This window comes from Anomaloglossus baeobatrachus, chromosome 12 (genome assembly GCF_048569485.1).
Source record: "Anomaloglossus baeobatrachus isolate aAnoBae1 chromosome 12, aAnoBae1.hap1, whole genome shotgun sequence".
Taxonomy (NCBI): domain Eukaryota; kingdom Metazoa; phylum Chordata; class Amphibia; order Anura; family Aromobatidae; genus Anomaloglossus; species Anomaloglossus baeobatrachus.
This window is the reverse complement of record NC_134364.1, coordinates 5,960,602-6,032,690: the sequence shown is the minus strand read 5'-3', so window position 1 is coordinate 6,032,690 and position 72,089 is coordinate 5,960,602.

The window sequence follows — 72,089 nt, the reverse complement described above, 5'->3', positions numbered from 1 at the left end:
CGCTGCCTGTGGACAATGCTCATGTCCCCTGATCCCGCTGCCTGTGGACAATGGTCGTGTCTCCTGATCCCGCTGCCTGTGGACAATGGTCGTGTCTCCTGATCCCGCTGCCTGTGGACAATGGTCGTGTCTCCTGATCCCGCTGCCTGTGGACAATGGTCGTGTCTCCTGATGCCGCTGCCTGTGGACAATGGTCGTGTCTCCTGATTCCGCTGCCTGTGGACAATGGTCGAGTCTCCTGATCCCGCTGCCTGTGGACAATGGTCGTGTCACCTGATCCCGCTGCCTGTGGACAATGGTCGAGTCTCCTGATCCCACTGCCTGTGGACAATGGTCGTGTTCCCTGATTCCGCTGCCTGTGGACAATGGTCGTGTCTCCTGATCCCGCTGCCTGTGGACAATGGTTGTGTCACCCGATCCCGCTGCCTGTGGACAATGGTCGTGTTCACTGATCCCGCTGCCTGTGGACAATGGTCGTGTCCCCTGATCCCGCTGCCTGTGGACAATGGTCGTGTCCCCTGATTCCGCTGCCTGTGGACAATGGTCGTGTCTCCTGATCCGCTGCCTGTGGACAATGGTCGTGTCTCCTGATCCCTCTGCCTGTGGACAATGGTCGTGTCACCTGATCCTGCTGCCTGTGGACAATGGTCGTGTCCCCTGATCCCGCTGCCTGTGGACAATGGTCGTGTCCCCTGATTCCGCTGCCTGTGGACAATGGTCGTGTCCCCTGATCCCGCTGCCTGTGGACAATGGTTGTGTCCCCTGATTCCGCTGCCTGTGGACAATGGTCGTGTCTCCTGATCCGCTGCCTGTGGACAATGGTCGTGTCTCCTGATCCCTCTGCCTGTGGACAATGGTCGTGTCACCTGATCCCGCTGCCTGTGGACAAAGGTCGTGTCACCTGATCCTGCTGCCTGTGGACAATGGTCGTGTCCCCTGATCCCGCTGCCTGTGGACAATGGTCGTGTCACCTGATTCCGCTGCCTGTGGAAAATGGTCGTGTCTCCTGATCCCGCTGCCTGTGGACAATGGTCGTGTCCCCTGATTCCGCTGCCTGTGGACAATGGTCGTGTCACCTGATCCCGCTGCCTGTGGACAATGGTCGTGTCCCCTGATTCCACTGCCTGTGGACAATGGTCGTGTCCCCTGATCCCGCTGCCTGTGGACAATGGTCGTGTCTCCTGATCCCGCTGCCTGTGGACAATGGTCGTGTCTCCTGATCCCGCTGCCTGTGGACAATGGTCGTGTCCCCTGATCCCGCTTCCTGTGGACAATGGTCGTGTCCCTTAAACCTAGTTAGGCTCTGTCCGGGAACACGCATAGCGCACAATTGCGGTGACCGCCGTTCGTGGCTCAGATATCGGTGCCTCCTCGCAGTGTACAGCGCGTGTGCTGGGGGGGATTCATGAGTCGCAGGCACACAGAGTGACACGTGGCGTGACTGCAGACATCCTTTCAGACTGGACACCCCCTTTAATAACACTTGGGCTATAAATTAAACATATCCGCCAGACTGTTGGCTTCTGTGCAGCAGATAAATCCTTCCCCCGGAGGGCGGCTCTTGCTCTGAGCGCACCGTGAATGATTCGCGCCACATTTCCTCCGATTTCCAAACACATTTGAATAAATCATGTTTACAAATGAGTCTTGTGCGCAGTGAGGACCCATCCGATAAGCGCGTTACGTGCGGCCACCTCCGCGGCCGAGAGATTTTCAGCTAAAAACACATTAAAAACATTTTAATAATGTGACAAGAAAGTTTCTGGAGGTGACAGCCGGCGTCTCATTCTCCCGCTACCGCCAGATTGTTACCTGTTATCAGCCGCCCGTAATCCGCTGTATCCTATGTGATTACAGGCATTAGGAGGACATTACACGTATCGGCCGCCGCCAGCTCTTACTGGTCCATCCACATATATTACACCCCGCGCTGGGACGCTATACCGCGACAATGACACTTACTGTAAATGCGTCTCACGGCTCCACCCCAGAATCAAAGCCCCCGCAACCCCAGATTTTCTGCTGGGTCAGTCTATAATCCTGCCTATACACAGCAGCAAACCTGCACACATAGCGCTGCAGTGTAAGGCTGTGTGCACACAATGCATTATGTGATGTGTTTCTACTTGCAGATTTGTCACAAATCTCTGTATACAGGGAGCTCCCCCTAGTGGTGACTGCAGACAGGATCTTATCATGTATCTCTGTATACGAGGAGCTCCCCCTAGTGGTGGCTGCAGACAGGGTCTTATCATGTATCTCTGTATACAGGAAGCTCCCCCTAGTGGTGGCTGCAGACAGGATCTTATCATGTATCTCTGTATACAGGGAGCTCCCCCTAGTGGTGACTGCAGACAGGATCTTATCATGTATCTCTATACAGGGAGCTCCCCCTAGTGGTGGCTGCAGACAGGATCTCATCATGTATCTCTGTATACAGGGAGCTCCCCGTAGTGGTGACTGCAGACAGGATCTTATCATGTATCTCTGTATACAGTGAGCTCCCCCTAGTGGTGACTGCAGACAGGATCTTATCATGTATCTCTGTATACGGGGATCTCCCCCTAGTGGTGACTGCAGACAGGATCTTATCATGTATCTCTGTATACGGGGAGCTCCCCCTAGTGGTGGCTACAGACAGGATCTTATCATGTATCTCTGTATACAGGGAGCTCCCCCTAGTGGTGACTGCAGACAGGATCTTATCATGTATCTCTGTATACAGGGAGCTCCCCCTAGTGGTGGCTGCAGACAGGATCTTATCATGTATCTCTGTATACAGGGAGCTCCCCCTAGTGGTGGCTGCAGACAGGATCTTATCATGTATTTCTGTATACAGGGAGCTCCCCCTAGTGGTGGCTGCAGACAGGATCTTATCATGTATTTCTGTATACAGGGAGCTCCCTCTAGTGGTGGCTAAAGACAGGATCTTATCATATATCTCTGTATACAGGGAGCTCCCCCTAGTGGTGACTGCAGACAGGAGCTTATCATGTATCTCTGTATACAGGGAGCTCCCCCTAGTGGTGACTGTAGACAGGATGTTATCATGTATCTCTGTATACAGGGAGCTCCTCCTAGTGGTGACTGCAGACAGGATCTTATCATGTATCTCTGTATACAGGGATCTCCCCCTAGTGATGGCTGCAGACAGGATGTTATCATGTATCTCTGTATACAGGGAGCTCCCTCTAGTGGTGGCTGCAGACAGGATCTTATCATGTATCTCTGTATACAGGGAGCTCCCCCTAGTGGTGTCTACAGACAGGATCTTATCATGTATCTCTGTATACAGGGAGCTCCCCCTAGTGGTGGCTGCAGACAGGATCTTACCATGTATCTCTGTATACAGGGAGCTCCCCCTAGTGGTGGCTGCAGACAGGATCTTATCATGTATCTCTGTATACAGGGGGCTCCCCCTAGTGGTGGCTGCAGACAGGATCTTATCATGTATCTCTGTATACAGGGAGCTCCCCTAGTGGTGACTGCAGACAGGGTCTTATCATGTATCTCTGTATACAGGGAGCTCCCCCTAGTGGTCACTGCAGACAGGATCTTATCATGTATTTCTGTATACAGGGAGCTCCCCCTAGTGGTGGCTGCAGACAGGATCTTATCATGTATTTCTGTATACAGGGAGCTCCCTCTAGTGGTGGCTGCAGACAGGATCTTATCATGTATCTCTGTATACAGGGAGCTCCCCCTAGTGGTGACTGCAGACAGGAGCTTAGCATGTATCTCTGTATACAGGGAGCTCCCCCTAGTGGTGACTGCAGACAGGATCTTATCATGTATCTCTGTATACAGGGAGCTCCCCCTAGTGGTGGCTGCAGACAGGATCTTATCATGTATCTCTGTATACAGGGAGCTCCCCCTAGTGGTGGCTGCAGACAGGATCTTATCATGTATCTCTGTATACAGGGAGCTCCCCCTAGTGGTGGCTGCAGACAGGATCTTATCATGTATCTCTGTATACAGGGAGCTCCCCCTAGTGGTGGCTGCAGACAGGGTCTTATCATGTATCTCTGTATACAGGGAGCTCCCCCTAGTGGTGACTGTAGACAGGATGTTATCATGTATCTCTGTATACAGGGAGCTCCTCCTAGTGGTGACTGCAGACAGGATCTTATCATGTATCTCTGTATACAGGGATCTCCCCCTAGTGGTGGCTGCAGACAGGATGTTATCATGTATCTCTGTATACAGGGAGCTCCCTCTAGTGGTGGCTGCAGACAGGATCTTATCATGTATCTCTGTATACAGGGAGCTCCCCCTAGTGGTGTCTGCAGACAGGATCTTATCATGTATCTCTGTATACAGGGAGCTCCCCCTAGTGATGGCTGCAGACAGGATCTTATCATGTATCTCTGTATACAGGGAGCTCCCCCTAGTGGTGGCTGCAGACAGGATCTTATCATTTATCTCTGTATACAGGGAGCTCCCTCTAGTGGTGGCTGCAGACAGGATCTTATCATGTATCTGTGTATACAGGGGGCTCCCCCTAGTGGTGGCTGCAGACAGGATATTATCATGTATCTCTGTATACAGGGAGCTTCCCCTAGTGGTGGCTGCAGATAGGATCTTATCGTGTATCTCTGTATACAGGGAGCTTCCCCTAGTGGTGTCTGCAGATAGGATCTTATCATGTATCTCTGTATACAGGGAGCTCCCCCTAGTGGTGACTGTAGACAGGATCTTATCATGTATCTCTGTATACAGGGAGCTCCCCCTAGTGGTGACTGCAGACAGGATCTTATCATGTATCTCTGTATACAGGGAGCTCCCCCTAGTGGTGGCTGCAAACAGGATCTTATCATGTATCTGTGTATACAGGGAGCTCCCCCTAGTGGTGGCTGCAGACAGGAGCTTATCATGTATGTCTGTATACAGGGAGCTCCCCCTAGTGGTGGCTGCAGACAGGATCTTATCATGTATCTCTGTATACAGGGAGCTCCCTCTAGTGGTGGCTGCAGACAGGATCTTATCATGTATCTGTGTATACAGGGAGCTTCCCCTAGTGGTGGCTGCAGACAGGATCTTATCATGTATCTCTGTATACAGGGAGCTCCCCCTAGTGGTGGCTGCAGACAGGATCTTATCATGTATCTCTGTATACAGGGAGCTTCCCCTAGTGGTGTCTGCAGATAGGATCTTATCATGTATCTCTGTATACAGGGAGCTTCCCCTAGTGGTGTCTGCAGATAGGATCTTATCATGTATCTCTGTATACAGGGAGCTTCCCCTAGTGGTGTCTGCAGATAGGATCTTATCATGTATCTCTGTATACAGGCAGCTCCCCTTAGTGGTGGCTGCAGACAGGATCTTATCATGTATCTCTGTATACAGGGAGCTCCCCCTAGTGGTGGCTGCAGACAGAATCTTATCATGTATCTCTGTATACAGGGAGCTTCCCCTAGTGGTGTCTGCAGACAGGATCTTATCATGTATCTCTGTATACAGGGAGCTCCCCCTAGTGGTGGCTGCAGACAGAATCTTATCATGTATCTCTGTATACAGGGAACTCCCTCTAGTGGTGGCTGCAGACAGAATCTTATCATGTATCTCTGTATACAGGGAGCTCCCCCTAGTGGTGGCTGCAGACAGAATCTTATCATGTATCTCTGTATACAGGGAGCTTCCCCTAGTGGTGTCTGCAGACAGGATCTTATCATGTATCTCTGTATACAGGGAGCTATCCCTAGTGGTGTCTGCAGACAGGATATTATCATGTATCTCTGTATACAGGGAGCTTCCCCTAGTGGTGTCTGCAGACAGGATCTTATCATGTATCTCTGTATACAGGGAGCTCCCCCTAGTGGTGGCTGCAGACAGGATATTATCATGTATCTCTGTATACAGGGAGCTCCCCCTAGTGGTGACTGCAGACAGGGTCTTATCATGTATCTCTGTATACAGGGAGCTCCCCCTAGTGGTGGCTGCAGACAGGATCTTATCATGTATCTCTGTATACAGGGAGCTCCCCCTAGTGGTGGCTGCAGACAGGATCTTATCATGTATCTCTGTATACAGGGAGCTCCCCCTAGTGGTGGCTGCAGACAGGATCTTATCATGTATCTCTGTATACAGGGAGCTCCCCCTAGTGGTGACTGCAGACAGGATCTTATCATGTATCTCTGTATACAGGGAGCTCCCCCTAGTGGTGGCTGCAGACAGGATCTTATCATGTATCTCTGTATACAGGGAGCTCCCCCTAGTGGTGGCTGCAGACAGGATCTTATCATGTATCTCTGTATACAGGGAGCGCCCCCTAGTGGTGGATGCAGACAGGATCTTATCATGTATCTCTGTATACAGGGAGCTCCCCCTAGTGGTGACAGCAGACAGGATCTTATCATGTATCTCTGTATACAGGGAGCGCCCCCTAGTGGTGGCTGCAGACAGGATCTTATCATGTATCTCTGTATACAGGGAGCTCCCCCTAGTGGTGGCTGCAGACAGGATCTTATCATGTATCTCTGTATACAGGGAGCTCCCCCTAGTGGTGGCTGCAAACAGGATCTTATCATGTATCTCTGTATACAGGGAGCTCCCCCTAGTGGTGGCTGCAGACAGGATCTTATCATGTATCTCTGTATACAGGGAGCTCCCCCTAGTGGTGACTGCAGACAGGATCTTATCATGTATCTCTGTATACAGAGAGCTCCCCATAGTAGTGGCTGCAAACAGAATCTTATCATGTATCTCTATATACAGGGAGCTCCCCCTAGTGGTGGCTGCAAGCAGGATCTTATCATGTATCTGTATACAGGGAGCTCCCCCTAGTGGTGGCTGCAGACAGGATCTTATCATGTATCTCTGTATACAGGGGGCTCCCCCTAGTGGTGGCTGCAGACAGGATATTATCATGTATCTCTGTATACAGGGAGCTCCCCCTAGTGGTGGCTGCAGACAGGATCTTATCATGTATCTCTGTATACAGGGAACTCCCCCTAGTGGTGGCTGCAGACAGGGTCTTATCATGTATCTCTGTATACAGAGAGGTCCCCCTAGTGGTGGCTGCAGACAGGATCTTATCATGTATCTCTGTATACAGGGAGCTCCCTCTAGTGGTGACTGCAGACAGGGTCTTATCATGTATCTCTGTATACAGGGAGCTCCCCCTAGTGGTGACTACAGACAGGATCTTATCATGTATCTCTATATACAGGGAGCTCCCCCTAGTGGTGGCTGCAGACAGGATCTTATCATGTATCTCTGTATACAGGAAGCTCCTCCTAGTGGTGGCTGCAGACAGGATCTTATCATGTATCTCTGTATACAGGGAGCTCCCCCTAGTGGTGACTGCAGACAGGGTCTTATCATGTATCTCTGTATACAGGAAGCTCCCCCTAGTGGTGGCTGCAGACAGGATCTTATCATGTATCTCTGTATACAGGGCGCTCCCCCTAGTGGTGGCTGCAGACAGGATCTTATCATGTATCTCTATATACAGGGAGCTCCCCCTAGTGGTGGCTGCAGACAGGATCTTATCATGTATCTCTGTATACAGGGAGCTCCCCCTAGTGGTGACTGCAGACAGGGTCCTATTATGTATCTCTGTATACAGGGAGCTCCCCCTAGTGGTGACTGCAGACAGGGTCTTATTATGTATCTCTGTATACAGGGAGCTCCCCCTAGTGGTAGCTGCAGACAGGATATTATGTATCCCTGTATTTTGGGAGTCAGCCTTACCCCCTAGTGGTGTCTATGGATTTGGAGCTATACTAGATCTAAAGACATGCAACAAAATGACTGTTCTGATGATGAGATCTGCGTGTTCCTTTCGGTGTCACCAGTAATCCCGTTCCCGTCCCAATGCTCAGTGATTGCAATTCTTTCCTATTTTCCTCCTTACTAAACCTGGATTATACCTATTGCTGTAACCAATCTCCCGGGAGGGGAGGTAAATTGTAGACAAATATTAGTACACGGCTTTTGTGATGAGCTGCAGCGTCCTCAGTGACGCATAGAAATGAAGGATTAGAGGTTCAGCACAATAAATAAACCGCTATCCACCAGACGTGAGAGCAGAAGCAGCAGCTGACCAATGATTATACGATGATTACAACCAAAAGCCAGGAGCACCCAGTATATATGAAGTATCCGCACAGCAGCAGCGGGCACAGGGGAGGCACCGCATATCAGCACAGCAGCAGCGGGCACAGGGGAGGCACCGCATATCATCACAGCAGCAGCGGGCACAGGGGAGGCTCCGCATATCATCACAGCAGCAGCGAGTACAGGGGAGGCACCGCACATCATCACAGCAGCAGCGAGTACAGAGGAGGCACCGCACATCATCACAGCAGCAGCGAGTACAGAGGAGGCACCGCATATCATCACAGCAGCAGCGGGCACAGGGGAGGCACCGCATATCATCACAGCAGCAGCGGGCAAAGAGGAGGCTCCGCACATCATCACAGCAGCAGCGGGCAAAGAGGAGGCTCCGCACATCATCACAGCAGCAGCGGGCACAGGGGAGGCTCCGCATATCATCACAGCAGCAGCGGGCACAGGGGAGGCACCGCACATCATCACAGCAGCAGCGAGTACAGAGGAGGCTCCACATATCAGCACAGCAGCAGCGAGTACAGGGGAGGCTCCGCACATCATCACAGCAGCAGCGAATACAGGGGAGGCTCCGCATATCATCACAGCAGCAGCGAGTACAGGGGAGACACCGCATATCATCACAGCAGCAGCGAGTACAGAGGAGGCTCCGCATATCAGCACAGCAGCGGGCACAGAGGAGGCACCGCATATCATCACAGCAGCAGCGGGCACAGGGGAGGCTCCGCATATCATCACAGCAGCAGCGGGCACAGAGGAGGCACCGCACATCATCACAGCAGCAGCGAGTACAGGGGAGGCACCGCACATCATCACAGCAGCAGCGAGTACAGGGGAGGCACCGCACATCATCACAGCAGGAGCGAGTACAGGGGAGGCTCCGCATATCATCACAGCAGCAGCGAGTACAGGGGAGGCACCACACATCATCACAGCAGCAGCGAGTACAGGAGAGGCTCCGCATATCATCACAGCAGCGAGAACAGAGGAGGCACCGCATATCATCACAGCAGCAGCGGGCACAGGGGAGGCACCGCACATCATCACAGCAGCAGCGAGTACAGAGGAGGCACCGCATATCATCACAGCAGCAGCGGGCACAGGGGAGGCACCGCATATCATCACAGCAGCAGCGGGCACAGGGGAGGCTTCGCATATCATCACAGCAGCAGCGGGTACAGAGGAGGCACCACATATCATCACAGCAGCAGCGGGCACAGGGGAGGCTCCGCATATCATCACAGCAGCAGCGAGTACAGAGGAGGCACCGCATATCATCACAGCAGCAGCGAGTACAGGGGAGGCACCGCATATCATCACAGCAGCAGCGGGCACAGGGGAGGCACCGCATATCATCACAGCAGCAGCGGGTACAGAGGAGGCACCGCATATCATCACAGCAGCAGCGGGCACAGGGGAGGCACCGCATATCATCACAGCAGCAGCGAGTACAGAGGAGGCACCGCACATCATCACAGCAGCAGCGAGTACAGAGGAGGCACCGCATATCATCACAGCAGCAGCGAGTACAGAGGAGGCTCCGCACATCATCACAGCAGCAGCGGGCACAGGGGAGGCTCCGCATATCATCACAGCAGCAGCGAGTACAGAGGAGGCTCCGCATATCATCACAGCAGCAGCGAGTACAGGGGAGGCTCCGCACATCATCACAGCAGCAGCGAGTACAGGGGAGGCTCCGCATATCATCACAGCAGCAGCGGGTACAGAGGAGGCTCCGCATATCATCACAGCAGCAGCGAGTACAGGGGAGGCTCCGCATATCATCACAGCAGCAGCGAGTACAGGGGAGGCTCCGCACATCATCACAGCAGCAGCGAGTACAGAGGAGGCTCCGCATATCATCACAGCAGCAGCGAGTACAGAGGAGGCACCGCATATCATCACAGCAGCAGCGAGTACAGAGGAGGCTCCGCATATCATCACAGCAGCAGCGAGTACAGAGGAGGCACCGCACATCATCACAGCAGCAGCGAGTACAGGGGAGGCTCCGCACATCATCACAGCAGCAGCGAGTACAGGGGAGGCACCGCACATCATCACAGCAGCAGCGAGTACAGAGGAGGCTCCGCATATCATCACAGCAGCAGCGAGTACAGAGGAGGCACCGCACATCATCACAGCAGCAGCGGGTACAGAGGAGGCTCCGCATATCATCACAGCAGCAGCGAGTACAGGGGAGGCTCCGCATATCATCACAGCAGCAGCGAGTACAGAGGAGGCACCGCATATCATCACAGCAGCAGCGAGTACAGGGGAGGCTCCGCATATCATCACAGCAGCAGCGAGTACAGGGGAGGCTCCGCACATCATCAACGCAGCAGCGAGTACAGGGGAGGCTCCGCATGTCATCACAGCAGCAGCGAGTACAGGGGAGGCTCCGCATATCATCACAGCAGCAGCGAGTACAGAGGAGGCACCCCACATCATCACAGCAGCAGCGAGTACAGAGGAGGCTCCGCACATCATCACAGCAGCAGCGAGTACAGAGGAGGCACCGCATATCATCACAGCAGCAGCGAGTACAGGGGAGGCACCGCATATCATCACAGCAGCAGCGAGTACAGGGGAGGCACCGCATATCATCACAGCAGCAGCGGGTACAGAGGAGGCACCGCATATCATCACAGCAGCAGCGAGTACAGAGGAGGCTCCGCATATCATCACAGCAGCAGCGAGTACAGGGGAGGCTCCGCATATCATCACAGCAGCAGCGAGTACAGGGGAGGCTCCGCATATCATCACAGCAGCAGCGAGTACAGAGGAGGCACCGCACATCATCACAGCAGCAGCGAGTACAGAGGAGGCTCCGCACATCATCACAGCAGCAGCGAGTACAGAGGAGGCACCGCATATCATCACAGCAGCAGCGAGTACAGGGGAGGCTCCGCATATCATCACAGCAGCAGCGGGTACAGAGGAGGCTCCGCATATCATCACAGCAGCAGCGAGTACAGAGGAGGCTCCGCATATCATCACAGCAGCAGCGGGCACAGGGGAGGCACCGCACATCATCACAGCAGCAGCGAGCACAGGGGAGGCTCCGCATATCATCACAGCAGCAGCGGGCACAGGGGAGGCACCGCATATCATCACAGCAGCAGCGGGTACAGAGGAGGCACCGCATATCATCACAGCAGCAGCGAGTACAGGGGAGGCACCGCATATCATCACAGCAGCAGCGGGCACAGGGGAGGCACCACATATCATCACAGCAGCAGCGGGTACAGAGGAGGCACCGCATATCATCACAGCAGCAGCGGGCACAGGGGAGGCACCGCATATCATCACAGCAGCAGCGAGTACAGAGGAGGCACCGCACATCATCACAGCAGCAGCGAGTACAGAGGAGGCACCGCATATCATCACAGCAGCAGCGAGTACAGAGGAGGCTCCGCACATCATCACAGCAGCAGCGGGCACAGGGGAGGCTCCGCATATCATCACAGCAGCAGCGAGTACAGAGGAGGCTCCGCATATCATCACAGCAGCAGCGAGTACAGAGGAGGCTCCGCATATCATCACAGCAGCAGCGAGTACAGGGGAGGCTCCGCACATCATCACAGCAGCAGCGAGTACAGGGGAGGCTCCGCATATCATCACAGCAGCAGCGAGTACAGAGGAGGCACCGCATATCATCACAGCAGCAGCGAGTACAGGGGAGGCTCCGCATATCATCACAGCAGCAGCGAGTACAGGGGAGGCTCCGCACATCATCAACGCAGCAGCGAGTACAGGGGAGGCTCCGCATGTCATCACAGCAGCAGCGAGTACAGGGGAGGCTCCGCATATCATCACAGCAGCAGCGAGTACAGAGGAGGCACCGCACATCATCACAGCAGCAGCGAGTACAGAGGAGGCTCCGCACATCATCACAGCAGCAGCGAGTACAGAGGAGGCACCGCATATCATCACAGCAGCAGCGAGTACAGGGGAGGCACCGCATATCATCACAGCAGCAGCGAGTACAGGGGAGGCACCGCATATCATCACAGCAGCAGCGGGTACAGAGGAGGCACCGCATATCATCACAGCAGCAGCGAGTACAGAGGAGGCTCCGCATATCATCACAGCAGCAGCGAGTACAGGGGAGGCTCCGCATATCATCACAGCAGCAGCGAGTACAGGGGAGGCTCCGCATATCATCACAGCAGTAGCGAGTACAGAGGAGGCACCGCACATCATCACAGCAGCAGCGAGTACAGAGGAGGCTCCGCACATCATCACAGCAGCAGCGAGTACAGAGGAGGCACCGCACATCATCACAGCAGCAGCGAGTACAGAGGAGGCTCCGCATATCATCACAGCAGCAGCGAGTACAGGGGAGGCTCCGCATATCATCACAGCAGCAGCGAGTACAGGGGAGGCTCCGCATATCATCACAGCAGCAGCGAGTACAGAGGAGGCTCCGCATATCATCACAGCAGCAGCGGGCACAGGGGAGGCTCCGCATATCATCACAGCAGCAGCGAGTACAGGGGAGGCTCCGCATATCATCACAGCAGCAGCGGGTACAGAGGAGGCTCCGCATATCATCACAGCAGCAGCGAGTACAGGGGAGGCTCCGCATATCATCACAGCAGCAGCGGGTACAGAGGAGGCTCCGCATATCATCACAGCAGCAGCGAGTACAGGGGAGGCTCCGCATATCATCAGAGCAGCAGCGGGCACAGAGGAGGCTCCGCATATCATCACAGCAGCAGCGAGTACAGAGGAGGCTCCGCATATCATCACAGCAGCAGCGAGTACAGGGGAGGCACCGCATATCATCACAGCAGCAGCGGGTACAGAGGAGGCTCCGCATATCATCACAGCAGCAGCGGGCACAGGGGAGGCTCCACATATCATCACAGCAGCAGCGGGCACAGGGGAGGCTCCGCATATCATCACAGCAGCAGCGGGCACAGGAGAGGCACCGCATATCATCACAGCAGCAGCGAGTACAGAGGAGGCACCGCACATCATCACAGCATCAGCGGGCACAGAGGAGGCACCGCATATCATCACAGCAGCAGCGAGTACAGAGGAGGCTCCACATATCATCACAGCAGCAGCGGGCACAGAGGAGGCACCGCATATCATCACAGCAGCAGCGGGCACAGAGGAGGCACCGCATATCATCACAGCAGCAGCGGGCTGAGAGGAGGCACCGCAAATCATCATAGCAGCAGCGGGCACAGAGGAAGCTCCGCACATCATCACAGCAGCAGCGAGTACAGGGGAGGCTCCGCACATCATCACAGCAGCAACGAGTACAGGGGAGGCTCCGCATATCATCACAGCAGCAGCGGGCTCAGAGGAGGCACCGCATATCATCACAGCAGCAGCGGGCACAGGGGAGGCTCCACATATCATCACAGCAGCAGCGGGCACAGGGGAGGCACCGCATGTCATCACAGCAGCAGCGAGTACAGAGGAGGCACCGCATATCATCACAGCAGCAGCGAGTACAGAGGAGGCACCGCATATCATCACAGCAGCAGCGAGTACAGAGGAGGCTCCGCACATCATCACAGCAGCAGCGAGTACAGAGGAGGCACCGCATATCATCACAGCAGCAGCGGGTACAGGAGAGGCTCCGCATATCATCACAGCAGCAGCGAGTACAGAGGAGGCTCCGCATATCATCACAGCAGCAGCGAGTACAGAGGAGGCTCCGCACATCATCACAGCAGCAGCGAGTACAGGGGAGGCACCGCATATCATCACAGCAGCAGCGAGTACAGAGGAGGCACCGCATATCATCACAGCAGCGAGTACAGGGGAGGCTCCGCACATCATCACAGCAGCAGCGAGTACAGAGGAGGCACCGCATATCATCACAGCAGCAGCGGGTACAGGGGAGGCTCCGCATATCATCACAGCAGCAGCGAGTACAGGGGAGGCTCCGCACATCATCACAGCAGCAGCGAGTACAGAGGAGGCTCCGCATATCATCACAGCAGCAGTGAGTACAGAGGAGGCTCCGCATATCATCACAGCAGCAGCGAGTACAGAGGAGGCTCCACATATCATCACAGCAGCAGCGGGCACAGAGGAGGCTCTGCATATCATCACAGCAGCAGCGAGTACAGGGGAGGCTCCGCATATCATCACAGCAGCAGCGAGTACAGAGGAGGCTTCGCATATCATCACAGCAGCAGCGAGTACAGAGGAGGCACCACACATCATCACAGCATCAGCGAGTACAGAGGAGGCTCCACATATCATCACAGCAGCAGCGGGCACAGGGGAGGCACCGCATATCATCACAGCAGCAGCGAGTACAGAGGAGGCACCGCATATCATCACAGCAGCAGCGAGTACAGAGGAGGCTCCACATATCATCACAGCAGCAGCGGGCACAGAGGAGGCACCGCATATCATCACAGCAGCAGCGGGCACAGAGGAGGCACCGCATATCATCACAGCAGCAGCGGGCTGAGAGGAGGCACCGCATATCATCATAGCAGCAGCGGGCACAGAGGAGGCTCCGCACATCATCACAGCGGCAGCGAGCACAGGGGAGGCTCCGCACATCATCACAGCAGCAGCGAGTACAGGGGAGGCTCCGCATATCATCACAGCAGCAGCGGGTTTAGAGGAGGCACCGCATATCATCACAGCAGCAGCGGGCACAGGGGAGGCTCCACATATCATCACAGCAGCAGCGAGTACAGAGGAGGCACCGCACATCATCACAGCAGCAGCGAGTACAGAGGAGGCTCCGCATATCATCACAGCAGCAGCGGGCACAGAGGAGGCTCCACACATCATCACAGCAGCAGCGAGTACAGAGGAGGCTCCGCATATCATCACAGCAGCAGCGAGTACAGGAGAGGCACCGCATATCATCACAGCAGCAGCGAGTACAGGGGAGGCACCGCACATCATCACAGCAGCAGCGAGTACAGGGGAGGCTCCGCATATCATCACAGCATCAGCGGGCACAGGGGAGGCTCCGCACATCATCACAGCAGCAGCGGGCACAGGGGAGGCTCCGCACATCATCACAGCAGCAGCGAGTACAGAGGAGGCACCGCACATCATCACAGCAACAGCGAGTACAGAGGAGGCACCGCACATCATCACAGCAGCAGCGAGCACAGGGGAGGCTCCGCATATCATCACAGCAGCAGCGATTACAGGGAAGGCTCCGCATATCAACACAGCAGCAGCGAGTACAGGGGAGGCACCGCATATCATCACAGCAGCAGCGAGTACAGGGGAGGCACCGCATATCATCACAGCAGCAGCGAGTACAGGGGAGACACCGCATATCATGACAGCAGCAGCGGGCACAGGGGAGGCTCCGCATATCATCACAGCAGCAGCGGGCACAGGGGAGGCACCGCACATTATCACAGCAGCAGCGGGCACAGGGGAGGCTCCGCATATCATCACAGCAGCAGCGGGCACAGGGGAGGCTCCGCATATCATCACAGCAGCAGCGGGCACAGGGGAGGCACCGCACATCATCACAGCAGCAGCGAGTACAGGGGAGGCACCGCACATCATCACAGCAGCAGCGAGTACAGGGGAGGCACCGCACATCATCACAGCAGCAGCGAGTACAGAGGAGGCACCGCACATCATCACAGCAGCAGCGAGTACAGGGGAGGCTCCGCATATCATCACAGCAGCAGCGGGTACAGAGGAGGCACCGCACATCATCACAGCAGCAGCGGGTACAGAGGAGGCACCGCACATCATCACAGCAGCAACGGGTACAGAGGAGGCACCGCACATCATCACAGCAGCAGCGGGTACAGCGGAGGCACCGCACATCATCACAGCAGCAGCGAGTACAGGGGAGGCACCGCACATCATCACAGCAGCAGCGAGTACAGAGGAGGCACCGCACATCATCACAGCAGCAGCGAGTACAGAGGAGGCACCGCATATCATCACAGCAGCAGCGGGCACGGGGGGGCACCGCACATCATCACAGCAGCAGCGGGTACAGAGGAGGCACCGCACATCATCACAGCAGCAGCGAGTACAGAGGAGGCACCGCATATCATCACAGCAGCAGCGAGTACAGAGGAGGCACCGCACATCATCACAGCAGCAGCGAGTACAGAGGAGGCACCGCACATTATCACAGCAGCAGCGAGTACAGAGGAGGCTCCGCACATCATCACAGCAGCAGCGAGTACAGGGGAGGCTCTGCACATCATCACAGCAGCAGCGAGTACAGGGGAGGCTCCGCACATCATCACAGCAGCAGCGAGTACAGGGGAGGCACCGCACATCATCACAGCAGCAGCGAGTACAGGGGAGGCTCCGCATATCATCACAGCAGCAGAGAGTACAGAGGAGGCTCCGCACATCATCACAGCAGCAGCGAGTACAGGGGAGGCTCCGCATATCATCACAGCAGCAGCGAGTACAGAGGAGGCTCCGCACATCATCACAGCAGCAGCGAGTACAGAAGAGGCTCCGCATATCATCACAGCAGCAGCGAGTACAGAGGAGGCTCCGCATATTATCACAGCAGCAGCGAGTACAGAGGAGGCTCCGCACATCATCACAGCAGCAGCGAGTACAGAGGAGGCTCCGCATATCATCACAGCAGCAGCGAGTACAGGGGAGGCACCGCATATCATCACAGCAGCAGCGGGCACAGGGGAGGCTCCGCACATCATCACAGCAGCAGCGAGTACAGAGGAGGCTCCGCACATCATCACAGCAGCAGCGAGTACAGAGGAGGCTCCGCATATCATCACAGCAGCAGCGAGTACAGAGGGGGCTCCGCATATCATCACAGCAGCAGCGAGTACAGAGGGGGCTCCGCATATCATCACAGCAGCAGCGAGTACAGAGGGGGCTCCGCATATCATCACAGCAGCAGCGAGTACAGAGGAGGCTCCGCAGATCATCACAGCAGCAGCGAGTACAGAGGAGGCACCGCATATCATCACAGCAGCAGCGAGTACAGGGGAGGCTCCGCATATCATCACAGCAGCAGCGGGCACAGAGGAGGCTCCGCATATCATCACAGCAGCAGCGGGTACAGGGCAGGCTCCGCATATCATCACAGCAGCAGCGGGTACAGGGGAGGCATCGCACATCATCACAGCAGCAGCGAGTACAGAGGAGGCTCCGCATATCATCACAGCAGCAGCGGGTACAGGGCAGGCTCTGCATATCATCACAGCAGCAGCGGGTACAGGGGAGGCATCACACATCATCACAGCAGCAGCGAGTACAGGGGAGGCTCCGCATATCATCACAGCAGCAGCGGGTACAGAGGAGGCTCCGCATATCATCACAGCAGCAGCGAGTACAGAGGAGGCTCCGCATATCATCACAGCAGCAGCGGGTACAGGGGAGGCACCGCACATCATCACAGCAGCAGCGAGTACAGGGGAGGCACCGCACATCATCACAGCAGCAGCGAGTACAGAGAAGGCACCGCACATCATCACAGCAGCAGCGAGTACAGAGGAGGCACCGCACATCATCACAGCATCAGCGGGCACAGAGGAGGCACCGCATATCATCACAGCAGCAGCGAGTACAGAGGAGGCTCCACATATCATCACAGCAGCAGCGGGCACAGAGGAGGCACCGCATATCATCACAGCAGCAGCGGGCACAGAGGAGGCACCGCATATCATCACAGCAGCAGCGGGCTGAGAGGAGGCACCGCAAATCATCATAGCAGCAGCGGGCACAGAGGAGGCTCCGCACATCATCACAGCAGCAGCGAGTACAGGGGAGGCTCCGCACATCATCACAGCAGCAACGAGTACAGGGGAGGCTCCGCATATCATCACAGCAGCAGCGGGCTCAGAGGAGGCACCGCATATCATCACAGCAGCAGCGGGCACAGGGGAGGCTCCACATATCATCACAGCAGCAGCGGGCACAGGGGAGGCACCGCATGTCATCACAGCAGCAGCGAGTACAGAGGAGGCACCGCATATCATCACAGCAGCAGCGAGTACAGAGGAGGCACCGCATATCATCACAGCAGCAGCGAGTACAGAGGAGGCTCCGCACATCATCACAGCAGCAGCGAGTACAGAGGAGGCACCGCATATCATCACAGCAGCAGCGAGTACAGGGGAGACACCGCATATCATGACAGCAGCAGCGGGCACAGGGGAGGCTCCGCATATCATCACAGCAGCAGCGGGCACAGGGGAGGCACCGCACATTATCACAGCAGCAGCGGGCACAGGGGAGGCTCCGCATATCATCACAGCAGCAGCGGGCACAGGGGAGGCTCCGCACATCATCACAGCAGCAGCGAGTACAGAGGAGGCTCCGCACATCATCACAGCAGCAGCGAGTACAGAGGAGGCTCCGCATATCATCACAGCAGCAGCGAGTACAGAGGGGGCTCCGCATATCATCACAGCAGCAGCGAGTACAGAGGGGGCTCCGCATATCATCACAGCAGCAGCGAGTACAGAGGGGGCTCCGCATATCATCACAGCAGCAGCGAGTACAGAGGAGGCTCCGCAGATCATCACAGCAGCAGCGAGTACAGAGGAGGCACCGCATATCATCACAGCAGCAGCGAGTACAGGGGAGGCTCCGCATATCATCACAGCAGCAGCGGGCACAGAGGAGGCTCCGCATATCATCACAGCAGCAGCGGGTACAGGGCAGGCTCCGCATATCATCACAGCAGCAGCGGGTACAGGGGAGGCATCGCACATCATCACAGCAGCAGCGAGTACAGAGGAGGCTCCGCATATCATCACAGCAGCAGCGGGTACAGGGCAGGCTCTGCATATCATCACAGCAGCAGCGGGTACAGGGGAGGCATCACACATCATCACAGCAGCAGCGAGTACAGGGGAGGCTCCGCATATCATCACAGCAGCAGCGGGTACAGAGGAGGCTCCGCATATCATCACAGCAGCAGCGAGTACAGAGGAGGCTCCGCATATCATCACAGCAGCAGCGGGTACAGGGGAGGCACCGCACATCATCACAGCAGCAGCGAGTACAGGGGAGGCACCGCACATCATCACAGCAGCAGCGAGTACAGAGAAGGCACCGCACATCATCACAGCAGCAGCGAGTACAGAGGAGGCACCGCACATCATCACAGCATCAGCGGGCACAGAGGAGGCACCGCATATCATCACAGCAGCAGCGAGTACAGAGGAGGCTCCACATATCATCACAGCAGCAGCGGGCACAGAGGAGGCACCGCATATCATCACAGCAGCAGCGGGCACAGAGGAGGCACCGCATATCATCACAGCAGCAGCGGGCTGAGAGGAGGCACCGCAAATCATCATAGCAGCAGCGGGCACAGAGGAGGCTCCGCACATCATCACAGCAGCAGCGAGTACAGGGGAGGCTCCGCACATCATCACAGCAGCAACGAGTACAGGGGAGGCTCCGCATATCATCACAGCAGCAGCGGGCTCAGAGGAGGCACCGCATATCATCACAGCAGCAGCGGGCACAGGGGAGGCTCCACATATCATCACAGCAGCAGCGGGCACAGGGGAGGCACCGCATGTCATCACAGCAGCAGCGAGTACAGAGGAGGCACCGCATATCATCACAGCAGCAGCGAGTACAGAGGAGGCACCGCATATCATCACAGCAGCAGCGAGTACAGAGGAGGCTCCGCACATCATCACAGCAGCAGCGAGTACAGAGGAGGCACCGCATATCATCACAGCAGCAGCGGGTACAGGAGAGGCTCCGCATATCATCACAGCAGCAGCGAGTACAGAGGAGGCTCCGCATATCATCACAGCAGCAGCGAGTACAGAGGAGGCTCCGCACATCATCACAGCAGCAGCGAGTACAGGGGAGGCACCGCATATCATCACAGCAGCAGCGAGTACAGAGGAGGCACCGCATATCATCACAGCAGCGAGTACAGGGGAGGCTCCGCACATCATCACAGCAGCAGCGAGTACAGAGGAGGCACCGCATATCATCACAGCAGCAGCGGGTACAGGGGAGGCTCCGCATATCATCACAGCAGCAGCGAGTACAGGGGAGGCTCCGCACATCATCACAGCAGCAGCGAGTACAGAGGAGGCTCCGCATATCATCACAGCAGCAGTGAGTACAGAGGAGGCTCCGCATATCATCACAGCAGCAGCGAGTACAGAGGAGGCTCCACATATCATCACAGCAGCAGCGGGCACAGAGGAGGCTCTGCATATCATCACAGCAGCAGCGAGTACAGGGGAGGCTCCGCATATCATCACAGCAGCAGCGAGTACAGAGGAGGCTTCGCATATCATCACAGCAGCAGCGAGTACAGAGGAGGCACCACACATCATCACAGCATCAGCGAGTACAGAGGAGGCTCCACATATCATCACAGCAGCAGCGGGCACAGGGGAGGCACCGCATATCATCACAGCAGCAGCGAGTACAGAGGAGGCACCGCATATCATCACAGCAGCAGCGAGTACAGAGGAGGCTCCACATATCATCACAGCAGCAGCGGGCACAGAGGAGGCACCGCATATCATCACAGCAGCAGCGGGCACAGAGGAGGCACCGCATATCATCACAGCAGCAGCGGGCTGAGAGGAGGCACCGCATATCATCATAGCAGCAGCGGGCACAGAGGAGGCTCCGCACATCATCACAGCGGCAGCGAGCACAGGGGAGGCTCCGCACATCATCACAGCAGCAGCGAGTACAGGGGAGGCTCCGCATATCATCACAGCAGCAGCGGGTTTAGAGGAGGCACCGCATATCATCACAGCAGCAGCGGGCACAGGGGAGGCTCCACATATCATCACAGCAGCAGCGAGTACAGAGGAGGCACCGCACATCATCACAGCAGCAGCGAGTACAGAGGAGGCTCCGCATATCATCACAGCAGCAGCGGGCACAGAGGAGGCTCCACACATCATCACAGCAGCAGCGAGTACAGAGGAGGCTCCGCATATCATCACAGCAGCAGCGAGTACAGGAGAGGCACCGCATATCATCACAGCAGCAGCGAGTACAGGGGAGGCACCGCACATCATCACAGCAGCAGCGAGTACAGGGGAGGCTCCGCATATCATCACAGCATCAGCGGGCACAGGGGAGGCTCCGCACATCATCACAGCAGCAGCGGGCACAGGGGAGGCTCCGCACATCATCACAGCAGCAGCGAGTACAGAGGAGGCACCGCACATCATCACAGCAACAGCGAGTACAGAGGAGGCACCGCACATCATCACAGCAGCAGCGAGCACAGGGGAGGCTCCGCATATCATCACAGCAGCAGCGATTACAGGGAAGGCTCCGCATATCAACACAGCAGCAGCGAGTACAGGGGAGGCACCGCATATCATCACAGCAGCAGCGAGTACAGGGGAGGCACCGCATATCATCACAGCAGCAGCGAGTACAGGGGAGACACCGCATATCATGACAGCAGCAGCGGGCACAGGGGAGGCTCCGCATATCATCACAGCAGCAGCGGGCACAGGGGAGGCACCGCACATTATCACAGCAGCAGCGGGCACAGGGGAGGCTCCGCATATCATCACAGCAGCAGCGGGCACAGGGGAGGCTCCGCATATCATCACAGCAGCAGCGGGCACAGGGGAGGCACCGCACATCATCACAGCAGCAGCGAGTACAGGGGAGGCACCGCACATCATCACAGCAGCAGCGAGTACAGGGGAGGCACCGCACATCATCACAGCAGCAGCGAGTACAGAGGAGGCACCGCACATCATCACAGCAGCAGCGAGTACAGGGGAGGCTCCGCATATCATCACAGCAGCAGCGGGTACAGAGGAGGCACCGCACATCATCACAGCAGCAGCGGGTACAGAGGAGGCACCGCACATCATCACAGCAGCAACGGGTACAGAGGAGGCACCGCACATCATCACAGCAGCAGCGGGTACAGCGGAGGCACCGCACATCATCACAGCAGCAGCGAGTACAGGGGAGGCACCGCACATCATCACAGCAGCAGCGAGTACAGAGGAGGCACCGCACATCATCACAGCAGCAGCGAGTACAGAGGAGGCACCGCATATCATCACAGCAGCAGCGGGCACGGGGGGGCACCGCACATCATCACAGCAGCAGCGGGTACAGAGGAGGCACCGCACATCATCACAGCAGCAGCGAGTACAGAGGAGGCACCGCATATCATCACAGCAGCAGCGAGTACAGAGGAGGCACCGCACATCATCACAGCAGCAGCGAGTACAGAGGAGGCACCGCACATTATCACAGCAGCAGCGAGTACAGAGGAGGCTCCGCACATCATCACAGCAGCAGCGAGTACAGGGGAGGCTCTGCACATCATCACAGCAGCAGCGAGTACAGGGGAGGCTCCGCACATCATCACAGCAGCAGCGAGTACAGGGGAGGCACCGCACATCATCACAGCAGCAGCGAGTACAGGGGAGGCTCCGCATATCATCACAGCAGCAGAGAGTACAGAGGAGGCTCCGCACATCATCACAGCAGCAGCGAGTACAGGGGAGGCTCCGCATATCATCACAGCAGCAGCGAGTACAGAGGAGGCTCCGCACATCATCACAGCAGCAGCGAGTACAGAAGAGGCTCCGCATATCATCACAGCAGCAGCGAGTACAGAGGAGGCTCCGCATATTATCACAGCAGCAGCGAGTACAGAGGAGGCTCCGCACATCATCACAGCAGCAGCGAGTACAGAGGAGGCTCCGCATATCATCACAGCAGCAGCGAGTACAGGGGAGGCACCGCATATCATCACAGCAGCAGCGGGCACAGGGGAGGCTCCGCACATCATCACAGCAGCAGCGAGTACAGAGGAGGCTCCGCACATCATCACAGCAGCAGCGAGTACAGAGGAGGCTCCGCATATCATCACAGCAGCAGCGAGTACAGAGGGGGCTCCGCATATCATCACAGCAGCAGCGAGTACAGAGGGGGCTCCGCATATCATCACAGCAGCAGCGAGTACAGAGGGGGCTCCGCATATCATCACAGCAGCAGCGAGTACAGAGGAGGCTCCGCAGATCATCACAGCAGCAGCGAGTACAGAGGAGGCACCGCATATCATCACAGCAGCAGCGAGTACAGGGGAGGCTCCGCATATCATCACAGCAGCAGCGGGCACAGAGGAGGCTCCGCATATCATCACAGCAGCAGCGGGTACAGGGCAGGCTCCGCATATCATCACAGCAGCAGCGGGTACAGGGGAGGCATCGCACATCATCACAGCAGCAGCGAGTACAGAGGAGGCTCCGCATATCATCACAGCAGCAGCGGGTACAGGGCAGGCTCTGCATATCATCACAGCAGCAGCGGGTACAGGGGAGGCATCACACATCATCACAGCAGCAGCGAGTACAGGGGAGGCTCCGCATATCATCACAGCAGCAGCGGGTACAGAGGAGGCTCCGCATATCATCACAGCAGCAGCGAGTACAGAGGAGGCTCCGCATATCATCACAGCAGCAGCGGGTACAGGGGAGGCACCGCACATCATCACAGCAGCAGCGAGTACAGGGGAGGCACCGCACATCATCACAGCAGCAGCGAGTACAGAGAAGGCACCGCACATCATCACAGCAGCAGCGAGTACAGAGGAGGCTCCACATATCATCACAGCAGCAGCGGGTACAGAGGAGGCACCGCACATCATCACAGCAGCAGCGGGCACAGGTGAGGCACCGCACATCATCACAGCAGCAGCGAGTACAGGGGAGGCTCCGCATATCATCACAGCAGCAGCGGGTACAGAGGAGGCTCCACACATCATCACAGCAGCAGCGAGTACAGAGGAGGCTCCGCACATCATCACAGCAGCAGCGGGTACAGAGGAGGCTCCACATATCATCACAGCAGCAGCGGGTACAGAGGAGGCTCCACACATCATCACAGCAGCAGCGGGTACAGAGGAGGCACCGCATATCATCACAGCAGCAGCGGGTACAGAGGAGGCTCCGCATATCATCACAGCAGCAGCGGGTACAGAGGAGGCTCCGCATATCATCACAGCAGCAGCGGGTACAGAGGAGGCTCCGCACATCATCACAGCAGCAGCGGGTACAGAGGAGGCTCCACATATCATCACAGCAGCAGCGGGTACAGAGGAGGCTCCACACATCATCACAGCAGCAGCGGGTACAGAGGAGGCACCGCATATCATCACAGCAGCAGCGGGTACAGAGGAGGCTCCGCATATCATCACAGCAGCAGCGGGTACAGAGGAGGCTCCACACATCATCACAGCAGCAGCGGGTACAGAGGAGGCACCGCATATCATCACAGCAGCAGCGGGTACAGAGGAGGCTCCGCATATCATCACAGCAGCAGCGGGTACAGAGGAGGCTCCACACATCATCACAGCAGCAGCGAGTACAGAGGAGGCTCCGCACATCATCACAGCAGCAGCGGGTACAGAGGAGGCTCCGCATATCATCACAGCAGCAGCGAGTACAGAGGAGGCTCCGCATATCATCACAGCAGCAGCGGGTACAGAGGAGGCTCCGCATATCATCACAGCAGCAGCGGGTACAGAGGAGGCTCCGCATATCATCACAGCAGCAGCGGGTACAGAGGAGGCTCCGCACATCATCACAGCAGCAGCGGGTACAGAGGAGGCTCCGCATATCATCACAGCAGCAGCGAGTACAGAGGAGGCTCCGCATATCATCACAGCAGCAGCGGGTACAGAGGAGGCTCCGCACATCATCACAGTAGCAGCGGGTACAGAGGAGGCAGTGTACCATTCAGGAGCACATAACCGGATTCCGGCACTCATACTTCCAGAATTAAAATCATCAAGAAATGATTACAGGGAAGAGACGTTCCAAGCAATTATTATGCATGTGGATGCGGGATTCGTGCAGCATTGTGCGATGCTGGCAAAGAAACGGCCACCAAATAGACCTCAACTGCGACTCGCTGGTACCTTATCTGCAGGTTTTACTATCCAATAGTTGTTGCAATTCCTAAATTGCCCAGAGTCCACCAACTGCAAATTGTGCAGATTCCTGGGTCGCACAGATTGCGCGCAGCCGGCTGTCACATGAGCAGATTCGCCGTGCAGCTCGAGCCGCGCTCCTCAGGTATAACATCATATTCACTGGTGTAATAACAGCCGCGGAGCCCACCACAATTACACATGATCGGGGGCAGTCGTATCAAACTCTTAGGGGTACTTTGCACGCTTTGACATCGCTAGCCAATTGTAGCGATGCCGAGCGCGATAGTCCCTGCCCCCGTTGCACATGCGATCTCTTGTGATAGCAGCCGTAGCGAACATTATCGCTACGGCAGCTTCACACGCACTCACCTGCCCTGTGACGTCGCTCTGGCCGGCAAACCGCCTCCTTATTAAACATCCCGCCCACCTCCTTTCTTCCACATAGCCGGCGTGAGCCGCAGGACACAGGTAGGAGATGTTCCTCGCTCCTGCGACTTCACACACAGCAATGTGCGCTGCCGCAGGAACGAGGAACTACATCGTACCGTTGCGGCACCGGCATTATGGAAATGTCGGACCCTACACCGATGATACGATTACGACGCTTTTGCGCTCGTTAATCGTATGTAAAAGACTTTACACACTACGATGTCGAGTGTGACGCAGGAAGTGCATCACTTTCGATTTGACCCCACCGACATCGCACCTGCGATATCGTAGTGTGCAAAGTGCCCATAACCCTTACGTGTGTGATACTACGCAGCACTACTCCCCTCAGCATTTGTTGCAGGATTTTATTTCCCCATACAAGTGATAATACCGGAGGGTGATAATTGGATTATCAGTGCTTTGTGTCTCTGCTCATAATCAGGTTTAAAATTAGACATTCATTATTTCAGAATAAACGAGTGACTTCAATTAACTTTAGAAAGATGGCTGCCACCGCGAGTGTGCAATTTAGGTGAATGCACAGATCAGAGCCGCGCAGGAAGAACTTCACACGAACCAAACATAATTACAAGTTTTCTGTTTTCTTTTCTTTAATCTAATTATTCTCTACTAATTATAAACTTTTCTTCTAATAAATTGTGTGAAGACAGAACAGGGTCCCTGGTATAGAAATGAGAGAGCATGAGACATAGCACGCTGGAGAGCGAGCAAAGAACCCGCCACTGTGAAGAGCGAGCAAAGAACATGCCAATGTGGAGAGCGAGCAAAGAACCGGCCACTGTGAAGAGCGAGCAAAGAACATGCCAATGTGGAGAGCGAGCAAAGAACCCGCCACTGTGGAGAGCGAGCAAAGAACATGCCACTGTGGAGAGCGAGCAGAAGACATGCCACTGTGGAGAGCGAGCAAAGAACATGCCAATGTGGAGAGCGAGCAAAGAACCCGCCACTGTGGAGAGCGAGCAAAGAACATGCCACTGTGGAGAGCGAGCAGAAGACATGCCACTGTGGAGAGCAAGCAAAGAACAGGCCACTGTGGAGAGCGAGCAAAGAACCCGCCACTGTGGAGAGCGAGCAAAGAACATGCCACTGTGGAGAGCGAGCAAAGAACATGCCACTGTGGAGAGCGAGCAAAGAACATGCCACTGTGGAGAGCGAGCAGAAGACATGTTACTGTGGAGAGCGAGCAAAGAACATGCCACTGTGGAGAGCAAGCAAAGAACAGGCCACTGTGGAGAGCGAGCAAAGAACATGCCACTGTGGAGAGCAAGCAAAGAACAGGCCACTGTGGAGAGCGAGCAAAGAACATGCCACTGTGGAGAGCAAGCAAAGAACAGGCCACTGTGGAGAGCGAGCAAAGAACATGCCAATGTGAAGAGCGAGCAAAGAACCGGCCACTGTGGAGAGCGAGCAAAGAACCGGCCACTGTGGAGAGCGAGCAAAGAACCGGCCACTGTGGAGAGCGAGCAAAGAACATGCCAAAGTGGAGAGCGAGCAAAGAACATGCCACTGTGGAGAGTGAGCAAAGAACATGCCACTGCGGAGAGCGAGCAAAGAACCGGCCACTGTGCAGAGCGAGCAAAGAACATGCCAATGTGGAGAGCGAGCAAAGAACCGGCCACTGTGGAGAGCGAGCAAAGAACATGCCAAAGTGGAGAGCGAGCAAAGAACATGCCACTGTGAAGAGCGAGCAAAGAACATGCCACTGTGGAGAGCGAGCAAAGAACATGCCAATGTGGAGAGCGAGCAAAGAACATGCCACTGTGGAGAGCGAGCAAAGAAACCGCCACTGTGAAGAGCAAGCAAAGAACATGCCAATGTGGAGAGCGAGCAAAGAACCCGCCACTGGGAAGAGCAAGCAAAGAACAGGCCAATGTGGAGAGCGAGCAAAGAACATGCCAATGTGGAGAGCGAGCAAAGAACATGCCAATGTGGAGAGCGAGCAAAGAACATGCCAATGTGGAGAGCGAGCAAAGAACATGCCAATGTGGAGAGCGAGCAAAGAACCGGCCACTGTGGAGAGCGAGCAAAGAACATGCCACTGTGGAGAGCAAGCAAAGAACAGGCCACTGTGAAGAGCGAGCAAAGAACCGGCCACTGTGGAGAGCGAGCAAAGAACATGCCAATGTGGAGAGCGAGCAAAGAACAGGCCACTGTGGAGAGCGAGCAAAGAACATGCCAAAGTGAAGAGCGAGCAAAGAACATGCCAATGTGGAGAGCGAGCAAAGAACCGGCCACTGTGGAGAGCGAGCAAAGAACATGCCACTGTGGAGAGCGAGCAGAAGACATGCCAATGTGAAGAGCGAGCAAAGAACATGCCACTGTGGAGAGCGAGCAAAGAACATGCCACTGTGGAGAGCGAGCGAAGAACATGCCACTGTGGAGAACGAGCAAAGAACATGCCACTGTGGAGAGCGAGCAAAGAACATGCCACTGTGGAGAGCGAGCAAAGAACATGCCACTGTGGAGAGCGAGCAAAGAACATGCCAATGTGAAGAGCGAGCAAAGAACATGCCAATGTGGAGAGCGAGCAAACAACATGGCACTGTGGAGAGCGAGCAAAGAACATGCCAATGTGGAGAGCGAGCAAAGAACATGCCAATGTGGAGAGCGAGCAAAGAACATTTCAATGTGGAGAGCGAGCCAAGAACATGCCAATGTGGAGAGCGAGCAAAGAACATGCCAATGTGGAGAGCGAGCAAAGAACATGCCAATGTGGAGAGCGAGCAAAAAACATTTCAATGTGGAGAGCGAGCAAAAAACATGCCAATGTGGAGAGCAAGCAAAGAACATGCCAATGTTGAGAGCGAGCAAAGAACATTTCAATGTGGACAGCGAGCAAAGAACATGCCACTGTGGAGAGCGAGCAAAGAACATGCCACTGTGGAGAGCGAGCAAAGAACATGCCAATGTGGAGAGCGAGCAAACAACTTGCCACTGTGGAGAGCGAGGAAAGAACATGCCACTGTGGAGAATGAGCAAAGAACATGCCAAAGTGGAGAGCGAGCAAAGAACATGCCACTGTGGAGAGCGAGCAAAGAACATTTCAATGTGGAGAGCGAGCAAAGAACATGCCACTGTGGAGAGCGAGCAAAGAACATGCCAATGTGGAGAGCGAGCAAAGAACATGCCAATGTGGAGAGCGAGCAAACAACATGCCACTGTGGAGAGCGAGCAAAGAACATGCCAAAGTGGAGAGCGAGCAAAGAACATGCCACTGTGGAGAGCGAGCAAAGAACATGCCAATGTGGAGAGCGAGCAAACAACATGCCACTGTGGAGAGCGAGCAAAGAACATGCCAAAGTGGAGAGCGAGCAAAGAACATGCCAATGTGGAGAGCGAGCAAAGAACATTCCAATGTGGAGAGCGAGCAAAGAACATGCCAATGTGGAGAGCGAGCAAAGAACATTCCAATGTGGAGAGCGAGCAAAGAACATGCCACTGTGGAGAGCGAGCAAAGAACATGCCACTGTGGAGAGCGAGCAAAGAACATGCCAATGTGGAGAGCGAGCAAAGAACATGCCACTGTGGAGAGCGAGCAAAGAACATGCCACTGTGGAGAGCGAGCAAAGAACATGCCACTGTGGAGAGCGAGCAAAGAACATGCCACTGTGGAGAGCGAGCAGAAGACATGTTACTGTGGAGAGCGAGCAGAAGACATGTTACTGTGGAGAGCGAGCAAAGAACATGCCACTGTGGAGAGTGAGCAAAGAACATGCCAAAGTGGAGAGCGAGCAAAGAACATGCCACTGTGGAGAGCGAGCAAAGAACATTTCAATGTGGAGAGCGAGCAAAGAACATGCCACTGTGGAGAGCGAGCAAAGAACATGCCACTGTGGAGAGCGAGCAAAGAACATGCCAATGTGGAGAGCGAGCAAACAACATGCCACTGTGGAGAGCGAGCAAAGAACATGCCAAAGTGGAGAGCGAGCAAAGAACATGCCAATGTGGAGAGCGAGCAAAGAACATTCCAATGTGGAGAGCGAGCAAAGAACATGCCAATGTGGAGAGCGAGCAAAGAACATGCCAATGTGGAGAGCGAGCAAAGAACATGCCAATGTGGAGAGCGAGCAAAGAACATGCCAATGTGGAGAGCGAGCAAAGAACATGCCACTGTGGAGAGCGAGCAGAAGACATGTTACTGTGGAGAGCGAGCAAAGAACATGCCACTGTGGAGAGCGAGCAAAGAACATGCCACTGTGGAGAGCGAGCAGAAGACATGTTACTGTGGAGAGCGAGCAAAGAATATGCCACTGTGGAGAGCGAGCAAAGAACATGCCACTGTGGAGAGCGAGCAAAGAACATGCCAATGTGGAGAGCGAGCAAAGAACATGCCAATGTGGAGAGCGAGCAGAAGACATGTTACTGTGGAGAGCGAGCAAAGAACATGCCACTGTGGAGAGCGAGCAAAGAACATGCCAATGTGGAGAGCGAGCAAACAACATGCCACTGTGGAGAGCGAGCAGAAGACATGTTACTGTGGAGAGCGAGCAAAGAACATGCCACTGTGGAGAGCGAGCAAAGAACATGCCACTGTGGAGAGCGAGCAAAGAACATGCCAATGTGGAGAGCGAGCAAAGAACATGCCACTGTGGAGAGCGAGCAAAGAACATGTCACTGTGGAGAGCGAGCAAAGAACATGCCACTGTGGAGAGCGAGCAAAGAACATGCCACTGTGGAGAGCGAGCAAAGAACATGCCACTGTGGAGAGCGAGCAAAGAACATGCCAATGTGGAGAGCGAGCAAAGAACATGCCACTGTGGAGAGCGAGCAAAGAACATGCCAATGTGGAGAGCGAGCAAACAACATGCCACTGTGGAGAGCGAGCAAAGAACATGCCACTGTGGAGAGCGAGCAAAGAACATGCCACTGTGGAGAGCGAGCAGAGAACATGCCACTGTGGAGAGCGAGCAGAAGACATGTTACTGTGGAGAGCGAGCAAAGAACATGCCACTGTGGAGAGCGAGCAAAGAACATGCCACTGTGGAGAGCGAGCAAAGAACATGCAACTGTGGAGAGCGAGCAAAGAACATGCCAATGTGGAGAGCGAGCAAAGAACATGCCACTGTGGAGAGCGAGCAAAGAACATGCCAATGTGGAGAGCGAGCAAACAACATGCCACTGTGGAGAGCGAGCAAAGAACATGCCACTGTGGAGAGCAAGCAAAGAACATGCCACTGTGGAGAGCGAGCAGAGAACATGCCACTGTGGAGAGCGAGCAGAAGACATGTTACTGTGGAGAGCGAGCAAAGAACATGCCACTGTGGAGAGCGAGCAAAGAACATGCCACTGTGGAGAGCGAGCAAAGAACATGCCACTGTGGAGAGCGAGCAAAGAACATGCCAATGTGGAGAGCGAGCAAAGAACATGCCACTGTGGAGAGCGAGCAAAGAACATGCCAATGTGGAGAGCGAGCAAACAACATGCCACTGTGGAGAGCGAGCAAAGAACATGCCAATGTGGAGAGCGAGCAAAGAACATGCCAATGTGAAGAGCGAGCAAAGAACATGCCACTGTGGAGAGCGAGCAAAGAACATGCCACTGTGGAGAGCGAGCAAAGAACATGCCAATGTGGAGAGCGAGCAAAGAACATGCCACTGTGGAGAGCGAGCAAAGAACATGCCACTGTGGAGAGCGAGCAAAGAACATGCCACTGTGGAGAGCGAGCAAAGAACATGCCACTGTGGAGAGCGAGCAAAGAACATGCCACTGTGGAGAGCGAGCAAAGAGCATGCCACTGTGGAGAGCGAGCAAAGAACATGCCAATGTGGAGAGCGAGCAAACAACATGCCACTGTGGAGAGCGAGCAGAAGACATGTTACTGTGGAGAGCGAGCAGAAGACATGTTACTGTGGAGAGCGAGGAGAAGATACGAGAGTAAGAGAAATCAAAGTATACTTTTTCTCTATTGTATTACACAACTATGTGTATTTCACCTGTACAGTCAGACCACTGAGTATATTATATCCCTATTTGCATTTTCCCTGTATATCACTGTCTATTATCACTGCACTGTGACATCACTGTGTGCATTATTTCTCCACTATATTTGTCACGCTAGGGCGTATAGATGCTCAGCGTGCAGCGCAAAACAAGGATAACAGCGGGAATGGTATAGAAGGAAGGCCTTAGTGATAGGAAGAGGGGTCAGGTCCTGCAACTCACCTTCAACTTCCCCTTGGCTCGATAATATCCCTATAAGGGTCATTCACCCTGTCACCACCACGTGCCTAGGCCCTCACTCACCCTGGCTAGTGAGAAGGCCGGCAAGAACACTAGTCTCACCACTGCAATAATACAACACAACGTAAAGGAGACAGAGGGAAAATAGACAGAAAAATGAAAACACTCAAAGCTCCACCAATGCAGCTGCAATAGTCACGACTCCTCAGCTTCTTCCAGAGACAGGCTCCTTCCAAAGTGGTCAGCATAGAATAAGAATCTATACCCGGCGTCAGATTGTAATACACGTGACTTTCTGTAGCAAAGGGGAGTGGTCACAAAAGAGCTGCACCCGAGATTAAGGCTACAAAGGACAGCCAGATAGGAAAGCGTCTTTAACACCTATGGCACTAAAAGAAAGTAAATTCACTCAAATACAAGTTGTAGACCTGCGCATAATACGGCGTTGTGACCTTCTGGTCCAGACTCGGCAGAGGTCTCCCCAGAGCGGGGCACACCCATGACAATAACATCATACGTTTACTGTTTCTTTGTGCATCATCTATGTCATGAAACACCACAGTTTGTGATATTCTTCTGCATTAGAGAAGCCACAAACACTGTAAGCTTCCCATGTGCTAACTGAGCTGTTAACAGCGGTATAATAGAGTGGGTGCCATTTCACGTTTGGGGTGGGGCCCCATGAATACTGATTAGGCCCCTGGATGTGACACGACGCCTGTGATGGTTACTTGGAACATGGATGTATCCACTGGCAGAGACAGGCAGAAAAGGGACCCCTGCAGGAACAATATAAGGGCCCTTTGCAGTACAACAGCCATCAAAATGCACCTGTGATACTAGACACTATGAGCAGTGTGAATAGAAGGGTAGTCAGACAAGCCAGAAGGTAACACATAAGGATCAGGGAGCAGACAGAGACGTGGCCAGGAAGAGGTCTGAGGTCAAAAGCCGGGAGGTAATGTATAAGGTTCAGGGAGCAGACAGAGATGTGGTCAGGAAGAGGTCTCAGGTCAAAAGTCGGGAGGTAATGTATAAGGTTCAGGGAGCAGACAGAGATGTGGTCAGGAAGAGGTCTGAGGTCAGAAGCCGGGAGGTAGCGTATAAGGTTCAGGGAGCAGACAGAGACGTGGTCAAGAAGAGATCCGAGGTCATAAGCCGGGAGGTAACGTATAAGGTTCAGGGAGCAGACAGAGACCTGGTCAGAAAGAGGTGCAAGGTCAGAAGCTGGAAGGTAACGTATAAGGTTCAGGGAGCAGACAGAGACCTGGTCAGAAAGAGGTGCAAGGTCAGAAGCCGGAAGGTAACGTATAAGGTTCAGGGAGCAGACAGAGACCTGGTCAGAAAGAGGTCCGAGGTGAGAAGCCAGGTGTTAAGGTATAAGGTTCAGGGAGCAGACAGAGATGTGGTCAGTAAGAGGTCTGAGGTCAGAAGCCTGGAGCTAACATATAAGGTTCTGGGAGCAGAGATGTGGTCAGGAAGAGATCCGAGGTCATAAGCCGGGAGGTAACATATAAGGTTCAGGGAGCAGACAGAGACGTGGTCAGAAAGTGGTCCGAGGTAAGAAGCCAGGAGGTAACGTATAAGGTTCGGGGAGCAGACAGAGACGTGGTCAGGAAGATGTCTGAGGTCAGAAGCCGGGAGGTAAGGTATAAGGTTCAGGGAGAAGACAGAGACATGGTCAGGAAGAGGTCCGAGGTCAAAAGCCAAGATTAGAACACTTACACCAGACAGGAACCAAGCGCACACTGAGCAAATAGGAAGTACGACTGGCGAAGTTCAGAGAGAGCAAGCCCAGTAAAGAAACAGAACAATCACCAGAAAGGAGGCGCATCTCTGAAAGCATTTCGCAAAATCAGCGTGAACCCTAGAGCTGAAAGACAACCTGTCAGCAAATGTACGCAAATGTACAAGACACATAGCAGAGCATTTACAAATGCAAAATGCTCTGCACAGCAGAGCCATGACAAAAGCAATCCAAATGCAAAATGCGCAGAACAGCGGAGCCGTGACAGCACCATTCCATCTAATTTTACAGTGTAAATGGGCCCCTTTTGCTGTTGGGGCCCCGTGCAGCCGCACAGGTTGCACTATTGATATGTCGTCCCCTGGATCATCTATAACTGTGATTCTCTAGGACTATCCTGCTTTTTTCAGGGCACATGATCTCCTGCAGATACTGGGTGACTGTGCTGAGCAGCCCGCACTGCTGTATCACTCAGTTGTGCCTTGTGACATGGTTGCTGCAGGTGTGATCAGACGCCGCCGGGTGTCTTATAGCGGTATATTCTGTCCTGCACACTGTGGACTCTGGCGTCGTGTCTCTACCGTCTCGCTCCACCTTGCCGCAGTAACCGGACGTCCTCTCTCGTCCTCGTTGAACAGTTGGTCGTTACTTCGCTGACTGACACAATTTCCACCTGAAGTGATAAGAAAAAGACGGAGAACGCAGAGTAAAATCCATCAGCTCCGCGATCAATGCTATTTCTTGTGTTTTGCAGTTTTTATGACAAATCAATGTATTGATGGAGCGGAGACTGAAGGAAGCGCGAGGCGAGACTTCTGCAAAAGTTGTTTTTCACCTTGTCAGAGTGAGGAGCCGCAGCGTGGCCAAAAACTTATCAGCAAGTGTTTACCAAGACGTCCTGGAGGACGAGCCAACGAAAAAGTGTGAGCCCCCGGTGCCAGGCAGTGCCGCCCCCGCATTAGTCTTCAGTCACTGTCCTGAACTTCACGTGTCCTCCTGGGATTATTATCGGACACTTTCTTCTGAATATTACGGTTATTATCACATTCACTTGTCTTAGTAGAAATATAATGAAGCAGGAGGAGCGCAGCGAGGTCCCCGGGAAAACGCGCGAGGTCCCCGGGAAAACGCGCGAGGTCCCCGGGAAAACGCGCGAGGTCCCCGGGAAAACGCGCGAGGTCCCCGGGAAAACGCGCGAGGTCCCCGGGAAAACGCGCGAGGTCCCCGGGAAAACGCACAAGGTCTGGTGTTTTTATATTTGCCTCGGAAGGAAACGATCTGACATTAAAGCGTTTTGAGCGCTTTCTTGTCATCTTTGGAACGTCTTTCATGTATGTTTTCTCATTCTATAGAGAAACTCCTGGGAACAAAAAAAAACAGAAAAAAAACGTGAAGATTTGGGATGTTTTATGTAACATCTCCTGCAGCACGATACCCTCCCCCGGTCCATCCACCCTACAAAGAAAGAGGCAAGAGGAAAGAGTGGAGTGAGAAAAGCAGCAAAACAGCAAAAGATCGAGATGATTTACTAATGATGATGATGATGAGACAACTACTGAGAACAAGGATGATGGAGGTGATGATACATCTACTGCTGAAAACGAGGATGATGGAGGTGATGATACATCTACTGCTGAAAACGAGGATGATGGAGGTGATGATACATCTACTACTGAGAACGAGGATGATGGAGGTGATGATACATCTACTGCTGAGAACGAGGATGATGGAGGTGATGATACATCTACTACTGAGAACAAGGATGATGGAGGTGATGATACATCTACTGCTGAGAACGAGGATGATGGAGGTGATGATACATCTACTGCTGAGAACGAGGATGATGGAGGTGATGATACATCTACTGCTGAGAACGAGGATGATGGAGGTGATGATACATCTACTGCTGAGAACGAGGATGATGGAGGTGATGATACATCTACTGCTGAGAACGAGGATGATGGAGGTGATGATACATCTACTGCTGAGAACGAGGATGATGGAGGTGATGATACATCTACTGCTGAGAACGAGGATGATGGAGGTGATGATACATCTACTGCTGAGAACGAGGATGATGGAGGTGATGATACATCTACTGCTGAGAACGAGGATGATGGAGGTGATGATACATCTACTGCTGAGAACGAGGATGATGGAGGTGATGATACATCTACCGCTGAGAACGAGGATGATGGAGGTGATGATACAACTACTGCTGAGAACGAGGATGATGGAGGTGATGATACATCTACTGCTGAGAACGAGGATGATGGAGGTGATGATACATCTACCGCTGAGAACGAGGATGATGGAGGTGATGATACAACTACTACTGAGAACAAGGATGATGGAGGTGATGATACATCTACTACTGAGAACAAGGATGATGGAGGTGATGATACATCTACTGCTGAGAACGAGGATGATGGAGGTGATGATACATCTACTGCTGAGAACGAGGATGATGGAGGTGATGATACATCTACTGCTGAGAACGAGGATGATGGAGGTGATGATACATCTACTGCTGAGAACGAGGATGATGGAGGTGATGATACATCTACTGCTGAGAACGAGGATGATGGAGGTGATGATACATCTACTGCTGAGAACGAGGATGATGGAGGTGATGATACATCTACTGCTGAGAACGAGGATGATGGAGGTGATGATACATCTACTGCTGAGAACGAGGATGATGGAGGTGATGATACATCTACTGCTGAGAACGAGGATGATGGAGGTGATGATACATCTACCGCTGAGAACGAGGATGATGGAGGTGATGATACAACTACTACTGAGAACGAGGATGATGGAGGTGATGATACATCTACTGCTGAGAACGAGGATGATGGAGGTGATGATACAACCACTACTGAGAACGAGGATGATGGAGGTGATGATACATCTACTACTGAGAACGAGGATGATGGAGGTGATGATACATCTACTACTGAGAACGAGGATGATGGAGGTGATGATACATCTACTACTGAGAATGAGGATGATGGAGGTGATGATACATCTACTACTGAGAATGAGGATGATGGAGGTGATGATACATCTACTACTGAGAATGAGGATGATGGAGGTGATGATACATCTACTACTGAGAACGAGGATGATGGAGGTGATGATACATCTACTGCTGAGAACGAGGATGATGGAGGTGATGATACATCTACTACTGAGAACAAGGATGATGGAGGTGATGATACATCTACTGCTGAGAACGAGGATGATGGAGGTGATGATACATCTACTACTGAGAACGAGGATGATGGAGGTGATGATACATCTACTACTGAGAACGAAGATGATGGAGGTGATGATACATCTACTGCTGAGAACGAGGATGATGGAGGTGATGATACATCTACTGCTGAGAACGAGGATGATGGAGGTGATGATACATCTACTGCTGAGAACGAGGATGATGGAGGTGATGATACATCTACTGCTGAGAACGAGGATGATGGAGGTGATGATACAACCACTACTGAGAACAAGGATGATGGAGGTGATGATACATCTACTACTGAGAACGAGGATGATGGAGGTGATGATACATCTACTGCTGAGAACGAGGATGATGGAGGTGATGATACATCTACTACTGAGAACGAGGATGATGGAGGTGATGATACATCTACTGCTGAGAACGAGGATGATGGAGGTGATGATACATCTACTGCTGAGAACGAGGATGATGGAGGTGATGATACATCTACTGCTGAGAACGAGGATGATGGAGGTGATGATACATCTACTGCTGAGAACGAGGATGATGGAGGTGATGATACATCTACTGCTGAGAACGAGGATGATGGAGGTGATGATACATCTACTGCTGAGAACGAGGATGATGGAGGTGATGATACATCTACTGCTGAGAACGAGGATGATGGAGGTGATGATACATCTACCGCTGAGAACGAGGATGATGGAGGTGATGATACAACTACTACTGAGAACGAGGATGATGGAGGTGATGATACATCTACTGCTGAGAACGAGGATGATGGAGGTGATGATACAACCACCACTGAGAACGAGGATGATGGAGGTGATGATACATCTACTACTGAGAACGAGGATGATGGAGGTGATGATACATCTACTACTGAGAACGAGGATGATGGAGGTGATGATACATCTACTACTGAGAACGAGGATGATGGAGGTGATGATACAACTACTACTGAGAACGAGGATGATGGAGGTGATGATACATCTACTACTGAGAACGAGGATGATGGAGGTGATGATACATCTACTGCTGAGAACGAGGATGATGGAGGTGATGATACATCTACTACTGAGAACAAGGATGATGGAGGTGATGATACATCTACTGCTGAGAACGAGGATGATGGAGGTGATGATACATCTACTACTGAGAACGAGGATGATGGAGGTGATGATACATCTACTACTGAGAACGAGGATGATGGAGGTGATGATACATCTACTGCTGAGAACGAGGATGATGGAGGTGATGATACATCTACTGCTGAGAACGAGGATGATGGAGGTGATGATACATCTACTGCTGAGAACGAGGATAATGGAGGTGATGATACATCTACTGCTGAGAACGAGGATGATGGAAGTGATGATACAACTACTACTGAGAACGAGGATGATGGAGGTGATGATACATCTACTGCTGAGAACGAGGATGATGGAGGTGATGATACAACCACTACTGAGAACGAGGATGATGGAGGTGATGATACATCTACTGCTGAGAACGAGGATGATGGAGGTGATGATACATCTACTACTGAGAACGAGGATGATGGAGGTGATGATACATCTACTACTGAGAACGAGGATGATGGAGGTGATGATACAACTACTACTGAGAACGAGGATGATGGAGGTGATGATACATCTACTACTGAGAACGAGGATGATGGAGGCGATGATACATCTACTGCTGAGAACGAGGATGATGGAGGTGATGATACATCTACTACTGAGAACAAGGATGATGGAGGTGATGATACATCTACTGCTGAGAACGAGGATGATGGAGGTGATGATACATCTACTACTGAGAACGAGGATGATGGAGGTGATGATACATCTACTACTGAGAACGAGGATGATGGAGGTGATGATACATCTACTACTGAGAACGAGGATGATGGAGGTGATGATACATCTACTGCTGAGAACGAGGATGATGGAGGTGATGATACATCTACTGCTGAGAATGAGGATGATGGAGGTGATGATACATCTACTACTGAGAACGAGGATGATGGAGGTGATGATACATCTACTGCTGAGAACGAGGATGATGGAGGTGATGATACATCTACTGCTGAGAACGAGGATGATGGAGGTGATGATACATCTACTACTGAGAACGAGGATGATGGAGGTGATGATACAACTACTACTGAGAACGAGGATGATGGAGGTGATGATACATCTACTACTGAGAACGAGGATGATGGAGGTGATGATACATCTACTGCTGAGAACGAGGATGATGGAGGTGATGATACATCTACTACTGAGAATGAGGATGATGGAGGTGATGATACATCTACTACTGAGAACAAGGATGATGGAGGTGATGATACATCTACTGCTGAGAACGAGGATGATGGAGGTGATGATACATCTACTACTGAGAATGAGGATGATGGAGGTGATGATACATCTACTACTGAGAATGAGGATGATGGAGGTGATGATACATCTACTACTGAGAACAAGGATGATGGAGGTGAGGATACATCTACTGCTGAGAACAAGGATGATGGAGGTGATGATACATCTACTACTGAGAATGAGGATGACGGAGGTGATGATACATCTACTACTGAGAACAAGGATGATGGAGGTGATGATACATCTACTGCTGAGAACGAGGATGATGGAGGTGATGATACATCTACTGCTGAGAACGAGGATGATGGAGGTGATGATACATCTACTGCTGAGAACGAGGATGATGGAGGTGATGATACATCTACTGCTGAGAACGAGGATGATGGAGGTGATGATACATCTACTACTGAGAACGAGGATGATGGAGGTGATGATACAACTACTACTGAGAACGAGGATGATGGAGGTGATGATACATCTACTGCTGAGAACGAGGATGATGGAGGTGATGATACATCTACTACTGAGAACGAGGATGATGGAGGTGATGATACATCTACTGCTGAGAACGAGGATGATGGAGGTGATGATACATCTACTGCTGAGTACGAGGATGATGGAGGTGATGATACATCTACTACTGAGAACAAGGATGATGGAGGTGATGATACATCTACTACTGAGAACGAGGATGATGGAGGTGATGATACATCTACTACTGAGAACGAGGATGATGGAGGTGATGAGACATCTACTGCTGAGAACGAGGATGATGGAGGTGATGATACATCTACTACTGAGAACAAGGATGATGGAGGTGATGATACATCTACTGCTGAGAACGAGGATGATGGAGGTGATGATACATCTACTACTGAGAACAAGGATGATGGAGGTGATGATACATCTACTACTGAGAACGAGGATGATGGAGGTGATGATACATCTACTACTGAGAACGAGGATGATGGAGGTGATGATACATCTACTGCTGAGAACGAGGATGATGGAGGTGATGATACATCTACTACTGAGAACAAGGATGATGGAGGTGATGATACAACTACTGCTGAGAACGAGGATGATGGAGGTGATGATACATCTACTGCTGAGAACGAGGATGATGGAGGTGATGATACATCTACTACTGAGAACGAGGATGATGGAGGTGATGATACATCTACTACTGAGAACGAGGATGATGGAGGTGATGATACAACTACTACTGAGAACGAGGATGATGAAAGTGATGATACATCTACTACTGAGAATGAGGATGATGGAGGTGATGATACATCTACTACTGAGAACGAGGATGATGGAGGTGATGACACATCTACTACTGAGAACAAGGATGATGGAGGTGATGATACATCTACTACTGAGAATGAGGATGATGGAGGTGATGATACATCTACTACTGAGAATGAGGATGATGGAGGTGATGATACATCTACTACTGAGAATGAGGATGATGGAGGTGATTATACATCTACTACTGAGAACAAGGATGATGGAGGTGATGATACATCTACTGCTGAGAACGAGGATGATGGAGGTGATGATACATCTACTGCTGAGAACGAGGATGATGGAGGTGATGATACATCTACTGCTGAGAACGAGGATGATGGAGGTGATGATACATCTACTACTGAGAACGAGGATGATGGAGGTGATGATACATCTACTACTGAGAATGAGGATGATGGAGGTGATGATACATCTACTGCTGAGAACGAGGATGATGGAGGTGATGATACATCTACTGCTGAGAACAAGGATGATGGAGGTGATGATACATCTACTGCTGAGAATGAGGATGATGGAGGTGATGATACATCTACTGCTGAGAACGAGGATGATGGAGGTGATGATACATCTACTGCTGAGAACGAGGATGATGGAGGTGATGATACATCTACTACTGAGAACAAGGATGATGGAGGTGATGATACATCTACTGCTGAGAATGAGGATGATGGAGGTGATGATACATCTACTGCTGAGAACGAGGATGATGGAGGTGATGATACATCTACTACTGAGAACGAGGATGATGGAGGTGATGATACAATGATACAACCATGACTGAGAGCGAGGATGATGGAGGTGATGATACAACCACTACTGAGAACGAGGATGATGGAGGTGATGATACATCTACTACTGAGAACGAGGATGATGGAGGTGATGATACATCTACTGCTGAGAACGAGGATGATGGAGGTGATGATACAACCACTACTGAGAACGAGGATGATGGAGGTGATGATACATCTACTACTGAGAACGAGGATGATGGAGGTGATGATACATCTACTACTGAGAATGAGGATGATGGAGGTGATGATACATCTACTACTGAGAACAAGGATGATGGAGGTGATGATACATCTACTACTGAGAACAAGGATGATGGAGGTGATGATACATCTACTACTGAGAACGAGGATGATGGAGGTGATGATACATCTACTACTGAGAATGAGGATGATGGAGGTGATGATACATCTACTACTGAGAACAAGGATGATGGAGGTGATGATACATCTACTACTGAGAACAAGGATGATGGAGGTGATGATACATCTACTACTGAGAACGAGGATGATGGAGGTGATGATACATCTACTACTGAGAATGAGGATGATGGAGGTGATGATACATCTACTACTGAGAACGAGGATGATGGAGGTGATGATACATCTACTGCTGAGAACGAGGATGATGGAGGTGATGATACATCTACTGCTGAGAACGAGGATGATGGAGGTGATGATACATCTACTGCTGAGAACGAGGATGATGGAGGTGATGATACATCTACTGCTGAGAACGAGGATGATGGAGGTGATGATACATCTACTGCTGAGAATGAGGATGATGGAGGTGATGATACATCTACTACTGAGAACGAGGATGATGGAGGTGATGATACATCTACTGCTGAGAACGAGGATGATGGAGGTGATGATACATCTACTGCTGAGAACGAGGATGATGGAGGTGATGATACATCTACTACTGAGAACGAGGATGATGGAGGTGATGATACATCTACTACTGAGAACGAGGATGATGGAGGTGATGATACATCTACTGCTGAGAACGAGGATGATGGAGGTGATGATACATCTACTGCTGAGAACGAGGATGATGGAGGTGATGATACATCTACTGCTGAGAACGAGGATGATGGAGGTGATGATACATCTACTGCTGAGAATGAGGATGATGGAGGTGATGATACATCTACTACTGAGAACGAGGATGATGGAGGTGATGATACATCTACTGCTGAGAACGAGGATGATGGAGGTGATGATACATCTACTGCTGAGAACGAGGATGATGGAGGTGATGATACATCTACTACTGAGAACGAGGATGATGGAGGTGATGATACATCTACTGCTGAGAACGAGAATGATGGAGGTGATGATACATCTACTGCTGAGAACGAGGATGATGGAGGTGATGATACATCTACTACTGAGAACGAGGATGATGGAGGTGATGATACATCTACTGCTGAGAACGAGGATGATGGAGGTGATGATACATCTACTGCTGAGAACGAGGATGATGGAGGTGATGATACATCTACTACTGAGAATGAGGATGATGGAGGTGATGATACATCTACTACTGAGAACGAGGATGATGGAGGTGATGATACATCTACTACTGAGAACGAGGATGATGGAGGTGATGATACATCTACTACTGAGAATGAGGATGATGGAGGTGATGATACATCTACTACTGAGAACGAGGATGATGGAGGTGATGATATATCTACTGCTGAGAACGAGGATGATGGAGGTGATGATATATCTACTACTGAGAACGAGGATGATGGAGGTGATGATACAACTACTACTGAGAACAAGGATGATGGAGGTGATGATACATCTACTGCTGAGAACGAGGATGATGGAGGTGATGATACATCTACCGCTGAGAACGAGGATGATGGAGGTGATGATACATCTACTGCTGAGAACGAGGATGATGGAGGTGATGATATATCTACTACTGAGAACGAGGATGATGGAGGTGATGATACAACTACTACTGAGAACAAGGATGATGGAGGTGATGATACATCTACTGCTGAGAACGAGGATGATGGAGGTGATGATACATCTACTGCTGAGAACGAGGATGATGGAGGTGATGATACATCTACTACTGAGAATGAGGATGATGGAGGTGATGATACATCTACTACTGAGAACGAGGATGATGGAGGTGATGATACATCTACTGCTGAGAACGAGGATGATGGAGGTGATGATACAACCACTACTGAGAATGAGGATGATGGAGGTGATGATACATCTACTGCTGAGAACGAGGATGATGGAGGTGGTGATACATCTACTACTGAGAAAGAGGATGATGGAGGTGATGATACAACTACTGCTGAGAACGAGGATGATGGAGGTGATGATACATCTACTGCTGAGAACGAGGATGATGGAGGTGATGATACATCTACTGCTGAGAACGAGGATGATGGAGGTGATGATACATCTACTACTGAGAACGAGGATGATGGAGGTGATGATACATCTACTACTGAGAATGAGGATGATGGAGGAGATGATACAACTACTACTGAGAACGAGGATGATGGAGGTGATGATACATCTACTACTGAGAACGAGGATGATGGAGGTGATGATACATCTACTACTGAGAACGAGGATGATAGAGGTGATGATACATCTACTGCTGAGAACGAGGATGATGGAGGTGATGATACATCTACTGCTGAGAACGAGGATGATGGAGGTGATGATACATCTACTGCTGAGAACGAGGATGATGGAGGTGATGATACATCTACTACTGAGAACAAGGATGATGGAGGTGATGATACATCTACTACTGAGAATGAGGATGATGGAGGTGATGATACATCTACTACTGAGAATGAGGATGATGGAGGTGATGATACATCTACTGCTGAGAACGAGGATGATGGAGGTGATGATACATCTACTGCTGAGAACGAGGATGATGGAGGTGATGATACATCTACTACTGAGAACGAGGATGATGGAGGTGATGATACATCTACTGCTGAGAACGAGGATGATGGAGGTGATGATACATCTACTGCTGAGAACGAGGATGATGGAGGTGATGATACATCTACTGCTGAGAACGAGGATGATGGAGGTGATGATACATCTACTACTGAGAACAAGGATGATGGAGGTGATGATACATCTACTACTGAGAATGAGGATGATGGAGGTGATGATACATCTACTGCTGAGAACGAGGATGATGGAGGTGATGATACATCTACTGCTGAGAACGAGGATGATGGAGGTGATGATACATCTACTACTGAGAACGAGGATGATGGAGGTGATGATACATCTACTGCTGAGAACGAGGATGATGGAGGTGATGATACATCTACTACTGAGAATGAGGATGATGGAGGTGATGATACATCTACTACTGAGAACGAGGATGATGGAGGTGATGATACATCTACTGCTGAGAACGAGGATGATGGAGGTGATGATACATCTACTACTGAGAACAAGGATGATGGAGGTGATGATACATCTACTACTGAGAATGAGGATGATGAAGGTGATGATGCATCTACTACTGAGAATGAGGATGATGGAGGTGATCATACATCTACTACTGAGAATGCGGATGATGGAGGTGATGATACATCTACTACTGAGAACGAGGATGATGGAGGTGATGATACATCTACTGCTGAGAATGAGGATGATGGAGGTGATGATACATCTACTACTGAGAATGAGGATGATGGAGGTGATGATACATCTACTACTGAGAACGAGGATGATGGAGGTGATGATACATCTACTGCTGAGAACGAGGATGATGGAGGTGATGATACAACCACTACTGAGAATGAGGATGATGGAGGTGATGATACATCTACTGCTGAGAACGAGGATGATGGAGGTGGTGATACATCTACTACTGAGAACGAGGATGATGGAGGTGATGATACATCTACTGCTGAGAACGAGGATGATGGAGGTGATGATACATCTACTACTGAGAATGAGGATGATGGAGGTGATGATACATCTACTGCTGAGAACGAGGATGATGGAGGTGATGATACATCTACTGCTGAGAACGAGGATGATGGAGGTGATGATACATCTACTACTGAGAACGAGGATGATGGAGGTGATGATACATCTACTACTGAGAATGAGGATGATGGAGGTGATGATACATCTACTACTGAGAACAAGGATGATGGAGGTGATGATACATCTACTACTGAGAATGAGGATGATGGAGGTGATGATACATCTACTGCTGAGAACGAGGATGATGGAGGTGATGATACATCTACTGCTGAGAACGAGGATGATGGAGGTGATGATACATCTACTACTGAGAACGAGGATGATGGAGGTGATGATACATCTACTGCTGAGAACGAGGATGATGGAGGTGATGATACATCTACTACTGAGAATGAGGATGATGGAGGTGATGATACATCTACTACTGAGAACGAGGATGATGGAGGTGATGATACATCTACTGCTGAGAACGAGGATGATGGAGGTGATGATACATCTACTACTGAGAACAAGGATGATGGAGGTGATGATACATCTACTACTGAGAATGAGGATGATGGAGGTGATGATACATCTACTGCTGAGAACGAGGATGATGGAGGTGATGATACATCTACTACTGAGAACGAGGATGATGGAGGTGATGATGCATCTACTACTGAGAATGAGGATGATGGAGGTGATCATACATCTACTACTGAGAATGTGGATGATGGAGGTGATGATACATCTACTACTGAGAACGAGGATGATGGAGGTGATGATACATCTACTGCTGAGAATGAGGATGATGGAGGTGATGATACATCTACTACTGAGAACGAGGATGATGGAGGTGATGATACATCTACTACTGAGAATGAGGATGATGGAGGTGATGATACATCTACTACTAAGAACGAGGATGATGGAGGTGATGATACATCTACTGCTGAGAACGAGGATGATGGAGGTGATGATACAATGATACAACCATGACTGAGAGCGAGGATGATGGAGGTGATGATACATCTACTACTGAGAACAAGGATGATGGAGGTGATGATACATCTACTGCTGAGAACGAGGATGATGGAGGTGATGATACAACCACTACTGAGAATGAGGATGATGGAGGTGATGATACATCTACTACTGAAAACGAGGATGATGGAGGTGATGATACATCTACTGCTGAGAATGAGGATGATGGAGGTGATGATGCATCTACTACTGAGAATGAGGATGATGGAGGTGATGATACATCTACTACTGAGAACGAGGATGATGGAGGTGATGATACATCTACTACTGAGAACGAGGATGATGGAGGTGATGATACATCTACTGCTGAGAACGAGGATGATGGAGGTGATGATACAACCACTACTGAGAACGAGGATGATGGAGGTGATGATACATCTACTACTGAGAATGAGGATGATGGAGGTGATGATGCATCTACTACTGAGAATGAGGATGATGGAGGTGATGATACATCTACTACTGAGAACGAGGATGATGGAGGTGATGATACATCTACTACTGAGAATGAGGATGATGGAGGTGATGATGCATCTACTACTGAGAATGAGGATGATGGAGGTGATGATACATCTACTACTGAGAATGAGGATGATGGAGGTGATGATACATCTACTACTGAGAATGAGGATGATGGAGGTGATGATGCATCTACTACTGAGAATGAGGATGATGGAGGTGATGATACATCTACTACTGAGAATGAGGATGATGGAGGTGATGATACATCTACTACTGAGAACGAGGATGATGGAGGTGATGATACATCTACTGCTGAGAATGAGGATGATGGAGGTGATGATACATCTACTACTGAGAACGAGGATGATGGAGGTGATGATACATCTACTACTGAGAATGAGGATGATGGAGGTGATGATACATCTACTACTGAGAATGAGGATGATGGAGGTGATGATACATCTACTGCTGGGAACGAGGATGATGGAGGTGATGATACATCTACTACTGAGAACGAGGATGATGGAGGTGATGATACATCTACTACTGAGAACAAGGATGATGGTGGTGATGATACATCTACTGCTGAGAATGAGGATGATGGAGGTGATGATGCATCTACTACTGAGAATGAGGATGATGGAGGTGATGATACATCTACTACTGAGAACGAGGATGATGGAGGTGATGATACATCTACTACTGAGAATGAGGATGATGGAGGTGATGATGCATCTACTACTGAGAACGAGGATGATGGAGGTGATGATACATCTACTACTGAGAATGAGGATGATGGAGGTGATGATACATCTACTACTGAGAATGAGGATGATGGAGGTGATGATGCATCTACTACTGAGAACAAGGATGATGGAGGTGATGATACATCTACTACTGAGAACGAGGATGATGGAGGTGATGATACAGCTACTACTGAGAACGAGGATGATGGAGGTGATGATACAACCACTACTGAGAATGAGGATGATGGAGGTGATGATACATCTACTACTGAGAATGAGGATGATGGAGGTGATGATGCATCTACTACTGAGAATGAGGATGATGGAGGTGATGATACATCTACTACTGAGAACGAGGATGATGGAGGTGATGATACAACCACTACTGAGAATGAGGATGATGGAGGTGATGATACATCTACTACTGAGAATGAGGATGATGGAGGTGATGATGCATCTACTACTGAGAATGAGGATGATGGAGGTGATGATACATCTACTACTGAGAACGAGGATGATGGAGGTGATGATACATCTACTACTGAGACTGAGGATGATGGAGGTGATGATGCATCTACTACTGAGAATGAGGATGATGGAGGTGATGATACATCTACTACTGAGAATGAGGATGATGGAGGTGATGATACATCTACTACTGAGAATGAGGATGATGGAGGTGATGATACATCTACTACTGAGAATGAGGATGATGGAGGTGATGATGCATCTACTACTGAGAATGAGGATGATGGAGGTGATGATACATCTACTACTGAGAATGAGGATGATGGAGGTGATGATACATCTACTACTGAGAACGAGGATGATGGAGGTGATGATACATCTACTGCTGAGAATGAGGATGATGGAGGTGATGATACATCTACTACTGAGAACGAGGATGATGGAGGTGATGATACATCTACTACTGAGAATGAGGATGATGGAAGTGATGATACATCTACTACTGAGAATGAGGATGATGGAGGTGATGATACATCTACTGCTGGGAACGAGGATGATGGAGGTGATGATACATCTACTACTGAGAACGAGGATGATGGAGGTGATGATACATCTACTACTGAGAACAAGGATGATGGTGGTGATGATACATCTACTGCTGAGAATGAGGATGATGGAGGTGATGATGCATCTACTACTGAGAATGAGGATGATGGAGGTGATGATACATCTACTACTGAGAATGAGGATGATGGAGGTGATGATACATCTACTACTGAGAATGAGGATGATGGAGGTGATGATGCATCTACTACTGAGAACAAGGATGATGGAGGTGATGATACATCTACTACTGAGAACGAGGATGATGGAGGTGATGATACATCTACTACTGAGAACGAGGATGATGGAGGTGATGATACATCTACTACTGAGAACGAGGATGATGGAGGTGATGATACATCTACTACTGAGAATGAGGATGATGGAGGTGATGATACATCTACTGCTGGGAACGAGGATGATGGAGGTGATGATACATCTACTACTGAGAACGAGGATGATGGAGGTGATGATACATCTACTACTGAGAACAAGGATGATGGTGGTGATGATACATCTACTGCTGAGAATGAGGATGATGGAGGTGATGATGCATCTACTACTGAGAATGAGGATGATGGAGGTGATGATACATCTACTACTGAGAACGAGGATGATGGAGGTGATGATACATCTACTACTGAGAATGAGGATGATGGAGGTGATGATGCATCTACTACTGAGAATGATGATGGAGGTGATGATACATCTACTACTGAGAACGAGGATGATGGAGGTGATGATACATCTACTGCTGAGAATGAGGATGATGGAGGTGATGATACATCTACTACTGAGAATGAGGATGATGGAGGTGATGATACATCTACTGCTGAGAACGAGGATGATGGAGGTGATGATACATCTACTACTGATAACGAGGATGATGGAGGTGATGATACATCTACTACTGAGAACAAGGATGATGGTGGTGATGATACATCTACTGCTGAGAATGAGGATGATGGAGGTGATGATACATCTACTGCTGAGAATGAGGATGATGGAGGTGATGATGCATCTACTACTGAGAACGAGGATGATGGAGGTGATGATACATCTACTGCTGAGAACGAGGATGATGGAGGTGATGATACATCTACTACTGAGAACGAGGATGATGGAGGTGATGATACATCTACTACTGATAACGAGGATGATGGAGGTGATGATACATCTACTACTGAGAACGAGGATGATGGAGGTGATGATACATCTACTGCTGAGAACGAGGATGATGGAGGTGATGATACATCTACTACTGATAACGAGGATGATGGAGGTGATGATACATCTACTACTGAGAACGAGGATGATGGAGGTGATGATACATCTACTGCTGAGAATGAGGATGATGGAGGTGATGATACATCTACTACTGAGAATGAGGATGATGGAGGTGATGATACATCTACTGCTGAGAACGAGGATGATGGAGGTGATGATACATCTACTACTGAGAACGAGGATGATGGAGGTGATGATACATCTACTACTGAGAACAAGGATGATGGAGGTGATGATACATCTACTGCTGAGAACGAGGATGATGGAGGTGGTGATGATACATCTACTACTGAGAATGAGGATGATGGAGGTGATGATACATCTACTGCTGAGAACAAGGATGATGGAGGTGATGATACATCTACTACTGAGAACGAGGATGATGGAGGTGATGATATATCTACTACTGAGAACGAGGATGATGGAGGTGATGATACAACCACTACTGAGAATGAGGATGATGGAGGTGATGATACATCTACTACTGAGAACGAGGATGATGGAGGTGATGATACATCTACTACTGAGAACGAGGATGATGGAGGTGATGATACAACCACTACTGAGAATGAGGATGATGGAGGTGATGATACATCTACTACTGAGAACGAGGATGATGGAGGTGATGATACATCTACTGCTGAGAACGAGGATGATGGAGGTGATGATGCATCTACTACTGAGAACGAGGATGATGGAGGTGATGATACATCTACTACTGAGAATGAGGATGATGGAGGTGATGATACAACTACTACTGAGAACGAGGATGATGGAGGTGATGATACATCTACTACTGAGAATGAGGATGATGGAGGTGATGATGCATCTACTACTGAGAATGAGGATGATGGAGGTGATGATACATCTACTACTGAGAACGAGGATGATGGAGGTGATGATACATCTACTGCTGAGAATGAGGATGATGGAGGTGATGATACATCTACTACTGAGAATGAGGATGATGGAGGTGATGATACATCTACTACTGAGAACGAGGATGATGGAGGTGATGATACATCTACTACTGAGAATGAGGATGATGGAGGTGATGATACATCTACTACTGAGAATGAGGATGATGGAGGTGATGATACATCTACTACTGAGAATGAGGATGATGGAGGTGATGATACATCTACTGCTGAGAACGAGGATGATGGAGGTGATGATACATCTACTACTGAGAACGAGGATGATGGAGGTGATGATACATCTACTACTGAGAACAAGGATGATGGAGGTGATGATACATCTACTGCTGAGAACGAGGATGATGGAGGTGATGATACATCTACTGCTGAGAACGAGGATGATGGAGGTGATGATACATCTACTACTGAGAATGAGGATGATGGAGGTGATGATACATCTACTACTGAGAATGAGGATGATGGAGGTGATGATACATCTACTACTGAGAATGATGGAGGTGATGATACATCTACTACTGAGAACGAGGATGATGGAGGTGATGATACATCTACTGCTGAGAACGAGGATGATGGAGGTGATGATACATCTACTACTGAGAATGAGGATGATGGAGGTGATGATACATCTACTGCTGAGAACGAGGATGATGGAGGTGATGATGCATCTACTACTGAGAACGAGGATGATGGAGGTGATGATACATCTACTGCTGAGAACGAGGATGATGGAGGTGATGATACATCTACTACTGAGAATGAGGATGATGGAGGTGATGATACATCTACTACTGAGAACGAGGATGATGGAGGTGATGATACATCTACTACTGAGAATGAGGATGATGGAGGTGATGATACATCTACTACTGAGAATGAGGATGATGGAGGTGATGATGCATCTACTACTGAGAATGAGGATGATGGAGGTGATGATACATCTACTGCTGAGAACGAGGATGATGGAGGTGATGATACATCTACTGCTGAGAACGAGGATGATGGAGGTGATGATACATCTACTACTGAGAACGAGGATGATGGAGGTGATGGTACATCTACTACTGAGAACGAGGATGATGGAGGTGATGATACATCTACTACTGAAAACAAGGATGATGGAGGTGATGATACAACCACTACTGAGAACGAGGATGATGGAGGTGATGATACATCTACTGCTGAGAATGAGGATGATGGAGGTGATGATACATCTACTGCTGAGAATGAGGATGATGGAGGTGATGATACATCTACTGCTGAGAACGAGGATGATGGAGGTGATGATACATCTACTGCTGAGAACGAGGATGATGGAGGTGATGATACATCTACCGCTGAGAACGAGGATGATGGAGGTGATGATACATCTACTGCTGAGAACGAGGATGATGGAGGTGAGGATACATCTACTACTGAGAACGAGGATGATGGAGGTGATGATACAACCACTACTGAGAATGAGGATGATGGAGGTGATGATACATCTACTGCTGAGAACGAGGATGATGGAGGTGATGATACATCTACTACTGAGAACAAGGATGATGGAGGTGATGATACATCTACTACTGAGAATGAGGATGATGGAGGTGATGATACAACCACTACTGAGAATGAGGATGATGGAGGTGATGATACATCTACTGCTGAGAACGAGGATGATGGAGGTGATGATACATCTACTACTGAGAACGAGGATGATGGAGGTGATGATACATCTACTGCTGAGAATGAGGATGATGGAGGTGATGATACAACCACTACTGAGAATGAGGATGATGGAGGTGATGATACATCTACTACTGAGAACGAGGATGATGGAGGTGATGATACATCTACTACTGAGAACGAGGATGATGGAGGTGATGATACATCTACTACTGAGAATGAGGATGATGGAGGTGATGATACAACCACTACTGAGAATGAGGATGATGGAGGTGATGATACATCTACTGCTGAGAACGAGGATGATGGAGGTGATGATACATCTACTACTGAGAACGAGGATGATGGAGGTGATGATACATCTACTACTGAGAACGAGGATGATGGAGGTGATGATACATCTACTACTGAGAACGAGGATGATGGAGGTGATGATACATCTACTACTGAGAACGAGGATGATGGAGGTGATGATACATCTACTGCTGAGAACGAGGATGATGGAGGTGATGATACATCTACCACTGAGAACGAGGATGATAGAGGTGATGATACATCTACTGATGAGAACAAGGATGATGGAGGTGATGATACATCTACTACTGAGAACGAGGATGATGGAGGTGATGATACATCTACCACGGAGAACGAGGATGATAGAGGTGATGATACATCTACTGATGAGAACAAGGATGATGGAGGTGATGATACATCTACTACTGAGAACGAGGATGATGGAGGTGATGATACATCTACTACTGAGAACGAGGATGATGGAGGTGATGATACATCTACTACTGAGAACGAGGATGATGGAGGTGATGATACATCTACTACTGAGAACGAGGATGATGGAGGTGATGATACATCTACTACTAATAAAGGGGATGATGGAGGTGATGATACATCTACTACTAATAAAGAGGATGATGGAGGTGATGATACAACTACTACTAATAAAGGGGATGATGGAGGTGATGATACATCTACTACTAATAAAGAGGATGATGGAGGTGATGATACATCTACTACTGATAAAGAGGATGATGGAGGTGATGATACATCTACTACTAATAAAGAGGATGATGGAGGTGATGATACATCTACTACTGATAAAGAGGATGATGGAGGTGATGATACAACTACTACTAATAAAGAGGATGATGGAGGTGATGATACAACTACTACTAATAAAGAGGATGATGGAGGTGATGATACATCTACTACTAATAAAGAGGATGATGGAGGTGATGATACATCTACTACTAATAAAGAGGATGATGGAGGTGATGATACATCTACTACTAATAAAGAGGATGATGGAGGTGATGATACAACTACTACTAATAAAGAGGATGATGGAGGTAATGATACAACTACTACTAATAAAGAGGATGATGGAGGTGATGATACATCTACTACTAATAAAGAGGATGATGGAGGTGATAATACATCTACTACTAATAAAGAGGATGATGGAGGTGATGATACATCTACTACTAATAAAGAGGATGATGGAGGTGATGATACATCTACTACTAATAAAGGGGATGATGGAGGTGATGATACATCTGCTACTGATAAAGAGGATGATGGAGGTGATGATACAACTACTACTAATAAAGAGGATGATGGAGGTGATGATACATCTACTACTAATAAAGAGGATGATGGAGGTGATGATACATCTACTACTAATAAAGAGGATGATGGAGGTGATGATACATCTACTACTAATAAAGAGGATGATGGAGGTGAAGATACATCTACTACTAATAAAGAGGATGATGGAGGTAATGATACAACTACTACTAATAAAGAGGATGATGGAGGTGATGATACATCTACTACTAATAAAGAGGATGATGGAGGTGATGATGCATCTACTACTAATAAAGGGGATGATGGAGGTGATGATACATCTACTACTAATAAAGAGGATGATGGAGGTGATAATACATCTACTACTAATAAAGAGGATGATGGAGGTGATGATACAACTACTACTAATAAAGAGGATGATGGAGGTGATGATGCATCTGCTACTAATAAAGAGGATGATGGAGGTGATGATGCATCTGCTACTAATAAAGAGGATGATGGAGGTGATGATACATCTACTACTAATAAAGAGGATGATGGAGGTGATGATACATCTACTACTAATAAAGAGGAAGATGGAGGTGATGATACATCTGCTACTAATAAAGGGGATGATGGAGGTGATGATACATCTGCTACTAATAAAGAGGATGATGGAGGTGATGATACATCTACTACTAATAAAGGGGATGATGGAGGTGATGATACATCTACTAGTAATAAAGAGGATGATGGAGGTGATGATGCATCTGCTACTAATAAAGAGGATGATGGAGGTGATGATGCATCTACTACTAATAAAGGGGATGATGGAGGTGATGATACATCTACTACTAATAAAGAGGATGATGGAGGTGATGATACATCTACTACTAATAAAGGGGATGATGGAGGTGATGATGCATCTGCTACTAATAAAGAGGATGATGGAGGTGATGATGCATCTGCTACTAATAAAGAGGATGATGGAGGTGATGATACATCTACTACTAATAAAGAGGATGATGGAGGTGATGATACATCTACTACTAATAAAGAGGATGATGGAGGTGATGATGCATCTGCTACTAATAAAGAGGATGATGGAGGTGATGATACATCTACTACTAATAAAGGGGATGATGGAGGTGATGATACAACTACTACTAATAAAGGGGATGATGGAGGTGATGATACATCTACTACTAATAAAGAGGATGATGGAGGTGATGATACAACTACTACTAATAAAGGGGATGATGGAGGTGATGATGCAGCTACTACTAATAAAGGGGATGATGGAGGTGATGATACATCTACTACTAATAAAGAGGATGATGGAGGTGATGATACATCTACTACTAATAAAGAGGATGATGGAGGTGATGATGCATCTGCTACTAATAAAGAGGATGATGGAGGTGATGATACAACTACTACTAATAAAGGGGATGATGGAGGTGATGATGCAGCTACTACTAATAAAGGGGATGATGGAGGTGATGATGCAGCTACTACTAATAAAGAGGATGATGGAGGTGATGATGCATCTACTACTAATAAAGAGGATGATGGAGGTGATGATACATCTGCTACTAATAAAGGGGATGATGGAGGTGATGATACATCTACTACTAATAAAGAGGATGATGGAGGTGATGATACAACTACTACTAATAAAGAGGATGATGGAGGTGATGATACATCTACTACTAATAAAGAGGATGATGGAGGTGATGATACATCTACTACTAATAAAGGGGATGATGGAGGTGATGATACATCTACTACTAATAAAGAGGATGATGGAGGTGATGATACATCTGCTACTAATAAAGGGGATGATGGAGGTGATGATACATCTACTACTAATAAAGAGGATGATGGAGGTGATGATACATCTGCTACTAATAAAGGGGATGATGGAGGTGATGATGCAGCTACTACTAATAAAGGGGATGATGGAGGTGATGATACATCTACTACTAATAAAGGGGATGATGGAGGTGATGATACATCTACTACTAATAAAGAGGATGATGGAGGTGATGATACAACTACTACTAATAAAGAGGATGATGGAGGTGATGATACAACTACTACTAATAAAGAGGATGATGGAGGTGATGATACAACTACTACTAATAAAGGGGATGATGGAGGTGATGATACATCTGCTACTAATAAAGGGGATGATGGAGGTGATGATGCAGCTACTACTAATAAAGGGGATGATGGAGGTGATGATACATCTACTACTAATAAAGAGGATGATGGAGGTGATAATACATCTACTACTAATAAAGAGGATGATGGAGGTGATGATACATCTACTACTAATAAAGAGGATGATGGAGGTGATGATACATCTACTACTAATAAAGGGGATGATGGAGGTGATGATACAACTACTACTAATAAAGGGGATGATGGAGGTGATGATACATCTACTACTAATAAAGAGGATGATGGAGGTGATGATACATCTACTACTAATAAAGAGGATGATGGAGGTGATGATACATCTACTACTAATAAAGGGGATGATGGAGGTGATGATACATCTACTACTAATAAAGAGGATGATGGAGGTGATGATACATCTGCTACTAATAAAGGGGATGATGGAGGTGATGATACATCTACTACTAATAAAGAGGATGATGGAGGTGATGATACATCTACTACTAATAAAGGGGATGATGGAGGTGATGATACATCTGCTACTAATAAAGAGGATGATGGAGGTGATGATACATCTACTACTAATAAAGGGGATGATGGAGGTGATGATACAACTACTACTAATAAAGAGGATGATGGAGGTGATGATACATCTATTACTAATAAAGGGGATGATGGAGGTGATGATACATCTACTACTAATAAAGAGGATGATGGAGGTGATGATACATCTACTACTAATAAAAGGGATGATGGAGGTGATGATACATCTGCTACTAATAAAGGGGATGATGGAGGTGATGATACATCTACTACTAATAAAGAGGATGATGGAGGTGATGATACATCTACTACTAATAAAGGGGATGATGGAGGTGATGATACATCTACTACTAATAAAGAGGATGATGGAGGTGATGATACATCTACTACTAATAAAGAGGATGATGGAGGTGATGATACATCTACTACTAATAAAGAGGATGATGGAGGTGATGATGCATCTACTACTAATAAAGGGGATGATGGAGGTGATGATACAACTACTACTAATAAAGAGGATGATGGAGGTGATGATACATCTACTACTAATAAAGGGGATGATGGAGGTGATGATACATCTACTACTAATAAAGAGGATGATGGAGGTGATGATACAACTACTACTAATAAAGAGGATGATGGAGGTGATGATACATCTACTACTAATAAAGGGGATGATGGAGGTGATGATACATCTACTACTAATAAAGGGGATGATGGAGGTGATGATACAACTACTACTAATAAAGAGGATGATGGAGGTGATGATACATCTACTACTAATAAAAGGGATGATGGAGGTGATGATACATCTACTACTAATAAAGGGGATGATGGAGGTGATGATACATCTACTACTAATAAAGGGGATGATGGAGGTGATGATACAACTACTACTAATAAAGAGGATGATGGAGGTGATGATACATCTACTACTAATAAAGGGGATGATGGAGGTGATGATACATCTACTACTAATAAAGAGGATGATGGAGGTGATGATACATCTACTACTAATAAAGGGGATGATGGAGGTGATGATACATCTGCTACTAATAAAGGGGATGATGGAGGTGATGATACATCTACTACTAATAAAGAGGATGATGGAGGTGATGATACATCTACTACTAATAAAGGGGATGATGGAGGTGATGATACATCTACTACTAATAAAGAGGATGATGGAGGTGATGATACATCTACTACTAATAAAGGGGATGATGGAGGTGATGATGCATCTGCTACTAATAAAGAGGATGATGGAGGTGATGATACATCTACTACTAATAAAGGGGATGATGGAGGTGATGATACATCTACTACTAATAAAGAGGATGATGGAGGTGATGATACATCTACTACTAATAAAGGGGATGATGGAGGTGATGATACATCTACTACTAATAAAGGGGATGATGGAGGTGATGATACATCTACTACTAATAAAGAGGATGATGGAGGTGATGATACATCTACTACTAATAAAGGGGATGATGGAGGTGATGATACATCTACTACTAATAAAGGGGATGATGGAGGTGATGATACATCTACTACTAATAAAGGGGATGATGGTGGTGATACGTCGGATGATATGGAGATAATTACCAGTGACCGGCTGTGATATCCTGACACCTTCCCTCAGACACAGGTTAATCTGGGCGCGCAGCGTCCGCCGGGAGCCGCCATACTGCCCGACCTCTGCCCCGACAGGAAGAAACGTGTTAATTAGCTGAGATCTCCGGTTATTGCCTGATAATGAGACGTCTTTTAATTCCCTCTTCACTGCATTAACCCCGAAGAGGAGGAGGTCACGTCTGTTAAAGGGGATGTCCAGGAAAAGAAAAACATGGCAGCTTCATCCAGAATCAGCGCTGCACCTGCCAACTCTGCGCACAGAAGTCAGAAAGCAGCCACGTCTCATCATCCAGGACATCTCCTGCTGCTCCACTGCCGCCTGCGTGATAGATTAGATTGTGAGCTCCGGGGTCGGGGATGATGGGAGCAGTGATACATTGTGTGATAAATTAGATTGTGAGCTCCGGGGTCGGGGATGATGGGAGCAGTGATACATTGTGTGATAGGAGATTAGATTGTGAGCTCCGGGGTCGGGGATGATGAGAGCAGTGATACATTGTGTGATAGGAGATTAGATTGTGAGCTCCGGGGTCGGGGATGATGGGACCAGTGATACATTGTGTGATAGGAGATTAGATTGTGAGCTCTGGGGTCGGGGATGATGGGAGCAGTGATACATTGTGTGATAGGAGATTAGATTGTGAGCTCCGGGGTCGGGGATGATGGGAGCAGTGATACATTGTGTGATAGGAGATTAGATTGTGAGCTCCGGGGTCGGGGATGATGGGAGCAGTGATACATTGTGTGATAGGAGATTAGATTGTGAGCTCCGGGGTCGGGGATGATGGGAGTAGTGATACATTGTGTGATAGGAGATTAGATTGTGAGCTCCGGGGTCGGGGATGATGGGAGTAGTGATACATTGTGTGATAGATTAGATTGTGAGCTCCGGGGTCGGGGATGATGGGAGCAGTGATACATTGTGTGATAGGAGATTAGATTGTGAGCTCCGGGGTCGGGGATGATGGGAGCAGTGGTACATTGTGTGATAGGAGATTAGATTGTGAGCTCCGGGGTCGGGGATGATGGGAGCAGTGATACATTGTGTGATAGGAGATTAGATTGTGAGCTCCGGGGTCGAGGATGATGGGAGCAGTGATACATTGTGTGATAGATTAGATTGTGAGCTCCGGGGTCGGGGATGATGGGAGCAGTGATACATTGTGTGATAGGAGATTAGATTGTGAGCTCCGGGGTCGGGGATGATGAGAGCAGTGGTACATTGTGTGATAGGAGATTAGATTGTGAGCTCCGGGGTCGGGGATGATGGGACCAGTGATACATTGTGTGATAGGAGATTAGATTGTGAGCTCTGGGGTCGGGGATGATGGGAGCAGTGATACATTGTGTGATAGGAGATTAGATTCTGAGCTCCGGGGTCGGGGATGATGGGAGCAGTGATACATTGTGTGATAGGAGATTAGATTGTGAGCTCCGGGGTCGGGGATGATGGGAGTAGTGATACATTGTGTGATAGGAGATTAGATTGTGAGCTTCGGGGTCGGGGATGATGGGAGTAGTGATACATTGTGTGATAGGAGATTAGATTGTGAGCTCTGGGGTCGGGGATGATGGGAGCAGTGATACATTGTGTGATAGGAGATTAGATTGTGAGCTCCGGGGTCGGGGATGATGGGAGTAGTGATACATTGTGTGATAGGAGATTAGATTGTGAGCTCCGGGGTCGGGGATGATGGGAGCAGTGATACATTGTGTGATAGGAGATTAGATTGTGAGCTCCGGGGTCGGGGATGATGGGAGCAGTGATACATTGTGTAATAGGAGATTAGATTGTGAGCTCCGGGGTCGGGGATGATGGGAGCAGTGATACATTGTGTGATAGGAGATTAGATTGTGAGCTCCGGGGTCGGGGATGATGGGAGCAGTGATACATTGTGTGATAGGAGATTAGATTGTGAGCTCCGGGGTCGGGGATGATGAGAGCAGTGATACATTGTGTGATAGGAGATTAGATTGTGAGCTCCGGGGTCGGGGATGATGGGAGCAGTGATACATTGTGTGATAGGAGATTAGATTGTGAGCTCCGGGGTCGGGGATGATGGGAGCAGTGATACATTGTGTGATAGATTAGATTGTGAGCTCCGGGGTCGGGGATGATGGGAGCAGTGATACATTGTGTGATAGGAGAATAGATTGTGAGCTCCGGGGTCGGGGATGATGGGAGCAGTGATACATTGTGTGATAGGAGATTAGATTGTGAGCTCCGGGGTCGGGGATGATGGGAGTAGTGATACATTGTGTGATAGGAGATTAGATTGTGAGCTCCGGGGTCGGGGATGATGGGAGCAGTGATACATTGTGTGATAGGAGATTAGATTGTGAGCTCCGGGGTCGGGGATGATGGGAGCAGTGATACATTGTGTAATAGGAGATTAGATTGTGAGCTCCGGGGTCGGGGATGATGGGAGCAGTGATACATTGTGTGATAGGAGATTAGATTGTGAGCTCCGGGGTCGGGGATGATGGGAGCAGTGATACATTGTGTGATAGGAGATTAGATTGTGAGCTCCGGGGTCGGGGATGATGGGAGCAGTGATACACTGTGTGATAGATTAGATTGTGAGCTCCGGGGTCGGGGATGATGGGAGCAGTGATACATTGTGTAATAGGAGATTAGATTGTGAGCTCCGGGGTCGGGGATGATGGGAGCAGTGATACATTGTGTGATAGGAGATTAGATTGTGAGCTCCGGGGTCGGGGATGATGGGAGCAGTGATACATTGTGTGATAGGAGATTAGATTGTGAGCTCCGGGGTCGGGGATGATGGGAACAGTGATACATTGTGTGATAGGAGATTAGATTGTGAGCTCCGGGGTCGGGGATGATGGGAGCAGTGATACATTGTGTGATAGATTAGATTGTGAGCTCCGGGGTCGGGGATGATGGGAGCAGTGATACATTGTGTGATAGGAGAATAGATTGTGAGCTCCGGGGTCGGGGATGATGGGAGCAGTGATACATTGTGTGATAGATTAGATTGTGAGCTCCGGGGTCAGGGATGATGGGAGCAGTGGTACATTGTGTGATAGGAGATTAGATTGTGAGCTCCGGGGTCGGGGATGATGGGAGCAGTGATACATTGTGTGATAGGAGATTAGATTGTGAGCTCCGGGGTCGGGGATGATGGGAGTAGTGATACATTGTGTGATAGGAGATTAGATTGTGAGCTCCGGGGTCGGGGATGATGGGAGCAGTGATACATTGTGTGATAGGAGATTAGATTGTGAGCTCTGGGGTCGGAGATGATGGGAGTAATGATACATTGTGTGATAGATTAGATTGTGAGCTCCGGGGTCGGGGATGATGGGAGCAGTGATACACTGTGTGATAGGAGATTAGATTGTGAGCTCCGGGGTCGGGGATGATGGGAGCAGTGATACATTGTGTGATAGATTAGATTGTGAGCTCCGGGGTCGGGGATGATGGGAGCAGTGATACATTGTGTGATAGATTAGATTGTGAGCTCCGGGGTCGGGGATGATGGGAGTAGTGATACATTGTGTGATAGGAGATTAGATTGTGAGCTCCGGGGTCAGGGATGATGGGAGCAGTGATACATTGTGTGATAGATTAGATTGTGAGCTCTGGGGTCAGGGATGATGGGAGCAGTGATACATTGTGTGATAGATTAGATTGTGAGCTCTGGGGTCGGGGATGATGGGAGCAGTGATACATTGTGTGATAGGAGATTAGATTGTGAGCTCCGGGGTCGGGGATGATGGGAGTAGTGATACATTGTGTGATAGGAGATTAGATTGTGAGCTCCGGGGTCAGGGATGATGGGAGCAGTGATACATTGTGTGATAGGAGATTAGATTGTGAGCTCCGGGGTCGGGGATGATGGGAGCAGTGATACATTGTGTGATAGAGATTAGATTGTGAGCTCCGGGGTCGGGGATGATGGGAGCAGTGATACATTGTGTAATAGGAGATTAGATTGTGAGCTCCGGGGTCGGGGATGATGAGAGTAGTGATACATTGTGTGATAGGAGATTAGATTGTGAGCTCCGGGGTCGGGGATGATGGGAGTAGTGATACATTGTGTGATAGGTGATTAGATTGTGAGCTCCGGGGTCGGGGATGATGGGAGTAGTGATACATTGTGTGATAGGAGATTAGATTGTGAGCTCCGGGGTCGGGGATGATGAGAGCAGTGATACATTGTGTGATAGGAGATTAGATTGTGAGCTCCGGGGTCGGGGATGATGGGAGCAGTGATACATTGTGTGATAGGAGATTAGATTGTGAGCTCCGGGGTCAGGGATGATGGGAGTAGTGATACATTGTGTGATAGGAGATTAGATTGTGAGCTTCGGGGTCGGGGATGATGGGAGCAGTGATACATTGTGTGATAGGAGATTAGATTGTGAGCTCCGGGGTCAGGGATGATGGGAGTAGTGATACATTGTGTGATAGGAGATTAGATTGTGAGCTTCGGGGTCGGGGATGATGAGAGCAGTGATACATTGTGTGATAGGAGATTAGATTGTGAGCTCCGGGGTCGGGGATGATGAGAGCAGTGATACATTGTGTGATAGATTAGATTGTGAGCTCCGGGGTCGGGGATGATGGGAGCAGTGATACATTGTGTGATAGGAGATTAGATTGTGAGCTCCGGGGTCGGGGATGATGGGAGCAGTGATACATTGTGTGATAGGAGATTAGATTGTGAGCTCCGGGGTCGGGGATGATGAGAGTAGTGATACATTGTGTGATAGGAGATTAGATTGTGAGCTCCGGGGTCAGGGATGATGGGAGTAGTGATACATTGTGTGATAGGAGATTAGATTGTGAGCTCCGGGGTCGGGGATGATGAGAGCAGTGATACATTGTGTGATAGGAGATTAGATTGTGAGCTCCGGGGTCGGGGATGATGGGAGCAGTGATACATTGTGTGATAGATTAGATTGTGAGCTCCGGGGTCGGGGATGATGGGAGTAGTGATACATTGTGTGATAGGAGATTAGATTGTGAGCTCCGGGGTCGGGGATGATGGGAGTAGTGATACATTGTGTGATAGGAGATTAGATTGTGAGCTCCGGGGTCGGGGATGATGGGAGCAGTGATACATTGTGTGATAGGAGATTAGATTGTGAGCTCCGGGGTCGGGGATGATGGGAGCAGTGATACATTGTGTGATAGAGATTAGATTGTGAGCTCCGGGGTCGGGGATGATGGGAGTAGTGATACATTGTGTGATAGGAGATTAGACTGTGAGCTCCGGGGTCGGGGATGATGGGAGCAGTGATACATTGTGTGATAGGAGATTAGATTGTGAGCTCCGGGGTCGGGGATGATGGGAGTAGTGATACATTGTGTGATAGGAGATTAGATTGTGAGCTCCGGGGTCGGGGATGATGGGAGCAGTGATACATTGTGTGATAGGAGATTAGATTGTGAGCTCCGGGGTCGGGGATGATGAGAGCAGTGATACATTGTGTGATAGGAGATTAGATTGTGAGTTCCGGGGTCGGGGATGATGGGAGCAGTGATACATTGTGTGATAGATTAGATTGTGAGCTCCGGGGTCGGGGATGATGGGAGCAGTGATACATTGTGTGATAGGAGATTAGATTGTGAGCTCCGGGGTCGGGGATGATGGGAGTAGTGGTACATTGTGTGATAGGAGATTAGATTGTGAGCTCTGGGGTCGGGGATGATGGGAGCAGTGATACATTGTGTGATAGGTGATTAGATTGTGAGCTCCGGGGTCGGGGATGATGGGAGTAGTGATACATTGTGTGATAGGAGATTAGATTGTGAGCTCCGAGGTCGGGGATGATGGGAGTAGTGATACATTGTGTGATAGATTAGATTGTGAGCTCCGGGGTCGGGGATGATGAGAGCAGTGATACATTGTGTGATAGGAGATTAGATTGTGAGCTCCGGGGTCGGGGATGATGGGAGCAGTGATACATTGTGTGATAGGAGATTAGATTGTGAGCTCCGGGGTCGGGGATGATGGGAGTAGTGATATATTGTGTGATAGGAGATTAGATTGTGAGCTCCGGGGTCGGGGATGATGGGAGCAGTGATACATTGTGTGATAGATTAGATTGTGAGCTCTGGGGTCAGGGATGATGGGAGTAGTGATACATTGTGTGATAGGAGATTAGATTGTGAGCTCCGGGGTCGGGGATGATGAGAGCAGTGATACATTGTGTGATAGAGATTAGATTGTGAGCTCCGGGGTCGGGGATGATGAGAGCAGTGATACATTGTGTGATAGGAGATTAGATTGTGAGCTCTGGGGTCGGAGATGATGGGAGTAGTGATACATTGTGTGATAGGAGATTAGATTGTAAGCTCCGGGGTCAGGGATGATGGGAGCAGTGATACATTGTGTGATAGATTAGATTGTGAGCTCCGGGGTCGGGGATGATGGGAGCAGTGATACATTGTGTGATAGGAGATTAGATTGTGAGCTCCGGGGTCGGGGATGATGGGAGTAGTGATACATTGTGTGATAGGAGATTAGATTGTGAGCTCCGGGGTCAGGGATGATGGGAGCAGTGATACATTGTGTGATAGGAGATTAGATTGTGAGCTCCGGGGTCGGGGATGATGAGAGTAGTGATACATTGTGTGATAGGAGATTAGATTGTGAGCTCCGGGGTCGGGGATGATGGGAGCAGTGATACATTGTGTGATAGGAGATTAGATTGTGAGCTCTGGGGTCGGAGATGATGGGAGTAGTGATACATTGTGTGATAGGAGATTAGATTGTGAGCTCCGGGGTCGGGGATGATGAGAGTAGTGATACATTGTGTGATAGGAGATTAGATTGTGAGCTCCGGGGTCGGGGATGATGGGAGCAGTGATACATTGTGTGATAGGAGATTAGATTGTGAGCTCCGGGGTCGGGGATGATGGGAGCAGTGATACATTGTGTGATAGGAGATTAGATTGTGAGCTCCGGGGTCGGGGATGATGGGAGTAGTGATACATTGTGTGATAGGAGATTAGATTGTGAGCTCCGGGGTCGGGGATGATGGGAGCAGTGATACATTGTGTGATAGGAGATTAGATTGTGAGCTCCGGGGTCGGGGATGATGGGAGCAGTGATACATTGTGTGATAGGGGATTAGATTGTGAGCTCCGGGGTCAGGGATGATGGGAGCAGTGATACATTGTGTGATAGATTAGATTGTGAGCTCCGGGGTCGGGGATGATGGGAGCAGTGATACATTGTGTGATAGGAGATTAGATTGTGAGCTCCGGGGTCGGGGATGATGGGAGTAGTGATACATTGTGTGATAGGAGATTAGATTGTGAGCTCCGGGGTCGGGGATGATGGGAGTAGTGATACATTGTGTGATAGGGGATTAGATTGTGAGCTTTGGGGTCGGGGATGATGGGAGCAGTGATACATTGTGTAATAGGAGATTAGATTGTGAGCTCCGGGGTCGGGGATGATGGGAGCAGTGATACATTGTGTGATAGGAGATTAGATTGTGAGCTCCGGGGTCGGGGATGATGGGAGCAGTGATACATTGTGTAATAGGAGATTAGATTGTAAGCTCCGGGGTCGGGGATGATGGGAGCAGTGATACATTGTGTGATAGGAGATTAGATTGTGAGCTCCGGGGTCGGGGATGATGGGAGCAGTGATACATTGTGTGATAGGAGATTAGATTGTGAGCTCCGGGGTCGGGGATGATGGGAGTAGTGATACATTGTGTGATAGGAGATTAGATTGTGAGCTCCGGGGTCGGGGATGATGGGAGCAGTGGTACATTGTGTGATAGGAGATTAGATTGTGAGCTCCGGGGTCGGGGATGATGGGAGCAGTGATACATTGTGTGATAGGAGATTAGATTGTGAGCTCCGGGGTCGGGGATGATGGGAGCAGTGATACATTGTGTGATAGGAGATTAGATTGTGAGCTCCGGGGTCGGGGATGATGGGAGCAGTGATACATTGTGTGATAGATTAGATTGTGAGCTCCGGGGTCGGGGATGATGGGAGCAGTGATACATTGTGTGATAGATTAGATTGTGAGCTCCGGGGTCGGGGATGATGGGAGCAGTGATACATTGTGTGATAGGAGATTAGATTGTGAGCTCCGGGGTCGGGGGTGATGGGAGCAGTGATACATTGTGTGATAGAGATTAGATTGTGAGCTCCGGGGTCGGGGATGATGGGAGCAGTGATACATTGTGTGATAGATTAGATTGTGAGTTCCGGGGTCAGGGATGATGGGAGCAGTGATACATTGTGTGATAGGAGATTAGATTGTGAGCTCCGGGGTCGGGGATGATGGGAGCAGTGATATATTGTGTGATAGGAGATTAGATTGTGAGCTCCGGGGGTCGGGGATGATGGGAGCAGTGATACATTGTGTGATAGGAGATTAGATTGTGAGCTCCGGGGTCGGGGATGATGAGAGCAGTGATACATTGTGTGATAGGAGATTAGATTGTGAGCTCCGGGGTCGGGGATGATGGGAGCAGTGATACATTGTGTGATAGGAGATTAGATTGTGAGCTCCGGGGTCGGGGATGATGGGAGCAGTGATACATTGTGTGATAGGAGATTAGATTGTGAGCTCCGGGGTCGGGGATGATGGGAGCAGTGATACATTGTGTGATAGATTAGATTGTGAGCTCCGGGGTCGGGGATGATGGGAGCAGTGATACATTGTGTGATAGATTAGATTGTGAGCTCCGGGGTCGAGGATGATGGGAGTAGTGATACATTGTGTGATAGGAGATTAGATTGTGAGCTCCGGGGTCGGGGATGATGGGAGCAGTGATACATTGTGTGATAGGAGATTAGATTGTGAGCTCCGGGGTCGGGGATGATGGGAGCAGTGATACATTGTGTGATAGGAGATTAGATTGTGAGCTCCGGGGTCGGGGGTGATGGGAGCAGTGATACATTGTGTGACAGGAGATTAGATTGTGAGCTCCGGGGTCGGGGATGATGGGAGCAGTGATACATTGTGTGATAGATTAGATTGTGAGCTCCGGGGTCGGGGATGATGGGAGTAGTGATACATTGTGTGATAGATTAGATTGTGAGCTCCGGGGTCGGGGATGATGGGAGCAGTGATACACTGTGTGATAGGAGATTAGATTGTGAGCTCCGGGGTCGGGGATGATGGGAGCAGTGGTACATTGTGTGATAGGAGATTAGATTGTGAGCTCCGGGGTCGGGGATGATGGGAGCAGTGATACATTGTGTGATAGATTAGATTGTGAGCTCCGGGGTCGGGGATGATGGGAGTAGTGATACATTGTGTGATAGGAGATTAGATTGTGAGCTCCGGGGTCAGGGATGATGGGAGCAGTGATACATTGTGTGATAGATTAGATTGTGAGCTCCGGGGTCGGGGATGATGGGAGCAGTGATACATTGTGTGATAGGAGATTAGATTGTGAGCTCCGGGGTCGGGGATGATGGGAGTAGTGATACATTGTGTGATAGGAGATTAGATTGTGAGCTCCGGGGTCGGGGATGATGGGAGCAGTGATACATTGTGTGATAGGAGATTAGATTGTGAGCTCCGGGGTCAGGGATGATGGGAGCAGTGATACATTGTGTGATAGGGGATTAGATTGTGAGCTCCGGGGTCGGGGATGATGGGAGCAGTGATACATTGTGTGATAGGAGATTAGATTGTGAGCTCCGGGGTCGGGGATGATGGGAGCAGTGATACATTGTGTGATAGGAGATTAGATTGTGAGCTCCGGAGTCGGGGATGATGGGAGCAGTGATACATTGTGTGATAGGAGATTAGATTGTGAGCTCCGGGGTCGGGGATGATGGGAGCAGTGATACATTGTGTGATAGGAGATTAGATTGTGAGCTCCGGGGTCGGGGATGATGGGAGTAATGATACATTGTGTGATAGATTAGATTGTGAGCTCCGGGGTCGGGGATGATGGGAGCAGTGATACATTGTGTGATAGATTAGATTGTGAGCTCCGGGGTCGGGGATGATGGGAGCAGTGATACATTGTGTGATAGATTAGATTGTGAGCTCCGGGGTCGGGGATGATGGGAGTAATGATACATTGTGTGATAGGAGATTAGATTGTGAGCTCCGGGGTCGGGGATGATGGGAGCAGTGATACATTGTGAGATAGATTAGATTGTGAGCTCCGGGGTCGGGGATGATGGGAGTAATGATACATTGTGTGATAGATTAGATTGTGAGCTCCGGGGGTCGGGGATGATGGGAGCAGTGATACATTGTGTGATAGGAGATTAGATTGTGAGCTCCGGGGTCGGGGATGATGAGAGCAGTGATACATTGTGTGATAGATTAGATTGTGAGCTCCGGGGTCGGGATGATGGGAGCAGTGATACATTGTGTGATAGGAGAATAGATTGTGAGCTCCGGGGTCGGGATGATGGGAGCAGTGATACATTGTGTGATAGATTAGATTGTGAGCTCCGGGGTCGGGGATGATGGGAGCAGTGATACATTGTGTGATAGGAGATTAGATTGTGAGCTCCGGGGTCGGGGATGATGGGAGCAGTGATACATTGTGTGATAGGAGATTAGATTGTGAGCTCCGGGGTCGGGGATGATGGGAGTAGTGATGCATTGTGTGATAGGAGATTAGATTGTGAGCTCCGGGGTCAGGGGATGATGGGAGCAGTGATACATTGTGTGATAGGAGAATAGATTGTGAGCTCCGGGGTCGGGGATGATGAGAGCAGTGATACATTGTGTGATAGGAGATTAGATTGTGAGCTCCGGGGTCGGGGATGATGGGAGTAGTGATGCATTGTGTGATAGGAGATTAGATTGTGACCTCCGGGGTCGGGGATGATGGGAGCAGTGATACATTGTGTGATAGGAGATTAGATTGTGAGCTCCGGGGTCGGGGATGATGGGAGCAGTGATACATTGTGTGATAGATTAGATTGTGAGCTCCGGGGTCGGGGATGATGGGAGTAATGATACATTGTGTGATAGGAGATTAGATTGTGAGCTCCGGGGTCGGGGATGATGGGAGCAGTGATACATTGTGAGATAGATTAGATTGTGAGCTCCGGGGTCGGGGATGATGGGAGCAGTGATACATTGTGTGATAGGAGATTAGATTGTGAGCTCCGGGGTCGGGGATGATGGGAGTAGTGATACATTGTGTGATAGGAGATTAGATTGTGAGCTCCGGGGTCAGGGATGATGGGAGCAGTGATACATTGTGTGATAGGAGATTAGATTGTGAGCTCCGGGGTCAGGGATGATGGGAGCAGTGATACATTGTGTGATAGGAGATTAGATTGTGAGCTCCGGGGTCAGGGATGATGGGAGCAGTGATACATTGTGTGATAGGAGATTAGATTGTGAGCTCCGGGGTCGGGGATGATGAGAGCAGTGATACATTGTGTGATAGGAGATTAGATTGTGAGCTCCGGGGTCGGGGATGATGGGAGCAGTGATACATTGTGTGATAGGAGATTAGATTGTGAGCTCCGGGGTCAGGGATGATGGGAGTAGTGATACATTGTGTGATAGGAGATTAGATTGTGAGCTCCGGGGTCGGGGATGATGGGAGCAGTGATACATTGTGTGATAGGAGATTAGATTGTGAGCTCCGGGGTCGGGGATGATGGGAGCAGTGATACATTGTGTGATAGAGATTAGATTGTGAGCTCCGGGGTCGGGGATGATGGGAGTAGTGATACATTGTGTGATAGGAGATTAGATTGTGAGCTCCGGGGTCGGGGATGATGGGAGCAGTGATACATTGTGTGATAGGAGATTAGATTGTGAGTTCCGGGGTCGGGGATGATGGGAGCAGTGATACATTGTGTGATAGGAGATTAGATTGTGAGCTCCGGGGTCGGGGATGATGGGAGTAGTGATACATTGTGTGATAGGAGATTAGATTGTGAGCTCCGGGGTCGGGGATGATGGGAGCAGTGATACATTGTGTGATAGATTAGATTGTGAGCTCCGGGGTCGGGGATGATGGGAGTAATGATACATTGTGTGATAGGAGATTAGATTGTGAGCTCCGGGGTCGGGGATGATGGGAGCAGTGATACATTGTGTGATAGGAGATTAGATTGTGAGCTCCGGGGTCGGGGATGATGAGAGCAGTGATACATTGTGTGATAGGAGATTAGATTGTGAGCTCCGGGGTCGGGGATGATGGGAGCAGTGATACATTGTGTGATAGGAGATTAGATTGTGAGCTCCGGGGTCGGGGGTGATGGGAGCAGTGATACATTGTGTGATAGGAGATTAGATTGTGAGTTCCGGGGTCGGGGATGATGGGAGCAGTGATACATTGTGTGATAGGAGATTAGATTGTGAGCTCCGGGGTCGGGGATGATGGGAGTAGTGATACATTGTGTGATAGGAGATTAGATTGTGAGCTCCGGGGTCAGGGATGATGGGAGTAGTGATACATTGTGTGATAGGAGATTAGATTGTGAGCTCCGGGGTCGGGGATGATGAGAGTAGTGATACATTGTGTGATAGGAGATTAGATTGTGAGCTCCGGGGTCGGGGATGATGAGAGTAGTGATACATTGTGTGATAGATTAGATTGTGAGCTCCGGGGTCGGGGATGATGGGAGCAGTGATACATTGTGTGATAGGAGATTAGATTGTGAGCTCCGGGGTCAGGGATGATGGGAGCAGTGGTACATTGTGTGATAGGAGATTAGATTGTGAGCTCCGGGGTCGGGGATGATGGGAGCAGTGATACATTGTGTGATAGATTAGATTGTGAGCTCCGGGGTCGGGGATGATGGGAGCAGTGATACATTGTGTGATAGGAGATTAGATTGTGAGCTCCGGGGTCGGGGATGATGAGGAGCAGTGATACATTGTGTGATAGGAGATTAGATTGTGAGCTCCGGGGTCGGGGATGATGGGAGCAGTGATACATTGTGTGATAGGAGATTAGATTGTGAGCTCCGGGGTCGGGGATGATGGGAGCAGTGATACATTGTGTGATAGAGATTAGATTGTGAGCTCCGGGGTCAGGGATGATGGGAGCAGTGATACATTGTGTGATAGGAGATTAGATTGTGAGCTCCGGGGTCGGGGATGATGGGAGCAGTGATACATTGTGTGATAGGAGATTAGGTTGTGAGCTCCGGGGTCGGGGATGATGGGAGTAGTGATACATTGTGTGATAGGAGATTAGATTGTGAGCTCCGGGGTCGGGGATGATGGGAGCAGTGATACATTGTGTGATAGGAGATTAGATTGTGAGCTCCGGGGTCAGGGATGATGGGAGTAGTGATACATTGTGTGATAGGAGATTAGATTGTGAGCTCCGGGGTCGGGGATGATGGGAGCAGTGATACATTGTGTGATAGGAGATTAGATTGTGAGCTCCGGGGTCGGGGATGATGGGAGCAGTGATACATTGTGTGATAGAGATTAGATTGTGAGCTCCGGGGTCGGGGATGATGGGAGTAGTGATACATTGTGTGATAGGAGATTAGATTGTGAGCTCCGGGGTCGGGGATGATGGGAGCAGTGATACATTGTGTGATAGGAGATTAGATTGTGAGTTCCGGGGTCGGGGATGATGGGAGCAGTGATACATTGTGTGATAGGAGATTAGATTGTGAGCTCCGGGGTCGGGGATGATGGGAGTAGTGATACATTGTGTGATAGGAGATTAGATTGTGAGCTCCGGGGTCGGGGATGATGGGAGCAGTGATACATTGTGTGATAGGGGATTAGATTGTGAGCTCCGGGGTCGGGGATGATGGGAGCAGTGATACATTGTGTGATAGGAGATTAGATTGTGAGCTCCGGGGTCGGGGATGATGGGAGCAGTGATACATTGTGTGATAGATTAGATTGTGAGCTCCGGGGTCGGGGATGATGGGAGCAGTGATACATTGTGTGATAGGAGATTAGATTGTGAGCT